The following is a 72,089-nucleotide window of genomic DNA, read 5'->3' on the forward strand; positions in this document are numbered from 1 at the left end:
AAGTCATTCTTGACAGCACTAACTACTTCCAATGGGTAGCCTACATGGAAGATTTACTTAGAAGTAAAGGTCTCTTCAGAATAGCCACAGACCAAGAGAAGAAACCAAAAGATGAAGACAAGGTTGCAAAATGGGAAAATAGACAAGATCAAGCACGTGGTTTGATAGGGATGTCTATTTCTCCTGATCTTAGATTCCACATTGCAGACCTTGAGACTCCTCATGAAGCATTAGAAAAACTCGCTAAATTTTTTGGGATTAAAAATGAAATTAGAGCCCATCAACTTGAAAATGAGCTGCTTACTTTGGATCCTAATAATTTTTCTTGCATTGAAGATTTCTTGTCCAAATTCAAGACCCTTAGATATCTCTTGGAAGGTGTTAAAGTTAAGAAAGAAGATGGTAACCTTATTTATTCCATCCTTACTAAGTTGGGACCAGCATACTCTGTATTTGTTTCCACTTTCCATTCTACAAGGGAAGCTTTCATTTGTCAAGGAAAAGACTACAAGGCCCCTTCCTTTGACTCCTTTTGTGATTCCTTAATAAGAGAACAAGAAAAACTCTTACACCTTGGTCTTCTTAATCTTGGAAACTCTTCCACGAAAGCGTTAGCCGCCCAGCAGCAACCAAATTCAAAGAATCCTAAGAAGTCATATCCTCAAAAGAATGGTCCTAAACCATCTCAGCCTCAAAATGAAAGATCATTTCAGCAAAATGATAAGACCAATAAAAACAAATGGAAGAAGACTGATAGACATTGTAACTTTTGTAATCGAGATGGCCACTTAGAATCTAAATGCTTTAAGAAGATGGAAGCCTTGGAAGCCGCAATGAAGAAACATAACATCCATGTGGAGCCTACTTCAACTTCAACTTCCGGAATGGCACTTTCTGCATGTCATTGTCAATCATCTCAGTCTGGTTATGCATTAAATGTATCTTCTTCTTCTTCTCACTCTCATGAGTGGCTCATTGATTCTGGAGCCTCTTGTCACATGGCCAAAAACCAAGCCATGTTTTCTTCTTTAAATGATTGTAACACCAAAAATATATATGTTGGTGATGATAGATCTCTTAATGTTGTAGGGACTGGAACTGTTCATCTAGACAATGGTCAGTTTAATGATGTATTATGTGTTCCAACCTTATCCTGCAACCTTCTATCTGTCTATCAGATAACTCATTCAGGTGAAGGTAAAATTGTTGAATTTTCACCTTATGATGTTGTAATCAAGGATCTAAAAGATCCTAAACAGATTCTAGCTACTGGTCTTGCTGATGATTCCAAAAGGTTGTATAAGTTTCACAACTTTGGGTCATCAAATCTTCCCTCAGTATTTATTGCTCATAATGATGAAGTGAGCAAACTTTGGCATGAGCGATTTGGTCACTTAAACTATCGCTCCCTTCAACATCTATGTAAAGAAAATATGGTGACAGGTCTTCCTATGGTATCTTGCAGAGATGGTGTTTGTTCCGGATGTGTACTCGGAAAACATCATCGGGACAGTTTTGACAAACGTGCCTCTTGGCACGCCTCAGCCCTTTACAGCTTGTGCACAGTGATTTATGTGGTCCTCTTCCTGTTGCTTCATTCTCTGGCTGCAAGTACTTCTTAACTTTCATTGATGATTTCTCCAGACGCACTTGGGTATACTTCTTAAAACTCAAGAGCGAAGTATTTAACACCTTTTTGGCCTTCAAAGCCTTTGTTGAAAAACAATCTGGACATCAAATTCTTAAGCTAAGAACTGATAATGGTGGAGAATATGTTAAAAACACATTCATCAACTTTTGCACCGAAAATGGAATTCAAATGCAACATACTGTTCCATACACTCCACAACAAAATGGTGTAGCTGAAAGGAAAAATCGCACCTTAAAGGAAATGGCTAATTGTATGCTGCAATCTAAAGGACTCAGTCTTAGTTTTTGGGCCGAAGCAATTAATTGTGCAAATTATATAATCAATCGCACTCCTACTAAGGTTCTAGAGAATATCACTCCAGAAGAAGCTTGGAGTTCCATTAAACCAGATGTAAGTCACTTTCGTGTGTTTGGAAGTGAAGCATGGGCCCATATTCCAGATGCAAAGCATAAAGCTTTAGAACCTAAGAGTGAGAAATGTACTTTTGTTGGATATTTTGAAGATGTAAAAGGTTATAGACTTATTCCATTTAAGTCCAAAAATGTTATCATTAGAAGAGATGTAAAGTTTGATGAAAATAAATCGGCCTGCGAGCCTAGTCCGGCGGATGTGCCACCTCTTCCTATCTCTTCTACTTTTGAAAACATTTCTTCTTCAGATGATGAAAGCGAGGATGATAATCCTCCCCCACCTTCTCACAATCCTCAACTTCCACGATGGGTCCGTGCTACTCGGGATGCAGCAGGTGATCTTGCCGGTGATCCTACAGATCAGCGACGTACATGTTCTCAGTTTGAAAGAGCCTCTTCTTTACTGGCTCAAGCTCCAGTAAATCATGATCCTGACACTTTTGCAGAAGCTTCAGGCCATCCACATTGGGAAGCAGCTATGAATGAAGAATATCATTCATTGATGACAAATGATACATGGGATCTTGTTCCTCTACCAAAGGGACGCAAACTTGTTAGATGTAAATGGGTTTACAGAACCAAGTATGGAGCAGATGGGAAAGTTGATAAACATAAAGCTCGTCTCGTTGCTAAGGGCTTTTCATAGGTTGAAGGCATTGACTACAATGAAACCTTCTCCCCTGTTGCCAAAATGAACTCTATCCACCTTGTTCTTTCCCTTGCTGCCTCTTTAAAATGGGAAGTCCATCAGATGGATGTTAAATATGCCTTCTTGCATGGGGACTTGCAGGAAGAAATCTATATGGAACAACCCATTGGCTTCATACAAACAGACTCCAGCCTTGTTTGTCGACTTAAGAAATCCCTTTATGGCCTCAAGCAAGCTCCTCAGGCTTGGTATGCCAAAATGGATAGCTTTCTTTTACAATCTGGCTTTTCTAGGTGTCATTCTGACAATACTGTCTACACCAAGAAAGTGGGCAACTCTCTTATCATCCTTGTTCTTTATGTGGATGATCTTATTCTTACTGGTAGTGATCCCAACCTATAAACCATGTGAAGTCCAGCCTTAAAAAGAAATTTGAAATGACAGACTTAGGACACTTACACTATTTTCTCGGTCTTCAAGTCTTGCAATCCCAGGAGGGTATTTTCCTTTCCCAGTCCAAGTATGCTTGTGATATTCTTCGTCATTTTCACATGGAAGACTGTAAGCCAGCCCCTTCTCCCTTTCAGTCTGGAGTCAAACTTTCAGTCTCTTGTACTTCTCCTGAAGTTGATGCTACCTTATACCGTCAACTTGTCGGAAAACTCTTGTATTTAACCCATACTCGTCCTGATCTTTCCTTTGCTGTTGGCCTTGTTGCAAGTTTTCTGCAAAACCCCCGTGAAAGTCATTGGAAAGCAACTAAAAGAATACTTCGTTATGTTCGAGGTACAGTACAGTTTGGGATTCATTACAGTGCCAAAGCAGCTCCTCTGTTAGTTGGTTTCACTGATTCTGATTGGGCTGGTGACCCTGATGATCGAAAGTCTACTGCCGGTTATGTCTTCACTCTTGGTTCAGGACCTATTACATGGGCTTGTAAGAAACAGGCTGCCATTTCTCTTTCGTCAGCAAAAGCAGAGTATCGTGGTGCCGTGGAAGCTAGTAAGGAAGCCTTGTGGCTTCGTCAGATCCTATCAGAGTTTGGCTTTGAGCAGCAGCATCCAACCACACTTTGGTGTGATAATCAAAGTGCCATTCAGCTATGCAAAGATCCAGTCCAGCATCAGCGCAGCAAACACATTGAACTACACATGCACTTCATCAGAAAGCTCATTCATGACCATGTTCTTGAAGTGCAATATTGTCCAACAGATGATCAGGTTGCAGACATCTTCACAAAGGCTCTCACAGAGGCGAAGTTCACTAAACTTTGATATATGCTTGGAGTTCAGGAAGTTGTCACTAAGGGGGGATAGGCTCTAGTGCCTCCTTCCTTCTCCTATTGTGTCATATTTGTAAATCCTTCAATCCTATCCCAAGTTTTTCTTAAGGGGGGATGTTAGGATATTCCGACACATAGGATATAGTTAAGTTCAACTTGGTCTAGTATAGAGTTAGGTTAGAGTTAGGTAAAGTGTGTTTCTTTACCGTTGTACATTTTGTAACTTACAATCCGACGGTCACGATATGTAGTGATCCGACGGTTCACTCTCACCTCGGTATTACCGACACTTGATCCGTGGCTTGACACCCGATTGGTCCATGAGTTCTATTTAAAGCGCATGGAGGGTCATTGTTTGGGTAATCCGTGCATGAGAGAAGCTTATGTAAATTTTCATTTCTTTGATTAATAAATTGCCTGTAGTACCCACGTTGGGATAGGCCGTGGACTGTTTCCCTCCTTGCACTTTGAGGGTTTTAACCACGTCAAAAATACTGGTGTATTGATTTGAGATCTGGTTGTGAGCGGTGTCCTTTTGGTGTTCTTTCTGAGGAACTTACCCTGTAAATTCCTACAGTTTCTTCTTGTCATAGTTAACAGAGTTCTCGCCTTCTTGGCTCATGGTATTGTTTTTGAAGTATGTCATTGCCTCCTCTAAATGCTTGCATTTATATTTAAGAGCCATGATCTCTTCTTTCTACATTTCCATGTTCCTTTTCTGATAGCTATACTCCATTCTCATTTTAGATCTGATATCTTTCAGTCATTCTTGTAGCCGATTTATCATGAATTTGTTCGCCTTGCATGTTGGGCATTCATCATTCCTTGCTGCCTTTTCAATGGGGTTGAATTCCATTTGATTTTCTTTCCTCTTATTCCTCTTGAGCTACTTGTTGTTCATTGTGTTGTTGTGCTTCATGTGTCTTGTGTTACCAAAATTATTCCTTCTTCTGTTGTAACTGCCTACAAGCCTTTTGCGCTGATATTTACTGCTTGTTGGGGAGGATGTAGCTTGGCGTTCTTGAGGGTGACAAATAGGGAGGAGTGGTGCTGGGAGGGAGTGAGCGGGGTGAAGATGTTGACTGAATATTTGCACAATGACTGGCCTATAGATTACTGAGAGCTTAAATGGGGAGAAGACGAAATGCAGAGTAGGAGAGCAGTGAGGGGGAGTCAAGACAGGACTTAGAGAAGGCGAAAATGCTTGGAGCAGGGCAGGGGGTGTGAGGGATGATTGAAGCAAACAAATTTGCCTAGGAATGGAGCTGCGGGGGATGTTACAAATCCTGATTTATTTAAAGAGACTAAGCGCTACCCGATGCCTTTCACTGATGAGATGGTTTGTTGTGTGATTCCTATGAACTTGATCACAACCGTCCTTGCTACCAGAACACTTGAGATTTTTTTATCTTCTTTGATTTTTCCTCTGAATTCTCATGACCCTCTAATTGTTTTTGCAGTGATATTCTTTTTGTTGAAATCTTGTTGTCTTATTTTTTATTTCTTTTAGGAATATGCTTTTTATCCTTTGGATGGATTTATGGGATAGAGGTGTGATATTCCTCTCTTTCTTCCTGGGTGCTCCCTTCATGTCTTTTAACTGCTTGATTAGCGAAATTGTTTGCTTGTTGATTATGAGTTCACAAAACATGCCTGAAAATCACATCTCCTGAGCCTTCTAATTTTTTCATGATTCTCCTGTATACTCTGTTCATGAATTCATTGTTGGGATTTTTGTGACGAGCCATTGCCTCTATTATTATGGCTGAGTCTCCTATTATAATGGGGTCTTGTATCATTCTTTTTTTAATTATTATTGTTCCCATTAACAGGCTGTAGGATTCAGCCTTATTATTTGAAGCTTCTCTGAGTCCCCATTCATAAGTAACAATTTCTTTCCCATACAGATCAAGGATAATTCCCCCTGCCCCTACCTTCCTGGGATTATGTTTTGAAGCCCCATCAAAGAAGAGACAATGTCTTTTCTGATTTTTTTTCCATTTTGTGAATTCTTCTTCACTCAGTCTCATTTTCCAGCTATGTTTTGAAGGTTTTTTATTTTGTCCCTTTGCCCGTTGTTATTTATTATGGCTTCGTTGAGCTAGTCCTTCTCTTCTTGTTGAATAATGTTGTAGTCTATTGATGTTGTTCCTTTAACATTTAGGATTTTAGAAGTTAGACCCCATGTTTTTGAAAGTGTTTTCCCTATTCTTGGGGTTTCCCTTTTAAAAATGCTTTTGTTTCTCATCAACCAAATTTGCCAACAAAGAACTACTGGCATGCATTTCTAGATCCTCTATATTGTCACTTTCTTCTTGGTTGTATATGGATAGGCCTTCTCCCAGGCTTGGAGAAAGTCCAATAGAGGCGTTTTAAAATTTAATTGACTTCTAGAGGACTTATGAGCTGTTTCCAACACTCTTTGGTGAAAATGCAGTCCTGGAATAAATGTTGTATAGTTTCTTTTGCCTGCAAGCACATTGGACATCTTGAGGGACCTGGGAAGCCATTTTTTTGAAGTTTTCACTAGTTAGGGTCTTCCCTTTTAAGAGTTTCCAGGTGAAAATTATGATCTTATGCATGCTTTCAGATTTCCAGACTGTCTTCCAGAGACCCCAATCTTGTTGGTTTGGTTGTTCTTGTAAAATTTTGTATCCAGTATTGACTGTGTATTTTCCACAACTTGGGTCCCAAAGGAAATCATCTACTTCATCATGGCTTATGGGGGTTGCCCCTTTAAGAAGCTGCCTTAATTTGCTCCATTGCACCTCCAGATTTGCAGGGATCGTTAAGGTTTGCCATTCTTGCCATTCTCTCTGATTCCAAAGAGAGATTGAATGTAGTGTATTTAGACCTTTCCCTCTCATCCATTTTTGAATGCCCTCAATTTCTAAGTGAGTTTTTAAAGGTTCTTTTCCCATAATTCTATCCTCCCAGATTGATATTGTTTTTCTGTTGGCTAGGATTTTAGAAATATGATTTCTTATTAAAGGGATTGTCTTTTTTACTAACTTCCAGACTTGAGTACATTGTCTTGATGGGATATTTCCATTCAACAGACTTCTTCTAGAGTTGTCCATGTATTTTGAGGTGAGTGTTTTTTTCCACCAGCTCTCTTTCCCTATGATCAATCTCCATATTATTTTCATTCCCAAGGAAGTGTTCATGAGACTAGGTAGCTACATTGAGAGGCCTCTTTGTTCATATGGTAATACTACTTGCTCCCACCTGACCAAACTGAATTTTGTGTTTTCTTGCTTCCCTCCCAGCCATAGAAAGCTTCTTAGAATTAACTCCATCTATTTCTAGGCACTTGCTGGAGCCAAGATTTGTTGAGAATGCAACAAGATGATGGAGCTTAGTGGAAAGAAGTCGCCTTCACTAAGTGGGCCTACAAGCTATTTTTGGTGCAAAGTCTATTTTTAGACATGTGGATCATGGTTTATGATTTGCAGGATGCTATTTATGGATGATTGGTCATGTTGGGAAAATAGATGGACTTCTATTTTTGGATCACAGTGGAGTGATCAGAGTCTATTTTTAGACTGCCAGTGCAAAAATAGAAAAGTCAAATATTATTAGCTCTTAGTAATATTTGGACTATAAACATTATCTTATTCTCTTGGAGCACTTCAATTCGAGCTAAAGATGTGGCACATGCAACTGAAAAAAGGAATCACGTGGTTTCTTATGTGTTAGTTGAGCTATTGCATGGAGGACTTCAGTTAGAACTCATGCATGTGAGTTCTGTGGAGTTGGATGTGGAGTTGATGGAGTTGTGTTCAGTTTGACTCAGTTGAACTAGTTGTATTTAGTCTAACTAAAGAATACACTAGTGATGAGTTGTGTGAATTAAATAATAATTAATTCACTAATTATTAACTCATAAAGAAACTAAATAATACATCAGTTAACTCAGTGCATGGACAATTCAATAGAGATAGGTGTTAGAGGTAAGTGAAAGGGTGAGTTGTGACTATCAGTTGTGCATGAGATTTTGCACATGCATGGATTGAGTAATTCCAATGAGGATTGCATAGTGTGGGCCAATACCAAGGCAATTGTAGCTTGTGCTCACATGATTTTTACTTTGTATTGTGCAGTGGAGGCAGGCAAAGCGGCAGAGGAGATTTGAACCTGCGACTTGTTCGGATCTGAGCTAGTTTTGTGTGTAACAGGTGGAGATAGTACTGAGTACTTGTGAGGAGTATTGTACTAACATGTTCTCAATCATTATAATATACAAATAGTGTGGGGTTTTCAGCTGTATGCTTTCCCCGGGTTACATACTGTGTTAATGTGCACATGCAATTGATGTTTCATTGTTTTTAATGCTGCTAAATTGATGATCAATATAGAGGAGGTTATGTATTATGCATGTATTCCACAATAGTGTATAATCTAGATAATCTCTGTAAATAAGTGTCATATTATTCAAAATTTCTACATGGTATCAAATCTAGATCATTTGTAGAAAAAGTTCTACAGGATATCAAAGCGGGCTTGATCATCAGATCTATTATTCAGAAAGTGTTTACATTTATTTCTTCAGGCAGAGTCTGTAATCGGGCCAAGTAGCTTCTGGATTAATCCTTCTTTTGGAAGGTGAGATATCCGGTAAAAGCCCATACAGTCAATCTCTGTACGAGAAATACTTTGTTCTCACGAATCTTAGATCAGAAGTGGTTGAGTTTTGAGCTGGTGGAATGGCACTCAAGGATAAACTCAGAAACATCAAAGCTGAGAATGGAGATGCCACAAATTATCCACAGAAAAAGAAGAACAGGCAAGCTACTAGATCTTTAGCAGGAGAGGCTCTAGCCTCGCAGTTTGAGCTTGATTTTTCATTGATCGCATGCTTGGTTTCAAGTGTGATGGGATCGGTGTGGTTCTTGGATAGTGGTGCATCTTTTCACATGACAGGAGATCGAGTTTGTTTTCTGATCTGGATGAGAAAGATCTTCGAGTGCACATCGAGATGAGTGATGATGGTAGATACAGTGCAACCGGTATCAGTACCATTTCCTTTGAGAGGGAGTTTGGTAAACCCTTCAGATTGAAGGAAGTGATGCATGTTCCAAGATTGAAGAAGAATCTTATCTGTGTGGCGATGTTAGAAGACAAGGGATATGATGTTGTCTTCAGCGAGGGAAAGGCTTTCCTGTGCAGTAAGACAATTGGAGAAACCCGAAAGATAGGGGTTCGAGTCAGGAACCTTTATCAGTTGCATGTAGATGCATGCAAAGCCTTGAGCAGCGAGGCAACTGATGGAAACTTGGTGGTTGAGAGGGAGCGTATATTACCTCTCAACATGTAGAGCTAGAAGAAGTCTCAGACGATTATGGAGGAGCCACGATTGGTGCAGCAACTTCAGGAGGTTGTGGAGCAGCCACAACAAGGGAAGCTGAGAGGAGATCGAGTAGAGACATATACTCATGCAGAGACCTCTAGTAGTGGGAAACTTCGAGCCAGGTGGGCTGAGGGATCACATGCAGCCATACCTCCAGGTAGGAGGTGGGGTGATGTGGATTGATTGTTCCAAGGAGGAGGGGCAGGATCCTTGAGGTACCCAACCTCTTGGATGAGACCTTGCTACGGGAGCCTCGATGTGGAGTAGTAGGAACTGAGTGATTGGGTAGAGACAGATGCTGATGGAGTGGCAGAGAGAGCGACAGTGTAGGGAATCCCAGGACAGCGCATAGCTAGCAGGCTGCAGCAATGTGAGAGGCACAAGTGTTTTGCATAGTGCTAGGTGGCACAGAGAGGTGTGCAATGGTGCGAGATGCATGGAGATGTTGCAGTAGTGAAGATATCAGAGAGGGAGAAACTGTTAGCAGTAGGTAGAGCTTTAGCATCAGAGTATGTTCCTAGCCTAAGAGAGTGGTCAGTTGGGAGTGTTTTTGTTCCAAGTGTTGTTGGAGCAAGTGGACTGGGCAAATGTGTTGCATGCAGAACATTCCAGAGTTGTGTGTTAGGGGTTGCAGATAATCCATATCTTGTTGAGAGGGAGTGTTGAGAATGCAACAAGATGATGGAGCTTAGTGGAAAGAAGTCACCTTCACTAAGTGGGCCCGCAGGCTATTTTTGGCGCAAAGTCTATTTTTAGACATATGGATCATGGTCTATGAGTTGCAGGATGCTGTTTATGGATGATTGGTCATGTTGGGAAAAATAGATGGACTTCTATTTTTGGATCACAGTGGAGTGATCCGAGTATATTTTTTGACTGCTAGTTCAAAAATAGAAAAGTCAAATATTATTAGCTCTTAGTAATATTTGGACTATAAACATTATCTTATTCTCTTGGAGCACTTCAGTTCGAGCTACGGATGTGGCACATGCAGCTGAAAAAAGGAATCACGTGGTTTATTATGTGTTAGTTGAGCTATTGCATGGAGGACTTTAGTTATAACTCATGCATGTGAGTTCTGTGGAGTTGGATGTGGAGTTGATGGAGTTGTGTTCAGTTTGACTTAGTTGAACTAGTTGTATTTAGTCTAACTAAAGAATACACTAGTGATGAGTTGTGTGAATTAAATAATAATTAATTCACTAATTATTAACTCATAAAGAAACTAAAGAATACATCAGTTAACTCAGTGCATGGACAGTTCAACAGAGACAGGTGTTAGAGGTAAGTGAAAGGGTGAGTGGTGACTATCAGTTGTGCATGAGATTTTGCACATGCATGGATTGAGCAATGCCAATGAGGATTGCGCAGTGTGGGCCAATACCAAGGCAATTGTAGCTTGTGCTCATGTGATTTTCACTTTGGATTGTACAATGGAGGCAGGCAAAGCAGCAGAGGAGATTTGAACCTGTGACTTGTCCGGATTTGAGCTAGTTTTGTGTGTAACAGGTGGAGATAGTACTGAGTACTTGTGAGGAGTATTGTACTATGTATTGTTACATGTTCTCAATCATTATAATATACAGATAGTGTGGGGTTTTCAGCTGTATGCTTTCCCCGGGTTACATACTGTGTTAATGTGCGCATGCGATTGATGTTTCATTGTTTTTAATGTTGCTAAATTGATGATCAACGTAGAGGAGGTTATGTATTATGCATGTATTCCCCAATAGTGTATAATTGGGATAATATTTGTGAATAAGTGTCATATTATTCAAAATTTCTACAAGATTATTACATATTGGTAGATTGGGAGTGCTGCTAGGAGTGATTTGATTAATATCACCCTCCCTGCCATGTTTAGTCACATCATTCCCTAGCTCTGGATTTTGTTTTTCATTTTTTCAATCTGTTTGGTCCATATTTTAGCCTTCATGTTTTCTTTTGAGATGGGGAGTCCCAAATAAAAGAAATGAGTCCATTTTTCCTGTATGGGGATATCTAGGATTTCTGAAATTCTTTGCATGATTCTAGGAGGGGTATTCCAGCCATATATTCTGCATTTTTTATTGTTTAAGAGCCCACCTGAAACCTGTAGGAAATCATCCAATATTCTTTTGAATCTTTTTGCAATTATTGTAGAAGCCCCTCCCAGCAACAGGGTGTCATCCACAAACAAGGAGTGGTTTATGGTCTTTACTCCTCTTGCTATTCAGAGCCCAGTGATATTTACTTCGTTTCTTTGTTTTTCCAAGGCTCTCCTTAAACTTTCCACCCTTATAATATATAGGAAGGGGGAAAGTGGGCATCCTTGTCTAAGGCCTCTTGTGCTTTGAAAGAATTCGTTGGGTCTTCCATTTATAAGAGGAGCAATCCAAGGAGAAGTAATGCAAGCTTGAATTACCTCTACAATTTCTTTTGAGAATCCAAGTTTTTTGAGAACTGCCATTAAATATTGGAGGCTGACCCTATCAAATGCATTTTCCATATCCAGTTTGATAATGGTTCCTTTTTCTTTTCTTTGCATGCTAGAATGAACAACTTCCTGTACAATAATTACATTATCTATGATTTGCCTGTTGGGCACAAATCCTCCTTGGTTTTCAGATATTATTGTTGGAAGAACCTCCTTGATTCTGTTTGAAATTATTTTTGTGATGATCTTATAGGAGGAATTTCAAAGGAAGATGGGGTGAAATCTATTGAAAGTGGAGGGGTTGGATTCTTTTGGGAATAATGCAAGATAGGAGGATTTTGTGTTGCTTCCTATTTTTTTTTTGAAGACATTCTTTACCATTATTAAGAAATCCTTTCTTATTATATTCCAATGGAATCTGTAGAATGCTATTGTAAAACCATCTGGCCCAGGGGCTTTGTCTTGATATGGGCTCCATATGGCCGCCACTACCTCATCTTCTGTTATCTCTTCGCATATTTCTGAGTTTTTCTCTTTTTAAATTTTGTTCTTTGTATACTATAGGAAGCTTTCATACTCAAACGTTTCTTCTCTAGATGAAAGTAAATTTTTAAAATGCTTGTGGGTTGCTCCTTTTAGATCCTTTTCACCCTTGACCTCTTGACCATCAACTTTTTTTTTTTTTCCATCTGATTTCTTGCTCTTCTTATCTTAATGGTATTGTGAAAGAAGGAGGTGTTTTTATCCCTGCCTTGAGACAAAGGCTTCTAGATTTCAGTCTGGCCTCTTCTTCCTCTTTCCTATTTTCCCTGTATATTTCCCAAAATATCTCCTTCTCTCTTAAATAATCCTGCTTGTCTTCTTCTTTGTTTTCTTTTTCAATTTGTATGTTGTCCATTTTCTTTTGTAGCTCTTTTTTCCTTTCTTTTTCTTTGATTTCATTTGCTCTTTCCCATTCCTTCAACTTGGCTCTTAAATTTTTTAATTTTGTTTTCCAAATATATTGGGGTGATCCCAATATTCTTGGTGCCCATGATTCCTTGATTAGTTTGTTGAATTATGTATTGTTGTCCCATATTGAGCTGTATCTAAATGGAAGAGGTCCTTGGTTTTCCATTTTTCCCATCATTATTGCCACTGGCTTATCATCAGATGTCGTGGTCTGGAGGATTCTAGATTTAATAGAGCTGTATACTATTGCTATGTTTTCTTGAATTAGAATTCTATCCATTCTCTCTTTAATATTATTTTTGCCCACTCTTTTGTTGCTCCAAGTATATTTTCCATTGTTTGGGGGAATGTCTATTAAGTATTATTGTTCCATTATTGCTTCCAGAGCATCCCTGGATGGGTTTATGTGATATGTCCCTCTAAGCTTCTCTTTTGTGCTTCTTACCAAATTTAAGTCCCATCCAAGGATTATTTTCCGAGTTTGTATTTCATTTAGTGCTTCCTTTATGGCGTCCCAACATTGCTCTTTTTCCTTGTAGTGATTGGGGGCATATATGGTTATGACTGTACTTCTCTTTTGTGCTTGTTTACTTTAGATCTGTTTGTATCCAGTGCTGATCTTTCTTTTGTTGTATCATTTCCCAATGTCCTGAAGCTCCTGTAGCCTGTATTGCTTCCCCTTCATAATTTTTGAATTTTTTTTATTATTTTTCCAATTTCATGCCTATTTGTTTTGGTCTCCTGAATAATAAGAATGTCTGGATTTTCTTTTGCCAGAATGTCTCTTACAACATTTTATTTAAAGAGTGATCCCATTCCCCGACAATTCCATGAGACCACTATCATTATTTGCTTGTTGGGTGGTGCAAGAGGGCTTTCCCTCTTTCTTGGATTTTATCATTGTTTCCTAAGCTTCTTCCCAGAAAGGATTCCATTGGTTGTTACATTCCTAAAGCCATTTCCTTTGCTACAACTTCATCCCTCAGTTCTTTGTTTGACTTTCTTCCCACCTTTTTTTTATTCTCTACATTTTGAAGAGTTTCCTTTGACTAATTTCTTGTTAGAATTCTGTCGACTAAAGGAAGTGTTATAGCTCCAAATCTCACCCTTATGGTTTGTGATGCTACACCCATGGCCTAGGGCAACCTCTCCTTCCAGACCTGGTCCAAAATTTAAAAAACAATGTTTTATTCCCTATACGCGACATTTCCCTGAGCTAAACGCGTGTATACGTGGGTCTGTGTATACCCAACCCACGTATATGTATTAAAACACTTAAAAAAAAATAAATCTCCTTAAATTCAGGTGGAGATTGTGGGTTTTACCTGCTGATCACCTGTTAGTGCCCATGGCCCAACTGTTCCCAACGAATTCCCAACTAAAAAACTACTTTGGGAGATGTATAAAAAGGCTTCAATGGGAAGGCCTAAGGGGGGAGAGAAGAGAGAGAAAGGTTATTATGCTGAGATTTCCTTGACCAGGTCTGAAGATCCTTGTGCCTCTTGCACTTCCCCCATCTTTACAGGAAACCCTTGTTTCCTTGTGTGATGATGTTCATCTACTACTTGTGATATCACGGAGTAAGTCATGGAAGGAGTTTGTTAAAGGCTTGAGACTGGATGAATCCGGAGGACGGTTCCGCTTGGAGCCTGTGAAAGGATGACTCAGATGAAATTATTCCTTTCTGTACTTTATTTGTCTATAATAAAAGAAACACATGTCTTTGTTCCTGATATAAATATTCTTCATGTTTATGATATTCATGTTAGAATTCATATGTGAATGGTTGTTTAATTGCATAACTAACTACCTTTCTTTATAATATGAAGATGGTTTCTTTATAATGTTTAGTCCATATACTATTGTACTTTCTTGAATTGGTTGTTTTGTAGGTTAAAGGAGCAAAAGGAACTCCAAGAAGGGTTTGGACCCTCGAAGGACCTTCTCAAACATAGGACCTCAGGTATGCCCCTTATCGTAGAGTTTGCTTATATTAGCATTATGGTTGTATGGAATGTGTGTTTCTCTGTATAGACAACTTTCAGTCTGCTATGGTATCAGCCCAAGACCCTAGGGGAACCTTTCCCTTAACAGAATTGGTGACTCCACTGGGGACAACATCATTGTTGTTCCTAGTTTGGGTGTGTTCAAGCCAATCAGGGCTCAGCTATCTGTTTGCTTGCTGTTTCTATGTAGTCTGTTCCTATAAGAACTTGCATTCAAAGTTTGGTCAGTTTCTTCACACTGTTTTTATTTTTTCTTGAAGTCTTTTATATACGTTGTTTTTCTTGTTTACAAAGGCGTATATATGCATGTTTCCTTAAGTTAACCTGCATATACGCAGGTTTCCTTAGGCACAGTCACGTATACACGCAATTTGTACATCAGTACAGTCGCGTATATCTTGCAATTTTCAAGATTCTTTAAATCTTTTTGCTCTGAAGGTCTGTCTGCTGGTTTGATTCAGTCCTGAACAGTTACTTTCCAGTGTCAGTTGTTAGTTTTACAGCAAGTATCTGATTTCAAATTCTCTTTGATTGTGAAGTGTTGGTCTTGTTTTTGTTTTTGCAAGCGTCATCGTTTTGTCAAGCACACAAGATTTCTTGTTAGGAGTCTTGGCTGCTCTGTTTTGTCAGAGTAGAAAGGCTGATCTCAGCCTTTGTGTCAAATCTTGTTTTTGGTGAACTTTTTGTTTGCTTGTTAAAACTACTTTTTGTGACCATCTACTTTTCTTGTTTTCAAAAGTTGTTGGTTGACACTTTCTTGAAAATTGTGTTTTTTATCTTTTGGGTCTTTGTTGCCAAAGCTTTCATTGCTGCTTTTGATTGTTAAGAGCATCTTTAAACGCATTTCGTTTTGTTGAGTTTTCATCCATTGTGTGTTGTCAACTTGCAAAAGTGTTTGTTGCCTATTCTTCAATCATAAAGTTTCAGTCTTGTTGAGAGCATTTTTGAAAAGACATTTTTGTTTTTGCTTTTGAAGAAAACTTTTTGAAAAACTTTGTTTTGCTTTCTTGAACTTTGTTTTGATTTGGTTTCCTTTTAGTGAATGAAAGTGCATTTTTGTTTGTCTTGAAACTTGTTTTTAGTGTTTAGACGAAATGAATGGTAGCATCTCATATTCCATCTAAACATTTTAAGTGGCAAAATAAAAATTGATAACCAAGCAACTTTCATTTCTTGATTTAGAGTAGTCTTCAGTCTTGCATCAGCATGTACTTGTTGCATTAGGATAGATTTGCACATCTTTTTAGGCATCCATAGTTTTGTTAACTTTTGTGAGTGTGAAGTGTGAGTAAAAGAAAAGAAAAGAAAATTTTGTTTTATTTGAAGTTCCCCTGAACCCTGTAGAAATTTCTTTTCATCGAAAAACGCAAACAAGTGCATTTGCATATAGTTTGGTTTTTATTAATTTCTTTTACGTCAAAACACCACTAGTTTCACTTCTGCTTATCCCGTGACTTAAAGAACAACCTATTTTAAAATAAAGCGCATTAAAATTCACTAAAACTTTTTTATTATCAAGTTAGATAGACCAACAAGTTTTATGATTTTAGGGCCTTGGATTAGGTGAGTGGAGAGATAACTCTCCAAGGCCATTTAAACTATCAAACATAGGAGTCTGAATAGTGAGTGAAAATCCAATAGCATTAGGAATACCAGGAAAGCTTCGGATCTGGGAGTTAAGAACGAGGGTCTGTGAAGACAGGGAAGAGAGATACCCCCTCTCCTACTTGTATGAACTTGCCTCACGACTGTTCCGCCTGGTTTCTGCAACGATTTGGTATCCATAGTTACTACTCCTAGGGATCTACACAGGTGGCTACGGAGGGGAATCTCGTGGCACCTGAGGTCGATGTTGCATCACTCTCAATGGTACTACTGGAGGGCACCCTTGTGAAGCTTGGGGGCTTGCACCAGCGTAGGCTATTGTTAGGAGGTCAGTGTAACTTCCTCTGTTACCTTCTCTGATAGGACTGGGTCGTCATTATCCCAGACTATTTTCGGAAGGCCCCTTAATTCACTTTCTTGTATTTTGGTGTTCGGTCCTAATCACCCGGAGCGGAAATACTTTGAAGTTGTTTGACTGGCTGATATCTTTAGGGACTTTATAGTGTGTGCTCTGTGCTCTTAGTTGGTCTAGCTTTCAATTTTTTGAGTCTTTAGTTATATCTTAATAAAAAATTCAAAGTGGCTGACCGATCACCTAGACGGTCTCGAAGACTTCGTGGTCTTTCACCACCAAGTTTAGAGCCTTATCTTAGAAGGCGTAGAGGTAATACTGCTGGTGGGTTTCGTCCCATGGCAGCTGACACATCAGGGATTGATCCTCCTCTCAGGGGCATTAGTGTTCAAGTAAGGCCTAGCACTTCCGCATAACAAGAGAGGAACAGTCCAGTTCTTTCTCGAGTTCTCTTTAAAACAGAGAATAACATAGAGGTAGAATAACTCTCAGAGTCGTTAGCGGCTCCGAATTCTCCCCTACCATCTAGTCATCCGGAATTATTACAATACGTTGGGACTCCGACGCATAGAACGTCAAGTCTAGGTCACATTACACACTTACCATCGATCACCACTACTGGAAGCATGGATTCTACTACAAGTGCTACAACTATACAGACTCCAACATCAGTACAAGGGGGAGGAACGATTTCCATCTCCTCTTCTTCTTTGTTTGGGTCTTTTGCTAGCATATCTTTAGTTGGGTCTACCTCCATTCCTTCCATGAGTGGAAATTCCCAAACCAATGCTTTTAGTTCTAGATTCTTCCCATTTGGAATCCATTCATAGGGTATTCCGTCAGTTCCGTTTAGTGCCGCCACATCCATGATGGGTGGATCGGCTTCATTCCAGGGTTTTCCTTTTGGAAGTGGTCATATACCACATTCCAACCCGATAGTAGGATCTATGCCTTTTTCTTCTACAGGACAAAGCAGCAATCCTTTCCAAGGTTGGACTAACCCTACGATTAGTGGCATGGGAACTGGGAATCCATTCTTCGGCCAACAAGGGAATAGGCCGTACTCCACAGTTAGCTCATTTCAAAGTATTCCTCCCTTAACTTTTACTTGGAATCCGTATCAGAGGTTATCAACTCCTTATAATCCTTTAGGAGGAAGCTTTGCTGGTTATGGAGGCTTTGCGACCAGAGTTGGTCAAACTCCGAATTTTTCTAGATCACAAGGCTTGCCTTTTGGTTTAGCTAGTTCTGTTGGTTACTTTGGGTAGCCTAGTGCCTTCCAAAATCTAGGCCAATCTTTTCAGAACTTTGGGATCTCTGCCCAGTCTGGGTGGAATCCCCAAGGTCCTCCTACGATTCCGTTTCTGGCAACTTTGAACTTGCCAGATCTCACTAAGTTAACAAAAGATCCAATCAAATACAATTTGGCTTGGCCTCTGGTCCCAACCAAACTCCCTTCGGACATTCCAAAATTCGAAAGGAAGAGCGGTGAAGACCCAGGCGACCATGTAACAACATTCCATTTGTGGTGCTCATCGAACACCGTTATTGATGACTCGATTAGGTTGAGACTTTTTCAACGCACCTTGATTGGTAATGCGGCCAAATGGTATATAGAGTTGCCAGGGGCAGATTTACATCTTTCACTCACTTAGCTAATATTTTCTTAAATCATTTCCAGTTGCATGTCCGTTATGATGCCGGAACCGAACTTCTGCGCACTTTTTGTCAGGATAAGGCAACTCGCATTTCTGACCATATTCAGGAATGGAGATGGAGAAATAGGCTCATTAAAGCCAAAATCCCTCCAGAGTACTGTCTCAAATGGTTTTTGAAATCTTTACAACCTGAGATCTCTAAGGATGTCTCCATGTCCGGAGTCTATTCAGAGGAGCAAGCCATTTTTAGGGCCTAGCAATTATAATTGATCTACTCTCAGTCTAGGATCCTACAAAAATACTTGCCAGATGCTCTTGGGTCTAAGGTTGATATAGCCAATTCAAAGCCAGGTCCCCATGCGATGGTATCATTGGGTCGGTAGACACAAATGCGGTGAACTTGTTGCGCCAATTGTAGCAGTTGTCTTTGCAAACTTCTCCTAACAACCAAGTCACATCGTCTAACCGTCCGGCTTCCCAACCCTCTTCGATTAATGCCGTCCAATTTGATAACCCTAAAGTAAATGAAAATTCCAATGGGAAAAAGAAAGGACAAGGTAAGAAAAAGAACCAGGATGGGAAGGCTGACGCAAATAAATCCGACAATAATGTTGGTGGTGGTAGAAATGAGTCTAGAAAGAAAATCAATTTTCCATGCAAGTTGTGTGGTGGAGACCATTTAACTCACCTCTACCCAAGATTGAAGATGCTCAGCACTTGTTAGGGCAGCAAGGGACTTCTAGTTCTCAGGCTGTGTTAACCAACCCTTTTCCCCAAGGGCAGCAACTTCTTGCTAGCGCGAGTTCAAACCCTGGAACCTCCGCAGGGGGCAGCCAGGAAGGGGAAAAATCATCAAATGTTTTCATGATGAGTTCTAACGTCCATGTGGCTACTTGGTCACGGGATTATGGTGAAGCCAAAACTTCCAAGGATAAAACTGCTCCCGGAAATACCGACCTTCATATTGAGCGACCCCCTGTTGAGACTATACCACGGATACTGAAAGGTTCCTCTAAATGTGCGACTATTAATCCTAATGCTAGGGCCACCCAGAACTACTCCATTGTTGAGGATCTGGCTCAGAGTCCATGCGCCATGTCCGCTTTAGAGGTTCTCCAGTCGTGTTTGGCTCAACGAAGCACTTTACTTTTCGTGATTGGGGTAGTTGATCCAACTAACTCTTTAGTGCTCACTTTCGACATGTTAAATGTCAAAAAGTGACTCTCTCATCATATGGATTTCCAAATAAAGTCTACATACCGGAAAATTAACATTTTTCGTACCGTTATATATGAAGGAGCTTCCACATGTGTCATGTCGATGTCATGTTGGAAGGATATTGGATCGCCTTCGGCTGTTCCTTCACCTACCATCCTGACTACATTTGATGGTCATTCTCATAAGCCGCATGGGATTATCCCAGCCTTTCCTATATGTGTTGGGGGGAAGGTCGTCAATATTGAAGTAGAAGTCATTGATGCTAATCTAGACTACAATCTCCTCTTAGGGAGGAACTAGGTATATGAAATGGAAGCCGTTATTTCGACTCTGTTTTGTGTCGTTTCTTTCCTCATGAAGGGAAAATCATTAAGGTTGATCAATTGGATTATTCTCCAGTCGATCCTCGAGCAACTTTGGACTCTACTGTTCCCTTAGTGGATAACCCCCGTCTTCCTACTGAGAATCTAGGAGTCGGGATGTACTCTTCATTGATGGGTATGTTTGATCATCCCCCTCCTACAGCTAGAATAGATACAATTTCATCCTCCAAGGACCCCTTACGGAAAGAGTTTATTCAAGCTCATTATTTTTAAGATCCTAGAACCTTATCTTCATTTGTGACCACATCAGATGATGGCAAGGTGCGTGGAATAGAATCTCTTATGTCTGCAGTAGAGCCTAGATGTGAATCTATCGATAAATCTGCAGATAACCATTCTACTCCTTCCTATGGGAAAGAGATAGATGGAGATGTGGCTCATTCTTGGAACCTGGATTCCACTTCTGCGTTGGATTGCTTGGATACTGTTTTTCCATCCGAAGAAGCGATATTCGAAGCAATGACGACTGTAGATCAACCTTTGGAAGATTTACATCGTCGGTCATGTTTTCATTCCCCTTCACATAAAGTCGACTCTAGGTCCTCTAGTCTGCCTAGCGATGTTTATACGGTCCCTTTGGCTCCAACACAGTCACTTGCCGATGGAAGTATATTGATTGGTTCGATAATTGTACCGATAAACATCCCTAGGAGTGAGTGGGTGGAGCCCCCTGACGGGCTCTACCCTAAGAAGTACTTTGCTTAAGTAGGAGTTAGGAAATGGCTTCTTTGTACATTATGTATATTTGTAGATATCTCATCGAGAGTTTTTGATATCAACACTTTCTGGTCTATTGTGGTAGGTGTTGATGGATGACTTGGTCTATTTTGGGTTCGCCGATGGTGCTAGTCGGCACACTCGGAATCTCGCTTCCGCAACTTGGGTACTATACTATCCAACTGGTCAATTGATGATATCGAGGGGTGTATGCATTGGTCCCACTTCAAACAACATGGCTGAGTATACTGCCATCATTAATTTACTATCCGAGGCAATTTCTCATGGAATCGACTCGTTGGTAGTTTATCTTGATTCACAATTGATAGTGTCACAATTGAGCAACATTTATCGGGTAAGGGATGCATGTTTATTTCGCCAGTATTTAAGGGTGAGGTTGTTGCAAAGATCATTTACTTATATTAATCATTTTCACATTCCAAGATCTCATAATTGGTTAGCTGATTCTATCGCTAATCAAGCATTAGACTGGCATATCAGTCATTCATCACAATAAAATCAAGCATCAAAAAGTCAAACTGTATATATATGTATATCATAAAGCATCTCGAGTGTACATAAGTCTGTCCAAAAATATACAAAATTGGGACTCAAATGCCCATAATCATGTCCGGTATATCTATGCCCCGGCTCAGGATGAGCGGCTAAGTAGGTAACTACTGCAGTGGCTACACGCCGAAAAGTGCGAACCCAGTCATGTGGCATGCCGACCACATGACGCTGCATATCCTCAGCAAGGTCATCTACGGCAGCCATCAGTACTCGGTGAGTTAGTCTCACCAAGTGTCACTGAATGGTATGTAGAAGTCGTTCTGTATCCGCAGCCGCCTCTTCAGCTCCTCGGCCGCACCGTCCATGCCGTGGGAACCCTTCTGGTCGTACCGGCCCAATATCTGGAACATGATCATCATATTAGTCATTTGAATCCCATTAAAAATATTTTTCAAAATTCATTATTATATTTGAAAAATAAAAAAAATCATAAAATCAAAAATACTTACCCATGTCGCCCCATGCTGCGGTCGGTGGTAACGCTAGATCGGGATCTCCTCGGAAATCCAACCTAGCATAGGGGTAGTCCTCTATGGCGATGATCTACTGATCCCACTAGGTAAAGAAGTCATCGTCAAATTCAGTCCATGGGATGTCCCCACCCCCTAGACGTTTCATCAGGTTGGCCCACCTGCCCATCCGTGGATCCCGTGGGGTGCTGATGGAAACTGTTACCCTAGGGCGGAGTGTTGGGACCCTCTCAAAAAAGAAAGAACATAGAATAGTCCCATATCCAATGTTTTTCGTTTGCCCCCTCTTGATAGAAGTGAGCTGGGTCTTCATGCTAGCCAGAAGAGGAGTACACCAGTCAAATACAGTGGTGAGACAGTCAACTACCACGCTCATGGTTCACCGTGATGCCTGGTGCAGAGAAGCTGATCTGTTCACTCAAGCTATGGTGAACAGGATTATCCTCAGTGGTAAAATTTCCACATGTGTGATGGAAATTTGACTTCCAACCTTTTTTGGATGTCTCGGGCAATATATCTATACGTAGTCCTCGATCGAGAGACTGCTCTGTGTCCTGCCCCAGGAATGTACTACCTCTCCCCTTCGGGAAAGGCCCGTGATGAAATAGATATCTTCCACTTCTATCCTGAGTGGCATCTGGTCAATCATAAAGGCATCCTCCTCGATATTCCAGTAATCGATGAGCATCTCAAGCAAACATGTGTTTGCTTTCATATTCGGTAGTTTGAAGAATTTAAGCAAACCACATCCCCGTAGGACATCCAAAGCATCAGGATCGTTCATGACCTCATCGTCCATTGTGGTATGCTCTCTTTCTCAACAAGTGACCGGTATCCTGAAGAAAAAATGATTTTCAATCGTTATTTTTTTTTGTTTAAAATGTTCGCGGCATATACTCAGGTCCCTTTGCACACAGTCACATTTAGGGCCCGCGTGTATGTGGGTTTCATATTACCAACCCGCGTATACGCCGCGGTGAAATTTTTGGCAAAAAATTCAATGGTAAAACATTAATTAAAAATTCTAAAACTAGTCACAATGGATTGCAAGACAAGTATAAGAGTTACCTGGAGGTTTTTGAAGAGTCTGAACGGTTGAATTTGGCGTATGGGAAGTTTTCTCCTTTTGCTCCAATTCTTTTCTCTCAAACTCAAATGGTGAAAATGGTGAGTCCAAAAACTCTTTTATAGGTTTTGAAAATGCAAAATTTTTTCAAAATTTTATTTTTCTTGGCCTCATGTGACTTTTAACTTGGGAGCTTGGAATGTCGAGAATGGTTTGATTTTTAGGAACTTTTGGACATTTTTTCAACGATTTCAAGATGGTTCCATGACCGCTGACCCGTCATGGCAGGTATCATTTTCTCACTGGCATATAGGTTAGGGAACCTAGTTTTCCATTGCATTATGCATACTAGCCTCCATTTGTCGGTACATCTACCATAGGGTCGATCCCATCGTGTTATGGTTCGTAAGCCATCTTCACTCACCGATTTTTTAAATCATGACACAATGGTAGAATCCATCCTTTACATGGGCATCGTAGTTAGCACCTCACTGACATTTGTTGCCCATGCTGCTCCGATTTGAGTAGGCTCGGGAATCCTCTGTAGTCCGCCATGACTTATGCGATGAAGACTCATTCCTCTTTGCTTCTTCGCTTGCTCTGGCCTTATACCCTAAAGGCTCCTTTGTGTTGAGTTGTACAACTGCATTGCACATTGACTACTTGCACCTTTTGGCCTAGAGCCGACTTCACTTGGACTTGTGTTTAAGCCAACTTTTGACCATGACGACTGCAAAATCAACCTCGCATATCTTTGACCTCTACAACTTGACACACCTTGACCCGTGGAAGGAACACACCTTTGAGTGTCATTGACCAGTTTTCACCTCCCTGCATTGAGCATAGGAATGTTCCATTCCCAGGAGCTAGATCATCTATTTCACTGACACTCGTTCTTTCCACTGTACCATAGCATTCTTTTATTCTTTTTCCAGCTTAACAGAAAAAGACAAAAAAATTTATATATTCCAAAAAAGAGCGGGAAAGGGACAATATTTCCATTTATTGTTGGCAGCTAGAGTCAGTCGTGTCGCCCTTGAACAAAGCACTCAAAACAGTCTCCTCTGTTTGGGCGGGATTTAGTTTGACTTAGGTACGCCTTAGCCTTGTTATTGAGTTAGTTCTCCCCCGATTTGTTATCTATTCCAATCATATGGAGGGTTCGTTCGTGCCTCCTGCATGACGAACTTATACAGAGTCATCATATGTTGCCACATAGTCACATTGAGTTGTGCTTTTGTTCAAGGGAAGTTAACCTAAGTCGGCCTCTTTGCGGTGTCTCTTGACTCATTTTTCAGTCGGCCATCCCTAGTTGTCAGTATCATGTCTATCATCACATCAGTTATATTGGTCCTTTACTCGTGCCGGTTTGAGAAGGTCTCCATTGACTTCTTGCTAGCAGGTCCTATCCTTATCGACGACAACATCTTTCTCTAAGGACAGGCCTAGAGCTGCACCCTAGCCCTATTTTCATTATTGATAGGTCACCTTGTGCTCAGCATCGATCAGTATCATGGGTCTTTGACTGAGTGGTTTCCCTTGTGTTCGACATCAGCTTACATTATCACACATTGGGATTCATGCAGTACCTTGGTTTCCAATTGACCCTATTGGTGGATACCTCGCCTCTGTGTCAGCTTCCATTATTGGTTGGTTCAGACAGTTCCTGTCGTGCGCTAGCTACATCTTGTGTACATCAGAAACGTACTTTGGTTGGGTTACTACATCTCTTTCGTCTGATTCCTTCCACATTATTGGCCTACAGGTTACACTCGTGCTAGATTGATGAAGGATGCCTTAGTGCCTTCCTTCTAGTAGATCTTTCCCTATCGACTCCGACTCATTGCTCTGGGGCAAAGATCTAGAGTCCATTTGGAAGTACCTTGGGGTTTGCAGTCATTAGTGGTAGATCCTTCACTATCAACAGTGGGAAACCATCATTATCTCCTGATCAATATATTCTTACAGGTGTTTGACTCTAGCTCATCTATTCACACTTGTTAGATTGTACTGGGTACCTTGACGCTCATTATCATTATCGGTGAGTAGTCTCGCGTTTGTTAATGGTATACATCAATGACTGGTAATCAAACGATTTCTCACATGGTCGACTTCAGATCATTTATTTCCATGGTGTAGAAATTTACCACGGTGGTCGGTGAAGACCTCAGGTTGTATCAGCATTCATTGGTTCACTTGACAGTTGCTCCTGTTGTTGCTAGTTGATACCATTCCACCTTATATGTTGCAGTCAGTCATGGCGACATTCTATGTGCTGGCACCTGAGTTTGCAGTGTAGTACCATCCTATTCCATCATGTTTAGTTGGTACTTTTTGTGATATGTTCTTGATATAAGTGATCCGGTTCATCCTTCAGCATCATTGACATTCTTATATGTGATATTCAGACATGTACTTGTTCGATCGCGATTAGATGATCCACTATGTTTTTCCAGTTCTTTATACTTGTATAATTAGTGGATCTGCTTGTACTTGATATGCGGACATGCTTTATTTTCTCTGAGCATGGGTATGCCCACCTCAAATAGTGTTTCTTTCTGATCTCCTTTTGTGGCTTGGCAGGCTGAACTCTAGTGAAGTCCTTCTCGGTTTTTGACAGATTTCCTTTCCATGTACTTGCTTAATATATTTTGGCCATCATGTACCCCTTCTCACCTCATATATTAGGGGGCATCTGTTATAGCTCCAAATCTCACTCTTATGGTTTGTGATGCTGCACCCATGGCTTAGGGCAACCCCTCCTTCCAGACCTGGTCAAAAATTTAAAAAACAATGTTTTATTCCCTATACGCGACATTGCCCTAAGCTAAACGCGTGTATACGCGGGTATGTGTATACCCAACCTGCGAATATGTCTTAAAACGCTTAAAAAAATTAAATCTCCTTAATTTCGGGCGGAGATCGCGGCTTTTACCTGCTGATCACTTGTTAGTGCCCGTGGCCCAAGTGTTCCCAACGAATTCCCAACTAAAAAACTACTTTGGGAGAAGTATAAAAAGGCTTCAATGGGAAGGCCTAAGGGGGGAGAGAAGAGAGAGAAAGGTTACTATGCTAAGATTTCCCTGACCAGGTCTGAAGATCCTTGTGCCTCCTGCACTTCCCCCATCTTTACAGGAAACCCTTGTTTCCTTCTGTGATGATGTACATATTGGAAAAACTCTTCTCATATTGGACATTCATTTGTAGGTAGAAAGTCCAAGCAGACCCATACTCATCATGCCAGAACAATCCACTTGGATTCTGGAAGCAGTGATTCAGGTGTCACACAACCTAGAAAGGGGAAGAAGTGTTGGGTGTGGAGCCCGATTATCTTCTGTATTCAAAGGTCTCAACCGGATGTATACCCCAGGAAGACTATACACCCCTCCACACAGGAGGGTATGGTGGGGACTTGTCCCCCCTGCGGGGGTCTGGGGGGGGTTAAATCCCCCCCAGCAGGGGGGTCCGGGGGCTAGCAGTCCCCCGGTGGGGTTTTGGGGGCAGTGCCCCCGAAGCTAAAAACAGATGTAAAATTGCCTTGTAAAAGTCTAGTAATTTCTAGTCAATTTGGGCCATTCATTAGGTGGATGATCTAACGGTAGAAGTTATGTTTAATTTAGGGTTTTTTTCCTAGAAGGCAACCCCCTCACTATATATGAGGGAATTGTATTGCGTTTATGTAGATCTATATTCTGAGTGAGGAAGAGAGAGGAGATTGAGAGCGAAGAGGGTGTTACAGAGGATCTACTATAGGTTGTATAATTCAGTTTGTTGGATAATATAATAAAAGAAGGACTGGTTGTTTCTCTGTGGACGTAGCCCAAACTAGGTGAACTAGGTATATCTGTGTCTCTTTGGTTTTATGCGTTTTCTGTGTTTATATTTATGCAATATTCTATGTGTTCCATTTCTTTGTAATATATAATTTTCTAACAACTGGTATCAGAGCCAAAGGTCTATTTGGCTGAAAAACTCGTAGGAGAGAAGGATTCTTGGTTCGAGTGGGAGCAATGGCAGAAGATGGTAGGTTTAGGATCGAAAAATTCAACGGCCAAAACTACCAGCTGTGGAAGATGCAGATGGAAGATTATCTGTATCAGAGAGATCTATACCTACCACTGAGCGGAAAGACAAAGAAGTCGACGAGTATGATAGTCACAGAATGGGATATTCTCGACAGAAAGGCACTTGGAACAATACGGTTGTGCCTAGTGGCATCAATAGCGTTTAATATTTCAAAGGAAATGACAACACATGGTTTAATTTTGGCATTGGCCAAACTATATGAAAAACCCTCAGCCTCAAATAAGGTATTTCTTGTGAAGCATTTATTTAATATGAAGATGTCATAAGGTGGATCTGTTGTAGACCATTTAAATGATTTTAATACAGTTGCAAGTCAGTTCAGTTTTGTTGGGGTAAATTTTGATGATGAGGTTAGGGCTCTATTATTTCTGTGCTCATTGCCAGAAAGTTGGAATGGTTTAGTTATGGCCATTAGTAACTCTGTCTCTGGATCTAGTACTTTAAAGTTTGATGATGTTTTCGGTGCAATCCTTAGCGAGGAAATGTGACGAAAAAGCTCTAGTGAGACATTAGGTAATTCTTTGACTGCAGAGACTAGGTGAAGAAAAATGGAAAGAGGAAAGAGCCCAGGATATCATAGTAAGTCAAGAAAAGGCAGATCCAAGTGCAAATCAGGGATAGTGTGCTGGAAATGCGGGAAGAAAGGACACCTGAAGAAAGATTGCAAGTCTCGAAAGGGAAAAGAAGTAGACGTGCAACAAGAAACTAATCATGGAGCGAATGTAACAGGTGTTGTGTTGTAAGATGCTTTGATTCTTTCATTAGAAAATATTATTGATGCCTGGGTGGTAGATTCAAGGGCCTCATTCCATGCCACACCTGATAAGAAACATTTTCATGATAATGTTCAAGGAGATTTTGGACAGGTTCGATTGGGTGATGATAAACCCTGTAAAATCATTGGAATAGGTACAGTTTTCATAAAACAACAGAATGGAAATCAATGGCTATTGAAGGAGGTAAGGCATGTTCCAGATCTGAAGAAAAATCTGATTTCAACAGGGCAGTTAGGTGGTGAAGGTTGTGTGACAACTTTCACAGATAAAGCTTGGAAGGTCACCAAAGGAGCCTAGTAATAGAAAAAGGCAAAAAGGTTGGTACATTGTATTTATAACTCTATTAATGCTTTAACTTCCAAAGGAACATATGCAACATTATGACATCATAGGCTCAGACACATGAGTGAGAAGGGGATGAAGGTTCTTCACTCAAGGAATTTGTTGTCGGGTTTGAAGAATGTTGATTTGGACTTCTGTGAGAATTATATTTATGGAAAACAGAAGAGAGTCAGATTCCTTAGAGTTGGGAAAGAAAAGAAGATCAAAAAATTATATCTTGTGCATACAGATGTATGGGGACCTACTCAGGTATCATCTCTTGATGGCTCTCATTATTATGTTACTTTTATTGATGATGCAACTAGAAAAACCTAGATTTATTGTATTCGAAATAAATATGATGTATTTGATACTTTCAAGAAATGGAAAGCTTTGGTTGAAAATGAGACAGGGAAAAGGTTGAAATGTCTCATATCAGATAATGGACATGAATATTGCAGCAAAAAAATTGATAGGTACTATTCAGAGAATGGAATTCAGAGAGAGAAGATAGTTCCAAGAACACCACAAGAAAATGGTGTGTCAGAAAGGATGAACATGACAATCATGGAGCATGCAAGGTGCATGAGATTGCATGTAGGATTGCCTTTACAATTTTGGGCAGATGTTGTAGACACTGTTGTTTATCTAATAAATAGAGGGCCTTCAAGTTCCTTGGATGGTGGTATTCCAGAGGAGGCATGGACAGGTAAAATGGTAAACTACTCATTTTTAAAGACTTTTGGTTGTGAAGCCTTTGTCCACATTAATAAAGAAAATAGAACAAAGCTTGAGGCAAAATCAAAGAAATGTACCTTTATTGGATATGGTGTTAATGATTTGGTTATCGCTTATATGATTATGAAAATCACAAAATCATTAGGAGCAGAGATGTAATATTCAATGAAAAGGTCTTGTATAAGAATCAGTTGCAGGAAAAGAAACAGGAAAAAGAAAATAGAGAATACACAGTGCTTGATGGTATCATAGGAAAAGTGATGGTGCCTGAAAATCATATTGATCAACAACTAGAACAACAACCACAACAGCAACAAGCACCTGAAACACCTGAAAGTGGTGTTAGAAGATCTACCGGGATAAGTAGACCCCCTGAACGATACTCTCCTTCATTATATTATGTAGTGTTGACTAATTCTGGTGAACTAGAATGTTATGAGAAGCAATGTAGGTAGAAACAAGGAAGAAGTGGGAGCAAGCCATGAAAGAAGAGATGGACTTCTTAGCACATAACCAGACTTGGGGCTTAGTCAAGTTTCCTGCAGGTAAAATAGCATTACAGAATAAATGGGTTTACAAGTTGAAGGAAGAATATGGAGGTAGAAAAAGGTATAAAGCTAGACTTGTGGTGAAAGGTTTTGCACAAAAAAAGGGTATAGATTTTGCTGAAATATTTTCTCCTGTTTTGAAAATGACTTCAATCAGAACTATTCTAAGTCTAGTAGCAGCTAAAGATTTGCATCTTGAGCAGTTAGATGTAAAGACAACCTTTCTCCATGGGGATTTGGAGGAAGAGATATATATGCAGCAACCACAAGGATATGAGGTAAAAGGGAAGGAGAAACTAGTGTGCAGGTTGAAGAATAGCTTGTATGGCTTAAAACAGGCTCCAAGGCAGTGGTATCTAAAATTTTACAGGTTTATGTCTGAACATGGTTATACTAGGTGTCACTCTGACCATTGTGTTTATCTCAAAAGGAAAAATGATGGTAACTATATTATATTGTTATTATATGTAGATGACATGCTTGTTGCAGGTTCTAACATGTAGGAAATAAATGTTCTCAAAAGGAAATTGGAAAACTCATTTGCAATGAAGGATTTGGGTGCTGCAAAACAAATCCTTGGTATGAGAATAACTAGAGACAGGAAGAATTGAAAATTAACATTGTCTCAAAGTGAGTATATAGAAAAGGTGTTGAAAAGGTTTAATATGTAGAATGCAAAACCAGTTAGTGTACCTTTGGCTAGCCATATCAAATTAAGTAAGGAGGCGTGTCCCAAGACTCAGGAAGAAATGGCTCATATGTCTAGAGTTCCATATGCATCAGTAGTTGGAAGCTTAATGTATGCAATGGTCTGCACAAGGCCTGATATTACACATGCAGTGGGAGTTGTAAGTAGGTACATGAACAATCCAAGAAAAGAACATTGGATGGTGGTGAAGTGGATTCTCAGGTATTTGAGAGGTACCACAAATCAAGCATTATGCTTTGGTGGTTCAAACATTGCTCTACAGGGATATGTTGATGCAAATATGGCAGGGGACAGAGATAATAGGAGGAGCACTACAGGATATGTATTTACTATAGGTGGAACAACTGTCAGTTGGGTTTCAAAAATTCAAAGTGTTGTTGCACTCTCAACAACAGAGGTAGAGTATGTTGCTGCTACAGAGGCTAGTAAAGAAATGATTTGGTTACAAAGGTTTCTGGATGAATTGGGTAAGAAGCAGGAGTTGGGCAAGTTATACAGTGACAGCCAGAGTGCCATACATCTTGCAAAGAACTCTACATTTCATTCCAAGACTAAACATATACAACTCAAGTACCATTTCATACGGTCAGCATTGGAAGATGGACAGTTGAAGCTAGAAAATATATACACTAGCTAGAATCTTGCAGATATGCTAACAAAAGTTGTAACCAGGGAGAAACTGAGAATTTGCTCAGTTTCAATTGGTATTCAAGTATGATGAAGAAGATGAGAAACAACTAGGTCCAAAGTGGAGTCATTGTCTAACAAATGAAGCAGTGGTGGAGTTGCTATAATCAGTCTCCAAGTGGGAGATTGTTGGAGCCTGATTATCTTCTGTATTGAAAGGTCTCAGCCGGATGTATACCTCAAGAAGACTATACACCCCTCCACGCTGGGAGGTGCGGGGGGGACTTTTCCCCCCCGGCTGGGCGGTCAGAGGGCCAACAATCCCCCAGTGGGGGTTTGGGGGCAATGCCCCCGAAGCTAAAATTAGATGTAAAATTGCCTTGTAAAAGTCTAGTAATTTCTAGTCAATATGGGCCGTTCATTAGGCGGATGATCTGACGGTAGAAGTTATGTTTAATTTATGGTTTTTTTGCCTAGAAGGCAACCCCCTCACTATATGTGAGGGAATTATGTTGTGTTTATCTAGATCTGTATTCTGCGTGAGGAAGAGAGAGGAGATTGAGAGCGAAGAGGGTGTTACAGCGGATCTGTTGTAGGTTGTATCTCTTCAGTTTGCTGGATAATATAATAAAAGAAGGGCTGGTTGTTTCTCCATGGACATAGCCCAAACTGGGTGAACCACGTATATCTATGTCTCTCTAGTTTTATGCGTTTTATGTGTTTATATTTATGCAATATTCTATGTGTTCCATTTCTCTGTAATATATAATTTTCTAACAATAAGGAGGGTAACAGTGATTGGAAAGTCCAATTCAGCAATAGTCAACCTTCATATTGGAGAAGTGGTCTGATTGGAGGTGCAACAATGGCTGATCATGGAGACCATGTAGAGGGGACTGGCGAGAATTAAGTAAATGAAGAGTAGTCCACTTTTAGATTTCCAATAGTGAACTCAGAAGTTAATGTGAAAATGAATAATATTTCACCTTCATCTCTTCCACATTTTCATGGTAAGGTGCGTGAAGACCCAGATTCATTTCTTTTTTATTTTGATATATTAGTAGGAGTTATGATAATTCTTCTCATGCCCAGAAATTAAAATTGTTTCTTGCAACTCTTAAGGATTCAACCTTGCCCTGGTTCATGGGACTAGGAGGAAACACCATAAGTTCTTAGGAACAAATGAAGAGAGTATTTTTCAATAAATATCAGGAATATTGTAAAACTAGATAAATGCAAGTCGAGATCTTCACCATTGTACAAGGTGATGATGATACTTTGGAGGACTACTTAGAGAGATTTTTGTATATACTCCAAAGGTCCAAACACAAATTTGATTTAAGTACTATTCGAACCTTGTTCCTATGAGGACTTATAGAGGATTCTAGACATAATTTGAATTTGTTAGGACAAGGAGACATTGCTCAAAAAACTTTTGAACAAATTTGTGACTTGTAATGGAAGCTCTCACGAAATCAATCTAGATCCACTAGAGGAGGTCGAAGCAGAACTAACAAACTGGGATCTACATATGCTATGATCATTGGCTTGGAGAATAAAATTGACAACATGAAAATTGAAATAATAAATACTGTTAACAACAAATAGACTCTTTGAAATTTCAGAAAAAACTAGAAAAAGAACAAGAGTCATTGTCTATTTTTTGTCCAAAATGTAGGAAAAATCATCCTTTAATAGAGTTTCCTGCTGATATAAAAAGTGTTAATAAATGTGTGATCTGTGCAGAGAACCATGCCACTGAGGAATGCCCCTCCATACCTAGATTAAAAGTTGTAGTTGAAGGAGAGCATTCTGACCCTGGGTCATTACATACCATGGGAGCACGAAGGAACTAGCCATAGATAAGTGCAAGTGTGGTTCCCAAACCACATTTTTATGGTTATAATGCACCTCCATATTCCTATCATAATAATAATAATCACTCTCAACATTGGTAGCATGGAAACCATTTTTACCATGGACAGTCCTCTCAACCTTGGAAACAAGGATGTATAGTGCCAAACCATTCATATCATTCCTATCCTGCTCATATGCCATCATATCCTCCTTCATATTCACCACACCATATGTCACAACCATATTTTCCCTCTCTACCTCAGCAATGTCAACCAATGCCACCATTGCCTTTGCCACCACCATTTAGACCACCTCAACTACCTGCTCAACTGATACCAAATCCTAATAATAAGGCGATACACCTTATTCATTCGGTTGAATTGTCCCCTTCTCCTAGCTATTGACCCTGTCGGTTGGGATAAATGAGCTTCAATTAAGATCAGGAAGGGCAGTTAAACCTGAAAAACAAAAACAATCTATGGTGATCATTGAGGAGAAAAATGAGGAGACAACTCCTGATCATTCAAAAAACAATGTCACCATTCAGCCCATTCTCGTACCTTTAGATTCACCATCTTCTTCAAACTAGCCCCCCTATCCAGAGAGGTTAGCTATGGAGAAGAGTGACCCCGAGTCCACTCTGGCTTCAGAGTTAAGGAATCTTTTTATAAATGTCCCTTTACTTCAGGATATTAGAGAAATTCCAATCTATACAAATATCATTAGGGAGTTATGTCATAAAACGCCAAGGAGGAAGAGAGTAGAACCTCAGACCATTCAGTTTATTGGTAGAGCAGCTGATTGATGATAGGATGCGTATCAATGGAGAAATACGCAGATCCTAGAAACCCAATTGTTTCTTTCCAGATATGTGATATCTTTGTCTCTAATGTATTAATAGACCTGGGGCCGGCCATCAATTCTATGACCAAGCAAACCATGGAACAACTTGGGGTGGGCCATATTCGTCCTACACCCACTATGCTTGAACTTGCAGACAGATCTAAAATCAATCCCGATGGAGTATTGGATTATGTATTTGTATCTATAGATTCATGTAAATACCATGTGGATTTCATTGTGCTTTAGCCAAAGAATCCAGTGGGAGGACATCCTTTGATTCTGGGACAACCATGGCTTGCCACGGTCGATGCTTATATTGGATGTCGCTCCAATGATATGTAAATTTCACATGGAGACTCTAGGAAAAAGATCACCTTATATCCACCTACTAGATCTATTCGGGAACTCAAGGACACTTTATGGTTAGATTGTGGCAGCAATGATGACGAGACCGAGTCTATCTCTTTGATTCATCATCATATCGAGTCTACCCAAGATGGTGAATTGTGATATTTCTTAAACAATTTAGACACTATGCCTAACTTTAAAACACTTCATTAAATCTTTAGTCTAGATTTTCAAGAAAATTATGATTCCCAGACTTCCTTATCCCATACTGTGGCATCATCTTCCTATACTCTTAAGCCCAAGACCACTCTTGTTGAAATTAGTCCAAGAAAATATTTACACATTAGCTTAGACCTGGATTCATCTTAGCAAGAGAAGCTTGTTACCTTGTTGTGAGATCACTTAGATGCATTTTCTTGGAGTTATGAAGACTGTGGTGAAGTAAAATTATAAGTGCGGACACGAACAAATTCCTCTAGCTCGATAATGGGTCTAGCCACAACAGATACATTTTATGGAAGATTTCCTTAGGTTAGAATCAATCAAGAGGGCCTATCTCTTGATTGCTTATCCTGCTTGATGATGTCCTCGCTTGTTTGCTCCAACAATCTCTCTCTTCCTTCTTCAAGCTCCTGTAACAAGTAAACAACAACAACATACAAACATAATAATGGACAAATTGCAATTCAACCTGCTTAACAAGTCAAGAAACATTAAGACATGGATATGTAATATTACAAAAACATGTAGGAAATCAATCAATAGTTGCATATATTAATATTAGAGAGAGATTACAACCATTCATCTTGATGTTGCAGTCTTCCTCTGACAAGACCAGGTTCCCACACACTTCTACTAGCATTCCATGATGGCTTCAAACAACAATAGTTTTAAATATCTTCCATTTATGGTTCACTCCAAACCAAAAAACACTTCTCCCTCACACAACTAGATAGCTATAGCTAGTAATATCTTGCTTGTCTACTCCAAAGTAGCATCAACACTTTGCAACCTATAACACTCACACTCAGCCAAAACTATCAACTGTGACTAGCTTGTGCTTGAGAAGAAAGGAGGTTTATATAGGAAATATGGATGGGAGATGGATCCTCTTCTCATGGGAGAAGGACTTATCCCTTGAGGTAGTTCCATCATTATAGGGGAAAGGAGCCCAAACTTTCATCCTCGACCCCATCCGGCCAAACCATTTACCAAACTTCCGTTACGGAGCTTCTAGAGCTGGAAGCTTCAACTCTAATTTAAGAAACTTTCCATAATAGGACCGACGCGACTGAGACACAGCCCAGTCGCTCTGGTCATCACAAGGAGTAGTGCTAATCTCTGCACATCAGCATGGGGAAGACAAAGGCCATTAGCAGCAGTCTTGTAAACTAGGAAAAATAGAAGTTTCAGGGGAAGTGGTGCAAAAGGGAATTGATCTACTCATGAAGAGAGACACAATGGGAATTTCTTAATGAAGGCAAAGCATGCAAGGTTCAATGTAGAGGTCCTCTAGGATCAAGGAATGGGAGTATTGGCATAGTGACAAAATGATGTGTAACAGATACCCCATAAAGTGTGAAGGCCGAACTAGAGTGAGGGATGAAATGCTTTACAAATCAGTGTGGGAAATTGGTCTGCCATTCAAAAACCTACAAGAAAGTACAGATACATATATATAAATTGAGATCTTTGTCAAATGATACATGAATCATGGCATGGACACAGCCATCCAGAGAATGATCATGTAAATGGATCTAGGTATGGGCACATCCATCCATCAAGGGGATAATAATGAAACCAAGGTATGGTCGTAGCCATCCAATAATGAGAAGGATCACATATGATAACTCATGGTCTCATCACAACCAACCATCTGAAAGAGGCATGCATAACAACATAACCATGTCACATCACTTCGTAACCTGGAAGTTTTGTGATCTAAGTCCAGGGTCTTGCGCTCCAACACGACCCAATCAAAGTACATATCCCAGCATGCGAATGGATGTGTTGACATCGAACATGCTAGAAAGTCGCTTGATTACTAGTCAATGATGTGAACTGTTAACAAGCGTGAGATAACCCACCAATAATGACAATGGTCCTCAAGGTACTATCAACACAATTCACAGAATGTGAATACAGGAACTAAAGTCAAACACCCGTGAAATCACTTGATCAAAAGCCAATGATGTGAACTTGTCATTGAGTGAGAAGAACTTGCCATTAGGGCATGCAAGCTCTAAGGTACTAGAAGGGAGTCTCTAGGTCAACTTTTCGGATAATGAGTTGAAGTCGACGAAAAGCGACCTTGTCAAAGGAGGGCCATAATGAATCCCACATCATCGACACGAGACGAGAGGATGCAAAATGATTTTGGATGATATATAGAATCAGAGGTAAGTTTAGTTGCATAAGGACAACTCTTAAACATATCAGTGACACAACTATAAGTTTGGAAGTTTTTGGATCCATCAGATCGGTGGTCATGATGACATGGCTGAGATCAAATGGAAGGAAAAAATGAATGGCCCAAACCTAGGAAGGTCAACAATACAGAGGAGGATGTCCCAACCCAACATGAAGTAAAGAGTATCATGTTCAAGAGTGAGCTGCCGACATGACAGATAGATTTCCAAATTCCCCTCCTCCCCCCACCATTTTTGGTGAGTACCCCAATTATTTTTTGATTGCAAGCTTGAATGGGATAATATATTCTTGCATTGTAAGTTCATCCTTAGGACGAATCTGACCTAGTATGTTTAACGAGACCTAGGAAGGAGAAGCTCATATTCGTCATGGTGAAGAATTCAATGTCGTTTAATAGCTTAACGAGTCTGACAAAGGTGTAACTCATTATTTTTCTCATGTTTAGAGAGTTTGAAAAAGACACGTAAAAGAAAACTCCACATGGTCCCTTTTTGTACATTTGTGTCTCTCGAGCTAAAAAAGGTAGAAAACAATACTTGAGAGAACTGCTTGACCATTTCAGTCGAGGAGTACCTTTTTCATAAATAGTGCCTCCCAGCTCGAAAAAAGGGATAAACTTATATTGGGCACATGACATTTCGAATTCGTTAACAAGTTCAAAATGACAAGGGCTCAGCCATCTTTTCTCTTTTAAAGGGTCGGAAAAGAGCTGAAAGCGGACCCCCCATTTTTATTCTCTTTAACGAGTTAAAAAGGGAAAGAATACTCAAAAATATTTTATTATGAGTTTAATGAGTCGAGAAAAGAGCTGAAACATGACTCATCGTCATCGTCGAATATCCATCATCTATTGTTGCACAAGTAAGGCAAAGTGTATTATTGAGTCCTTAAGGCAAAACAGGTCAAAAATATTTACAAAACCTGATATTTTCATTGAAAAAATGGATAAAAGGGGAAAAGTGAATATATTTTTACCATTTACCATTTTACCTTTGTTGTGAAGGCTTTTTACCCACTTTTGCCCTAATTGTTCCGAAGCACATTACGGGAGATCCGGGAGGTCAATCGATGAGCCATTAATCCCAGGTAATAACTGAAGCTCTGAGCTCCATTTTCATGTTTTTTTTTTTTGAGCCATTCTTTTGGATTTTTAGGGAGGCTTTTGAAAATATTTTTTTGCCCTCAGTCGACACAATTTATGGGCACAGAATCATGTTGGCTGAGGGTGATTTGCAAAGCCATCCGCGCCGATTGTCGCAACTGTTTTTCAAACAGGCACACTGATGCCATGTATATGGAAAAACCCTATGTTCTCAAAAACTAACCATTTAACCTTGAATTTTATGTGCCAAGCATGATTATTGAGTCAAAGTAATGGCTTTTGTAGGAGAGATTTGTCGAAAATGGTGGATTGGAAGGAAAGGGAAAATGAAGATGATGACACCTAGGCAATGAATGATCCAAATTGCTTGGAGGCTTTGAGGGCTTGTGGGCTCCTCAAATTATTCCTTACACCGGGGATGCAGGCCCAGCCCGAGTTGCTTTGATACTTGATAAGCCTTTGGGACATTAATCGCGATATTTTTTTCATTGGGGACCAGGAGCTGGAGTTGACAACTTCCGATATCTACTTCATCATTAGATTGTCTCGCAGAGCTAAGCTAGTGAACTTGTATGGGTCACGTCTGATCAGGGCAAGCATATCTTCCCTGTGGCCCTAAAATCCATGAGTGGGAAGATAGAGATTTCCAGTGTGAGAGATTTGACACTGAGGATTCTTCTGTTGACTATCAATAGAGTGGTAAGGTCCCAGGCGGAACATGAGACTAACAAGTTGAAGTTCTTTTACGTTATTGACTACACAACTCCTACGAGATTCAACTAGGCAGAGGCCATGAAGATGAACATCGATCACCAATTTTCCAAGGCCAAGGCAGGGAATCTAAAGAAATTTGGCTTCGAATCTATACTTGTGACCTTCTTCCCGGAACGTGTGCCACTGTTCCAGTATCAGTTGACTGAGGTAGATCCTCCTATGCCACGCGATCGACGGATGGCCTGCTGGAGTTGTTTGATGCCCAAGATCACTGGGGGTCAGCACATGTCATACCGACCTGCATTCTTCTCATTGCTACAAAGACAAAAGATCGTCGTGGAGAATTGGCCATACAACAGCAATGATTTTCGTGGAGATCCAAATATGACCTTACCAAATGGAGAGGACTTCAATGACGAAGGTAAAAAATCAAATTTTTGAGATTTTTAAATTGTTTTTGGTATATGCGTGCTTATAACATTTCTCTTGTTGATGCAGATGTTGGACCAGAGTGGCTAGCCGAAATGTCCTTGATAGCCAGGCACATCCCCCACCCTATTGATGTTGTCACCCCTTATCAGGAAGGGAGTGACAATGAGGAGGAGATTGTGAGGAACCTTGAGGGGTTAACTCATGGTATCCTGGAGTATGCTCAGATAGGAGACATGCCCTGTCAGTACCAGAGGCACATGGTGGGAGTCTCAGATTGGATCCACCGACTGCTAAGTCACATTGCATGAGTTGTCTCGTGCTATCATGAACACCATGCTGAATAGTTCCTAGGTCCAGCACTTACATATTTTTTGAGGCCTGCGTGCCACGGATGTAAGAGGCCTGCAAGCCATTATTGTAGACACACATATTATTTTTTGGAGTTCTGATGTATCAAACTTTCTTAGCATATATATATATATATATATATATATATATATATATATATATATATATATATATATATATATATATATATATATATATAGATATATATATGTTGTATTTTCCTGTCTATTATGGTAAAAATGGTTTGTCTTATCTTTTACATGTTTCATAAATGTCTATCCAACACGTAATTAACTAATGCATCTGTCAAAGTATTCATGCATCTAGGAATATGATGATATGTAATATAATCAAAATGTATTTCCATTAAAAGGATATAGAGATACATTCATAATATTTGAGGGTTCCTGATGGAATATTTCCCATTGAGTTGAAGGACGACAAGCTGTGAATCCAAGTTGACAACCAATTCTCTGATGCCCAGAGCGATGGCCTCTAACAATAGTTCGATGACCGCACTGTATTCAACAATGTTGTTGGTTGTATGCCCTAGGCATATACCTTGAAGGTCAATCAACTCACCGTTAGGGTCATAGATAGCCCATGCCGCAGATGATAGGTTTCGGGTACTACGGCAACCACGATTGGAGAAACCAACATGAGGAGTCGCAGACATCTACAAAGCAAGACAAGCATAGTAAACAGGAAAACTGTTTGAAAACTATCACACAAAACCATGTTGTACAAAAATGAATCACACACTAATGTACGTAAGTAACCATGCAAGATGACCTAAGCATAGTGTTTTTTGAGGTAAAGCCTGTTTCGGGGCTTATTGAGAGGATTTCCTTCATAATCAATAAGCTCATAGGCTCCTTTCTACAAAATGCGATTTACAATATAGGGCCCATGCCACTTAGGTTTGAACTTGCCTACCCCTAGCTTATCATTAGCTTGGTCGTATAATAGGACCACATCACCCTCATAGAATGTGCGAGGGGATACCAACCGATCAAAATGGGATTTGACCCATTTCTTTTGTGCTTCGATGACCAAGGCAGCAAGACGGCGAGTCTTATCTAGTTGTTCTAAATATAAGAGGTGTTCCTCATGAGGTGATGTTTCGAGGAGGAGTTCAAAAAATAACTTGAGTGAAGGAATCTCGCATTCGATCGACAATGTTGCTTCTAGACCATACACCAGCTGGAATAGTGTGAAACTAGTTGCGTCTTTGGTTGAAGTTTGGTAGGCTCATAGAGCTGAAAAGAGCATGAGATGCCAATTTGACTTGTGCATCCCAATAGTACGTTGAAGAATTGTGACCAAAACCTTGGTCACGGCTTCGACTTGGCCATTTTCCTAAGGGTAATATGGGGTCAAGCCATCATGGTGCAAACCCAATGTAGAAGTCATCTTTGCCATCATGTAGTCTTGGAAATGGGAGCCATGGTTTATGACAATGGCTTGGGGTACGCCGAACCTGGAAATAACATGGTTAAAAAGGAATTAAGCCACCGTCTTACCATCTGCAGAATATGTAGGCATCGTTTTGACCCATTTGGTGAAATAATCCACAACAACGATAATATAGCCATACCCCCCGGCCAACAAGGGTTACATGTCATATAATCGATGCCCCATCTAGCCAAACAGTTTACCAGACTTTTGTTACGGATCTTCTAGAGCTCGAAGCTTCAGTTCTAATTTAAAAAACTTTCCATAAGAGGACTGGGGCGAGTGAGACACATCCCAGTCGCTCTGGTCGGTGCAAGGAGTATTGCTAATCTCTACACATTGGCACGGGGGAGAAAAAGGCCATTAGCACCGGTCTTGTAAACTGGGCAAAACAGAAGTTTTAGGGGAAATGGTACAAAAGGGAATTTATCTGCTCATGAAGAGGGACACAATGGGAATTTCTTCATGAAGGCAAAGCATGTGGGGTTCATTGTAGAGGTCCTCCAGGGTCAAGGAATGGGGAGTACATGGACAATGACAAAATGCTGTGTAACAAAGACATGAAAGGAATTCCTCATGAGACTTGTACTCATCGTATCTATATCCAGGAGGGAGCCCGACCTATCTGACAACCCCAGAGATGAATGAATCCCATGCTAAGAGATATTGTTAAAGAGGAATTACAAAAACTCTTAGACACTAATTTCATCTATCCCATTTCTGATAGTTAGTGGGTCCTCCATTAGTTATAGTCCCTAAGAAAGATGGGAGATGACATATTTTCATTGACTACCGAGAATTAAACAAAGCCACTCTCAAGGATTACTTTCCCCTTCTTTTCATCAATCAGGTGTTAGATACCCTTGCCGGTAAACAATACTTTTCATTTTTAGATGGATTTAGTGCGTATAACCAAATCTAGATCACACCCTCAGATCAAGACAAAACTACCTTTACATGACCTTGGGGTACATTTTCTTATCAAGTGCTTCCTTTCAGGTTATATAATGCACCCTCCACCTTTTAGAGGGATGTGTTGGCTATTTTTGTTGAACTTGAACATGTTAAGATTTATATGGATGATTTTTTTGTGTTTGCTAACTCATTTGATGAAGCTCTTAAAATATAGAAAAAGTGTTTTTACGTTGCCAAGAGGCTCATCTTGCTTTGAGTGATCAAAAATGTAGATTGATGTGTAAAGCACGAGTGGTTCTTGGTCATTTTGTTTCTGAAAAAGGTATCCAGGCAGACCCCGCTAAAGTTGAAGTCATTATTCATCTGCCTACACCCAAAACACAAAAGGAAGTGAGAGGTTTCTTGGGACATTCTAGTTATTACCGGAGATTCATTGAAATTTTTTCCAATATTTCTACCCCCCTTTTTCGATTATTAGCTAAAGATAGTGAATTCACCTGCTCCACAACTTTCCAATAGTCGTTTGAGAAATTGAAGGAAAAATTAGTACAAGCACCAGTTTTGAGAGGACCAAACGGGTCCCTACCATTTCGCATTTCCTCTGATGCTTTAGATACTACCATTGGCACAGATTTAGGACAAGAGGAGAATAAACAATCCTATGCTATTTGTTACATCAGTAAAACTTTGTCATCTATCGAATTTAACTATACAATGACTGAGAAACAATTTTTAGCCGTTATTCTTGCTATTAATAAACTCAGACATTACATTACAGGATATGAAGTTTATATGCATACTGATCATTCCGGTATAAAATATTTAATGAATAAACCTTTAACTAGTGGTAGAGTGACTAGGTGGTTTCTTTTATTACAATAATTCAATGTTACAATTACTGATAGACCAAGAAAATCTAATGTTGTAGCTGATTATCATTCTAGATTAAATAATCTTGGTGAAGTAATTCATGTTGATGATGATTTCCCTGACGAACATCTTTTTGCTATGTCAGCAAAATCCCTATGGTTTGTTGACATAGATAACTATTTAGTCACCGGAAAAGCACCACCTCACTTATCTGCTTGTGAAAAGTGGAATATCATTCAGAAAAGTGTTTTGTATTCTTGGATACAGGGAGACCTCTTTTACACTGGACCATATTTTGTTATTCGTAGATGTGTGAGAGAGGAAGAAATGTTTGATATCTTAAAATACACCCATGATGAATGATCCGAAATCTTTTGAAAACTTGTAATTTCTATGCAAGCTCCCTCACCAGTTAGAACATATTTTGATTTTTCTGATTTACCCAGTTATGAAAGAGGTTTATGTGTCAATTTATATGTCTTTTATGTGTCATGTGTGAGAAAATTATAAGTTAATTAGCTTCTTAAATAACATGAATAGAAAATAAAATTACAGACATTATACACAAAAAACTCACAACACATAATTGATCAAGAAGTTCACCCTCCACTACTGGGTTACATCTCCCAAGACCTCCTTCAATGGCTAGGCCCTCTTTGGAACTATTGGTGAATGTTTGATTACAAGAAATTTCTACACTCCAATGGCTTTGAAAACTATATCGTTGGGTTCAGAAGACCCAAAAACCCCAAAAATGACTATTAGATCTCTGAAAACTGACTCTGGTCGATCTATGCTCGACCTCCTCCACTGGGGGCCCCAGGCTTCTTTAAATTGAGCATGGGAATATCATGAAAAAAAGTTATTATTTTCCTCTACAACCTACACCAATGAGTTCAGAATGTCGAAATCATCTAGGAATGACTATTCATTCTCCAAAATTGGTCGAAAACTTCTCAAGAAATGCTTCATTCAATTTTTCCCTAGGAAGCCCCGCTAAAACTGGAGAAGACTCTAGTTACCAAAACTGGCCATCCCACCGAATTTGGCACTCCTCTAAATCTATCACCAGCCTTAACAATGGTTTAATTAATTTTAAGCATAATTAGGGGTGCTAATTGCGCTTAGTCGTTTGTGTTGGCCCTTGGTTTTTGGAGCACAGTCATATGGAGAGGGGGCTAGCTCCCTCCTCTCCCACCATCGGCATTCACGTCACATTAAATACATGTGATGGGTCCTCCCTTTCAACGTATCCATCAGTGGTTCATCGGTAAAGAATTGGAGTTGGGAGGGGGAGGTCACAGGTTCAACCAACCCTCTGCCCATCCAACAATACATTTTTCTATACAATAAAAACACTGCACCATTCGAAATATTTGACTTGGTATATAGTTCAAAACTTTACCATATCACATTTAAATGCAATTATTTATTGGTATGTGGATTTGTAATAGCTCGATATATAATATATAATATATGATAATTAAAATCATATAAATACTATAATAAATATATATATATATATATATATATATATATATATATATATATATATATATATATATTTAAAAAAATACAATTTCCACATAATATTCACCATGAATCATAATTCCACCTTGGAGGACATTGGGAAATTTCACCTTCACACAACCAAACTGTTGAATCCTGAAGTGACACTTGTCACAGCCTCATTAGGCAAAAACTGAAGAAGATTCCCATCATGCTGATTGTACTTCCATGTCATCATTTTGTCATGTTCTGTAATTTTTTTTTGCTATTTAGGAAAACGAACAATAGGCCTTTTCTCCTTCATCTGGGCTCAGTTTTTAGTGAAAAAAATTGAGTTACGATCATCCTGATGAGATGGACACATTCGTATAGGTTTTGAGCCAATCTCAGAACTTTGAATTTTGAGAAAATTTTGGCCCCTAATCCAGATTTCGATCACTCCTTCCCACTAACAGGCTCCTGGACCCACAAAAGTTGGTTCTCTGATGAGAGATAAACTCTCTTCTCCTTCCAAAGTTCTATCAACTGATTCTTCTTGAAGAAATCTCCATGATAACCACTTGGGTACGCTGACATGCCTTGCATTTCAAATGGCTATGTCCCTCAACCATTGTTCTCCTGCTAATGCTGACCCAATCCAACACTTCTTGGACATTTGATGGCTGCCAAATACCTTTTTTATACCACATCGATCCCTTGGGTTTGGAAAACTGATATAATCTGATAGCCTTCCCACTAAGAATCTTGGCGTCAACACACAAAAATGGTCTACAATAGCTTAAAAGTTTTGGCATCTCGTCCACTTTCGCTTCTTGCCTATATCATCCTCTAGTTCAACATGTTGCTCATTTCATGATTTGAGAATGAAATCTAAGCACGAGCATCTTTCTCAAGAATGGACCTTTCAAAATCCTGTGACATCTTGTCACAAGAAACATCATTAGATGGAAAAGCACATTATGCAAGAAATTGTAAATCGACAACCTCTTCTTTTGCTCCTTCAAAGCAACAATTGTCACATCATGTAACATTGTCATGTACTCTTGCGTCTTGGTGTACAAAATAAAAATTAAACACAAATCGACAAAACATCATCGACCAAACAGAAGTCAATAAACATGCTCCAACAATTGACTTGACTTAAGATCCAAACATAAGCATGTATAGCAACTTGACAATTCTTTGCATAAACAAAAAGAATTCCACATTCTCATGCAATAATCCATCTGTTAGTGTCAGTCAGTTCAATCTGTCACCAGTGATCAAATATGCTCTTACAAGATGTTGTTATTGTGTGAAGTCAATTTTTTGTCATTTCAATGATTCTTCAAATAAAAATTTGGTCACTGGCTATTGTGTCTAGGTCACTTCTACTCCCTTCACTTACTCATGATCTCCATCACTCATCATGGTCATTTTCTTCTTCGAGGTATCATATCTTAATTTTAGTGTGTCGGGTCATGAAATGGTTAAATTCCTCATTTTAGGTCATGGTCTAGGGTTTCACTCCATGTGTCATAATGATACCATATTTCAAAACAAAAACATGTCCATCATGTGATTCAGTGGTTAAAGGGAGTTAGCAACTTAGGAAAATAAAAATAAAGGTAAAGGTAATGTTTTATTTCAAATAAGACAATGCTAAAATACAATACCTTGTCTCATCATTTCTCATAGGGACATTTTTGCTTCAAAATATGTTTCTAACCAAATGGAGAAGAATTTTACAAAAGTGAAAGAGGTTTTGTCAATGATAGGCCAAGGAAACAAACCTCCTTCAGTTTATGCACAGGTGTTATGATTTGAGAGAAATGCCCAAACTACACTTACTAGAGGAGAGTTGCTACACTTTTAAACAACTTGACTTCAAGACAGTTTTTCAGGGATTTGGAGCAGGTGTTGGTAGTGCTTAAGGACTCTATTGTGTAGCATACATCATAGTCTTTCTAACTATACCATTTTCAGACCAAAACTCATCTAGGAAGGCATTCTAAAGTTCTCTGCAAGTTGGCATTGTGCTTTTGTCAGAAGCACGTTGTGGTTTTGCAATGACCTTGGGAAAACTCATTTTTCTCATCCTTGGAGATGCCATTTTACATTCTTAAATACTCTATGGATAACTAGACATCCTAATATTTCCAATGGTACCTTCAGATCATGATTTAGATTAGTGGAAGGCATATAAAGTGCTATGCAAGTTGGCATTATGTGTTTGTCAGAGACACCTTGTGTTTTTGGAGTGACCTTGGGAAAATCAATTTTTCTCCCTGTTTGAGTGTCCAAATTACATTCTTGAGGAGTCCATATTGTAGCAAACTTTGAGAGATTTCCAATGATCTATCAAGTTATCAATGTGGATCAATTTAAGGCCTCCAAAAGTGGGTTTCAAGTTGGCACTACATTTCTGGAGGTGGCGTTGCGCTTCTATGAACTGCGTTGTGTTTTGGCGCTGCACTTCTATGAACCACGTTGTGCTTTGGTGCTGCGCATCTGTCAACTATGCTGCGCATAGGATAGAATATCCATAAACTCATAGAAAATGGCCCAATTTCAAAATTTAAGCTTGCATTCAGGTTTTTTATTTCTCTAGGCCATCTAGCAAGTAAGTACACTCATTTCACTCCCTCTTTTCCTTTGGCAAAACAAATAAATGATGGTTAGTTTAGTCATCTAGGGTTTGAATTAATTTCATGTTTTAAAGCTTGCAAATGATTAGATGGAACATTCAAACCCTAGAAATTTCTATCCCTACCTCTGTTTGCATACAAATCACCATCCCATTCACCAAACAAATCATTTCCCTTCAATTTACTTCATCTTCCTTCAAACCCTAGCTCTTACCTATGAAATTGAGCAGTTTCCCTAGCTAGGACTATTTTTAAATTTCCTAGCTCATCTCCCTCATTAATTTCCCTTCATTTAACTTCCTAAGGATTCCAAAACCCTTGTCCATATCCCAAAATTTCCCTATTCCCATCTCCCTTTCCTAACTTCCTCATTTCACTACTTCAATCACTTTTCACTATTTTTTCCATTTTCCTATCATCTAGGGTTCCAAAAATGGAAGGAGGCTCTTCACCACCAGAGAAAATAAAAAATCATAAAGGGGGGGATATCCTTAGGTATGAGCCCACAAATTTCAATTATATCAACTCTTCACCATTCATAAGACAATGTTTTGAAGATGTCAACTGCCTAGGGTTTTGTCAAAGAGTGGGAAAAGTAGGTTTTCATGAGCAGCTCACTAATTTGATTGCCACCAATCTGAAAGGAAAAAAGGCCACCATTGCAGGGATTAATTTCACATTCTGATTTGATGCCATCTCTCTTGCCACAGGGATACCAAATCATGGGGATTATTGGTTCAAATGCATGAACCTACACCTAAAAGAGAACAAGAGCCACCAATTGAAGAATTGACCTTTGAGGAGACGATTTCCATGGAAATAAAATGAAGACAGGGATTTTTTCTTGACAAGATCAATTTCCACCTTTAGAATCTCCTTGAGAAGTTTAACAAGGATAACAAGTTTCAAAGGAAGATAGCCATCCATTATTACACCAGGAATCAGGGTGCTAAGGTCAGAATCAAGTAGTTGAAGGCCAAACTCAAAGAAAACCCTAAAAGATAAAAAATAGAAGTACAACTTGGAGATGCTTTCTGAGGCATCCATGATATCATAGTACACCTCATTTAGCACTTCCGGACCAATTTTGGGAGTTTTTTTAGCATTTTTGGTTTTTGGTGAAATTTGGTGCAAATTCAAAAAAATACACAAGTTACAAGGTGCTGCGCTTTTCCATAGAGACCCAAATGACAAGTGGATTGCATTTTTGGAAATATTATGGCCTCCTCTCAAAAACCCATTTCCTCAAATTTCTCAGACAGGGCTCATATTTTGAGAAAAATGAGAAAAAAGGGGTCAAAAATAACATTCTACCCCTCTTTTTGACAGGTGATGTGCTTTTGGAGACACCTTGGGAGAATCAGTGTTTGAAGGCATTCCGATGGGTCATTTTAAAAAATTCAAGATGTTTTGGAAGCTAGATAGGCAAGGCTAGTTTACCATTCTTTCATATTTGAAATTTGACTTCAGGAAAACACCTAAATGTTGCCTCAAAGTAGGTGTTGTCCTTCTCGAATTTTTTGAGTTTTTAATTAAAAATTCCACTGTGTAATTTCTCAGATTTCTAGTTTGACTTGGTCAAAGGTAAGTTGATGATGTAAATTCAGTAGTTATAAGTCTATATAATGTAATCATGAATAAATTAGCATGATAGGTTGTTTTTATGGTTAACTAGGCCTCATGAATGAAGAAAAACTCAAATCAAAGTCTAAGAGAAGAGTTGTTTTTTACCTTCTCACTCTCACTTGTTGGTTGAGAGATTCTTGGAAATTGTTCCACCACTTAAGGATTTGACCCCTGAAGATGGGTAAGCTATTTTTTGAGCCTATATGTATCATTTCTTATTCATAGAGAAGGGTTGGAATTTAGAGGAGAGGACTTGTAACTTATGCTTTCACGCAGTTAATCGAGGAGTAGTTGCAGATATTTTTGAAGAATACATGTGCAGTGAGTTTGTGATGTTGTTTTCTTTCTATACCAGTTTCTTATGAATGAATTGATATTCCTTAACATGATTTTCTTTCCTCAGTGATTTTCCTTACAATTATATAGGCAAAATTCTTTGTATTCAAAGCTCTATTTATGTGGAAAATCATGTCTGTGTGTTTCTTCTTCTAGATTAATGAATTCATGGTAATACATGCTCATTATGACTTTCTAAATTTTTCAGACCCTACACTACATTGACCAAACTCTTAAATCCATCATAAGACATTGCTATCCTGCTCATCTTTATTCCTGCTACTGCAAACCTTTGAGACCTTAACCTAATTGTTCTTTCTCATTCCTGGTCCAGCAACCTAAAAACCCTAAATTTTCAAAAACTCAAAAAAACTATTATATCTAGCCTAAAATCCATTTCTCTTCCAATCATTGACTGTGAAATCCTTAGAGATATCCCTCTCTAGTTTAGCAAGGCTAGCTGCTGAACTGCAAGTAGTTTGAAGTTACCTCTTTCAATCTCCTCATCAGCCTGAGACATTGTAGTAGATAACACCGTCAACATCTCCCTTTCACCTTTGGAGACAAAATCAACTCTTTCAAGTTGGTATGACATATAGGTGAAAAAATTGACACAAGTTGACACTCATGCATGTATCTAGTTTCATTTTTCACACACACACAAACTCTCATGTATGCATACAGTTCTTCAACTCTCTCAAAAGTACAAACACAAGTACAATAAGCCCAAAAACATATATGGGTACATAAGAGCTGAATTGACAAATTTGTTGCAAATGAAGTGAATAACATCATATTTCACACACCTTCATGGTGAAATTATGAAACAACAAAAATGCTTTCAAAAGAAATGAATTCACCTACAAACTTGCAACCACAAATTGCCTTCTTTTGCTGCATTAAAGTGAGTCAAATAGAACTCTTCTTTCAACAGAGAAGTAATGCATCCATAAGGAAAATAAATGCATTTATCAACAAGCAAAAATAGCATTGTAATGATTCAAGAAAAATATTGTTGCATATAAGTTATTTATTTATGAACATCACTTTTACAAGTTACACAACTATGGGGCTATGCAACTAGTGCAAACAGAAATTTGTAAACTTCAACTGGACAAATAGTCCACCCATTTCTTACCCAACCAGGTGAATGAACCCTCTATTTGAACTTTCTCTTCTTTTGCAATTGTTTCAAGGATGGTCGCATCTTGTGCCACTTTTTTTGTTGTCGCTTCCTCTTTTGGTGTTTGCATGATATACTTTCCCTTACCAGGATGAATATGTGGAAACAATTTCAAACACTTCTCGACCCAATGTCCACTAATATTGCAGTGAGTACAAAATTTCTTTTGATCTCCTCTTGGCTCACTTGTCTTTATCTTTGGATGATATTTTCTCCTTTCAATCTCATTTCTAATAGATATAAACATATTCTCAATGATTTATTTCTTCTTTTCGCACTTATCTACACAATGGTTAGATGAAAGGGAAAAAGTACATGGAAACATTTTCCTTAACATGCTATTTAAAGCTGCGTTTTTCTTTCCACCATGAAAATTCTTCAATTTCTAAGCACATGAATTAACATCAATCAAATTAACAAATTGATTATACCTCTTTCTGGAGTATTTTGGCTTATGCCTCATGTGTGAAGAGCTTGCATGGAAAGAAGAAGTTTACTTTGTTTCTTCCTCAACTTTTTCATCTCTCTTTGGAGATGGTTTGTACTTCAAGTCCTCCTTTCGCTTATGGAATCAAGCAGGCACCATTTCTGGATGAAAATCCAAACATCTTGCCTCCTCATGTCCTCTCTTATGGTAGAAGGCGCATGATACGCACGAGTTGTCACTAGAAGATCATTCTTCTTTTGCAACATAGCCTAAGCCTTCATACTTAGGCCTCTCCTTGACCTTAATTGGATTTTTAATGCTTTGATGGTTTATTCCAAGGCCTCCTCCCTTGTACCCCATCTTGGTCAAGAGTTTAGATCCAATTCCTTTACTATATTTTTCAAAGGCTGCAAATGAATTTACATCAATACTTTCACATAAGGAAGAAGCATGTAAATTCTTACCATTTGCTTCATCTTTCGATTGACATACGAAGATGTTTTTGAATTCCTTTTTGATTCGAGATGTGTCCTCTTGGACCCTTCGACTCTCTTCTTTCAGCTCCTCAGATTTGGGTGCTGATAGAACCTCATCTTCCACATCATGTGGATAGAAGGTGCAAACTTTTCCATTTGTCTTCTCTGAAGGACTTTCTACACTAGCATCTTGCATAATAGTTGTAGAAAAGCATGAATATTGTGGAGAAAATGGTGGTTTATCACCACTCTTATTACCTTCTTCCCTTGAAGAACATTCTCCTCTTGGAGGTCTAAATCCTACATCTTGAAAATTGGTATCCCTCTCTTCATAAAGGACTTTCACCATTTCTGCCATGTCTAAGAAAGCCTTTCTAAAAGCCTTCACATCCTCTGACATCCTTGCAGGTTTTCCTCCTTGGGACATGCTTTGTTTGAAGCTGCCTTCACAAGTATAATGAATTAAAGAGCTTCACAACAATTCAAAAAGCTTCACAAACTTCTTTACTGTGATTTGAAAACCAAGTTCTCAATTTGGATCTTCTCCTTGCTTCATCTTGTACACACAAACTTGCACACAGTTAAATGACCCTTGCACAATTTGAAAACCAATAGTTAATTCTCTAGCTAACCTTCGAAAACCATCTCAAGGTTAAAATGAGCTAACTGGCTCTGATACCAACTTGATTTGAATTCTTGGGAAAACTTGTAATTGTTATGCAAGCTCCCTCATAAGTTAAAACATATTTTGATTTGTCTCATTTACCCAGTTATGCAAGAGGTTTATGTGTCAAGTTATATGTCTTTTATGTGTCATGCGTGAGAAAATTATAAGTTAATTAAATGCTTAAATAACATGAACAACAAATAAAATTTCATACATTATACACAGCAAAATCACAACACATAATTGATCAAGGAGTTCACCCTTCTGTACTGGGCTACATCTCCTAGGACCTCCTTCAATGACTAGGCCTTCTTTGGAATTATTGGTAAATGTCTAATTACAAGCATCTGCTACACTCCAATGGCTTTGAAAACTATACGATTGGGTTCAAAAGATCCGGAAACCACAAAAATTACTATTGGATCTCTGAAAATTGACTCTGGATGATCTGTGCTAGACCTCCTCCACTAGTGGCCCTTAGCTTCTTTAACTTTAACATGGGAATATAATGCAAATAATTTCTCTTTTTTCTCTACAACCTACACCAATGAGTTCCGAATGTTGAAATCATCTAGGAATGACTATTCATTTTCCAAAATTGGTTGAAAATTGCTCAAGATATGCTTCATTCAAATTTTCCCTGGGAAACCCACTAAAACTAGAGAAGACTCCAGTTAGCACTAACAAAAATGTCAATCCTGTTGAATTTGGTGCTCCTCCAAATCTGCCACCAACCTTAGCAATGGTTTAATTAATGCTAGCATGATTAGGCGTGCTAATCACTCTTAGTCATTTATGTTGGCCCTTGGTTTTTGGAGCACGATCATAGGGAGAGGGGGTTGGCCCGTAGGGATGGCTCCTTCCTCTCCCGCTGTCGACATTCATGACAGATTAAATACGTGTGATGGGGACTCCCTTTCAACATATCAGCCCGTGGTTCATTGGTAAAGCATTGGAGTTAGGAGGGGGAGTGCATGGGTTTGACTAGCCCTCTGCCCATCCCATAATACGTTTTTCTATACAATATAAACATTGCGCCATTCGAAATATTTGCTTTGGTATATAGCTCAAAGCTATACCATATCATGTTTAAATGAAATAATTTATAGGTATGTGGATTTGTGATAGTTCGATATCTATACACATCTATATCTATATCTATATATATATATATATATATATATATATATATATATATATATATATATATATATATATATATATATATATATAGGTGTATATATATATATTTGTTGGGCAGCGGATCCCCCGCGTAATGGGTTTGGGGCTTAAATCCCACAATTTTGGGGTATTGGTATTGTAAAGGCTCCGCAAAGTGCGCGGAGCGTGAGTTGTAATGAGTCAAGTTAAAGGGTATTCCGCCAAAAAATAAGGTAAAATAATAGAAAATGAGTCGGCCTGTCCATGGTCCGTGGACCATGGGAATGTATAAATAGAGCAAAGCTCTAGGTGTAGAAGGTATTTTTTGGAAGTTTTAGATAAGATCTGAAGTGTTAAGGGTTGTTAATAGTGATATTTGCTCTAAGTTTGGAAGTCTGAGTTGAGGGTTGTAGTAGGAGATAGTGGCTTCGCAGCTGTGTGCGCGGAGGCCTGGTAGAGTCTGCAGCTGTGTGTGCAGACCCCCACAACTGTGTGCACAGGTTAGGAAGTAGATTTTAACTGGAGAAAGCATTAATAAAGATAAATGGGTTTTGGAATATTGTGTATCTATTTCTATATTCTGGTGTATGCATCTGTTTACAATTTATGATTTCGCGCATGTCTATTTATGTTAAATGGTAACTGATAGTATTGGATCTACTTAATTTAATTTAAGATCTATAATAATACTAAGCACATAATGGGTAAAGAACTTTCACGCTCGTCATCCTAGCCACGCGAAGGTAGTTGCACTGAACAGATGGCTACGCAGAAGTAGCACATCGCATAGGATCGATTCGCGAACTTTCCAAACCTCATCAAGACATCCCTAGGGTGTGGAAACCTAGTTCTAGCACCCTCCCATACTACCTTAGGTGAGACCTCAGTCTGCGCTCGGCGGAATGTTGCCAAAAGGGCTGGTAGTTTCGGGATTTGTTTGGCTAAACATTTCTGAACCTAGGTCAAGCCCCAATAAGTCAACAAATGGTTCTGTTGCCGGGACCAGGATTTGCCTAAGGGATGTTTGATGGGAGAACACTAGAACCCTACGAAGAAGGAAATTGAAGATTGGTTAGATCAGAAGCTTCACGAGTTCGTAATACATGAAAACCAAACCCCCCAAATATCCAAAAAGAGGTGGTTGGATCACTTCATATATACAGAAGATCACGCAGGCTCTAGACCATTGGATGGATCGGATAATAGGAGGGTTTATTGCTGAATTTGCGATAGACACGACTGTCAGCTATAGTGAAGTAGAAAGACGTTTTCTCAAGGGACCGCAAGGTAAGTACATCAAATATTTGAATACCTGGATTAAGATGTTGTTATGTGAAAAACGGGTGATGCGAATACATTAATGAGTGGAACGACGCACAGCGGAAAGGTTTACAAAGGTATCGAACGGTTAGGAAACAGTGCTTTAATTTCACCTCCGTGAGAGGACAAGGAAGAGTGTGCTTAGGCTTCTCCGAGGAGTGCAGTCAGTTTGATAAGGCAATGCATTCCACAGTTATCATCCCCACTAACGCCACCACTTGCATCACCTCCTTCACCTCCATCTTCGCCCACAACACCTCCACCAAACCAGCAGTTTAGCATGGTGAGTGCGATCAAGTGACCTGTATTCAGAAGAGTAGGGAATGAAGATCCAGATTAGTTTTGGTTCGTAGTAAGAGTAGTGTGGGAAGCACATAGGGTTACGGATGATAACATTAAGAAGGCCACATTGGTAAGTGCGCTGCAGGATCGCGCGCTGACATGGTATATCAAGCACTCGAATGATCACCCAAATGCTAGAATAGCGGAGATCTAGCTTGCATTGAATAAAGAATTTAGCCAGTCGAAATCAGAGATGCAGTCGGTCATTAGATTTAAGGAAATCGCAATGCTTCCAGGTGAAACCCCCTAGTATTTAGATCAGAGGCTGAAAAGTATGATCTGTTAGGCTAATATGACACTGATGGATGTGCAGCACTGCGTGTGGTTTGTGGCGTCTTTGCCACCACACCTGAGGATGGCACTGTCACAACAGAAGCTCTCAACCCAGGTAGAAGCATTGGAAATGGAGATGAGGTTGCATGAAACGCCGATACAAGATCCAGGGTTGGGAGTCCAACAAATCCATGTGTAGCTACAAAACCTATGCTTGGAGATGTAGAGTTTGAAGCAGGATATGGCGCCCCATCCAGAGGCAGGTGAATAAGTGTGGTGTATAAAATGTAAAGGCCAGGGCCACAATAAGTATCATTGTCCCATATTCGTGAACTATTTGGCAGGAGGGGGACCGATGCCGTTGATACTAGAGGCACAAGTAGGGCCAAGTGTGATACCTGCGCTCTGGTGCGCGATTTTTCAAGTGGGAGGAAAGTACGCGACGGAAAACTGTCACCTATTGCAGAAGTATACCCAAACTCCGCAGCAACTATATTGTAATTTCTGTAGACCAGTGGGCCACGATGAGTGGACATGTCGGAGCTATGAGCTAATGATGGATAGAACCCCAGCTTATCAAATTTAGAAAGAAACGCGAGGCTAAGATCGAGCCGCAACAATCGCGAGGGGGGGATTTCAAGGTCAAGGTCAAGGACGAGGAGGAATGGGACTTGGATGAGGGCGCAGACAATTAATCTGCTATAATTGCGGAGGACCCAGGCACTACATGCGCGACTGTACGAATCCGACTAGAATATGTTGTCCGTATTATTATCAGTTTGATCATGAAGCAGTAGATTGTACGACGTTGATTGCACAGATGCGTGAGAAAGGGGTACTACAGCCCTCTCCAACTCAAAATATCCAAATGCTGAGCTCTAAACCATGTGGAGAAGACCCCAATGAGAATATGGTGCTTAGAAGTAGTGCAACCAAAGGGGAAGATAAGGAAAAGCAACCTGAGGACGATGCATGGGTTCAGAAGGCTCCTATTGTTGGAGGGAATTGCTCCCCTAGGGATTTTTGGGTTGAAACCCTAGTAGACTGAAAGTTGTCTATTCAAAGAAACATGCATTCACACAGCCATTATGCTATTATAAGCAAATTCTATGATAAGGGTATGTACCTTTGGTCCTACGTTTGAGAAGGCCCTTAGGATCCAAACCCTTCTTGGAGTTCCCTTCTTCTCTTTTGTCCTGCAAAACAACCAATTCAAAGAACACTGCAGTATATGGACAAAAACTTATAAAGAAACCATCTTCATGTTATAAAGAAAGGTAGTTAGTTATGAAATCCAAACAACCATTTACATATGAATTCTAAACATGAGAATCATTAACATAAAGAAGATTCATTTCGAGAACCAAGACATGTGTTTCTTTTATTATAGACAAATAAAGTACATAAAAAAGGAATATTTTCACCTGAGTCACCTTCAGCAGGCTCCAAGCAAAGCTTCCTTCCAGACCCATTCGAGCCTAAAGCCTCTAACAAACTCCTTCCATGACTCTCTCCATGATGTCATAAATGGTGGATGAACATCAACACACAAGGAAACCAAAGGTTTCCAGTACCAAATGGGGGAAGTGCAAAAGGCACAAGGGACTTCAGACCTAGTCAAGTGAAAAATCTCAACATAATAACCTTTCTCTCTCCTCTCCTCTCCCTTTGGCCTTCCCTTTGAGGTCTTTTTATACCTCTCCCAAAGTAGTTTTTTAGTTGGGAGTTGGTTGGGAACAGTTGGGCCACGGGCACTAACAGGTGATCAGCAGGTAAAATCCGCGATCTCTGCCCAAAAATAAGGAATTTTATATTTTTTTTAAGTGTTTTAATACATACACGTGTGTTGGGTATACACAGACCCACGTATACATGGGTTTAACTCAGGGCAATGTCACGTATAAGGGATAAAACACAGTTTTTTAAATTTTAGGACCAGGTATGGAAGGAGGGGTTTCCCTAGGCCATGAGTATAGCATCACAAACCATAGGAGTGAGATTTGGAGCTATAACAGATGCCCCCTAATATATGAGGTCAGAAGGGTACATGATGGCCGAAATATATTATGCAAGTACATGGAAAGGAAGTCTGTCAAAAACCAAGGAGGACTTCATGAGAATTCAGCCTGCCAAGCCACCAAAGGAGATCAGAAAGAAACATTGTCTGAGGCGGGCATACCCATGCTCAGAAAAAGTAAAGCATGTCTGCATATCAAGTACAAGCGGATCCACTAAGTATACAAGTATAAATGATTGAAAAATACATAATGGATCATCTGATCATGATGAGCAAGTACATGTCTGAATATCACATATAAGACTATTCGATGATGCTGAAAGATGCAACGGATCACTGATATCAAAGACTGATCCCAAAAGGTACCAACTGAACATGATGGAATAGGATGGTACTACGCTGGAAAACTCAGGTGCCAGCATATAGAATGTCACCATGACTGAATGCAACATATAAAGTGGAGTGGTATCAACTAGCAGCAACAGGAGCAATTGTCAAGTGAACCAATGAATGTTGATACAACCTGAGGTCCTCATCAACCGCCGTGGTACATTTCTACACCATGGGAATAAATGATCTGAAGTCGACCATGTTAGAAATCGTTTGATTACCGGTCATTGATGTATACCATTAACAAATGCGAGAGTACTCACCGATAATGATAATGAGCATCAAGGTACCCAGTACAATCTAACAAGTGTGAATAGATGAGCTGGAGTCGAACACCTATAAGAATATATCGATTAGGAGACAATGATGGTTTCCCATTGTCGATAGTGAAGGATCTGCCACTAATGACTGCAAACCCCAAGGTACTGCCAAATGGACTCTATATCTTTGCCCCAGAGCAATGAGTCGGAGTCGATAGGGAAATATCCGCTAGAAGGAAGGCATTAAGGCATCCTTCATCAATCTAGCGCGAGTGTAACCCGTAGGCCAATAATGTGGAAGGAATCGGACGAAAAAGATGTAGTAACCCAACTAAAGTACATTTCCGGTGTACACAAGATGTGGCTAGCGCACGACAGAAACCCTCTGAACCATCCAATAATGAAAGCTGACACAGAGGCGAGGTATCGACCAATAGAGTCAAATGGAAACTAAGGTACTGCACGAATCCCAATGTGTGATAATGTAAGTTGATGTCGAACACAAGGGAAACCACTCAGTCAAAGACCCATGATACTGATCGATGTTGATCACAAGGTGACCTATCAATAATGAAAATAGGGCCAGGGTGTAGCTCTAGGCCTATCCTCAGAGCAAGATGTCGTCATCGATAAGGACAGGACCCGCCAGCAAGAAGTCAATGGGGACCTTCTCAAACCGGCACGAGTAAAGGACCAATATAGCTGATGTGATGATAGACATGACACTGACAACCAGGGATGGCCGACTGAAAAATGAGTCAAGAGACACCGCAAAAAGGTCGACTCAGGCTAACTTCCCTTGAACAAAAGCACGACTCCATGTGACTATGTGGCAGCATATGATGACTCTATATAAGTTCGCCATGCAGGAAGCACGAACAAACCCTCCATATGATTGGAAGAGATAACCAATCGGGGGAGAAATAACTCAATAACAAGGTTATGGCGTACCTAAGTCAAACTAAATCCCACCCATGCGGAGGAGACTTTGTTTTGAGTGCTTTTTTCAAGGGCGACACGACTGACTCTAGTTGCCAACAATAAATGGAAATACTGTCCCGTTCCCGCTCTTTTTTGGAATATTTAATTTTTTTTTGTCTTTTTCTGTTAAGCCGGAAAAAGAATAAAATAATGCTATGGTACAGTGGAAGGAACGAGTTTCGGTGAAACAGATGATCTAGTTCCTGGGAATGGAACATTCCTATGCTCAATGCAGGGAGGTGAAAACTGGTCAATGACACTCAAAGGTGTGTTCCTTCCACGGGTCAAGGTGTGTCAAGCTGTAGAAGTCAAAGGTATGCAAGGTTTATTTTGCAGTTGTCATGGTCAAAAGTTGGCTTAAACACAAGTCCAAGTGAAGCTGGCTCTAGGCCAAAAGGTGTAAGTGGTCAACATGCAATGCAGTAGCACAAATCAACACAAAGGAGCCTCTAGGGTATAAGGCCAGAACAAAGCGGAGAAGCTAAGAGGAATGAGTCTTCAACGCATAAGTCATGGCGGGACTAAAAAGGACTCCTGAGCCTAGGGATGAAAAATCAGCATGAGTGCCAAGCGATAAAAAAAAGGTACTAACTAGGGCACCCATGATAAGGTAGGCTCTACCACACAAGTTATGATACTTCTAAGCAATGAGAAGGTTCCGCACCATAACTTGGTAGGGTCGATCCTAAGGAAAAATGGGAAAGGAAACTGATAAGTGCACAATTCAGGCGGAAAAACCTAACCTATATGCCAGTTTCGAGAACCAATTCCTGTCAGAATGGACCAACCATAAACTTCCAAAGGAGACATCTTCCAAGTTCTGTAAACATAAATAGGAACAGTAGACGAGAAGTTAATACATCCCACATATAAAATTCATATAAAATCTTTGTGTTATAGAATACAAAATTTGAAAATGCGTACCTCATATATACAATATGGTACAGGGGACCACGTAGCCCTGCGGCTTACGCATAATAGTTCTTCTGGACAAACCCTTTGCAGGGATTGGACCAAGGACTCCTTTAGTAGTCATAACTCATGGCTTCAAATAGTTCCTCCTATGAAGGCAAAGCAAGATCTGAGAAATCATGAGAACTACAAGGATTAAAAGAGGGAATTAAAGGGTCCCATGTCCCTATAGGATGAATCTCTTGGTCAACTTCCAGGACCAAGTCCTAAGAAGGAGAATAATAAGTCAAAGAATCCTTCTTAGAAGTGATTGAACATTGAGGATTCAATGCCACATAGTTCACCCGTGGTGGGGTAGAGTCTACTTGAACACTTGGAAAAAACCAAGGGGCATTCTGCAGTAAAGTCGAATTAGGGTGGTGATTATCAGATGCAAGCTGATCAATAGTGACAATATTCCCGTTATGAGGAAAGCACATTACTTCAAAGAGTGAAGACACCACAACATTCATAGCATAGACATAATCACTCCCAAGTAGCATATTAAAGTCTAAAGGGCTATCAACCACCATCATATCAATTAAGACAGTCTTCCCACCTAAAGTGATAGGCAATTGAGGAAGAACACCCATAGATTCACCAGGCCTTCTATCATAGGCTAACAACTGACTCTAAGCTGTCAACAACTTTGGGGAACCCAAATATTTCCAAGCAAAAGAGGATATAATACTTCTAGAGGATCCTTCATCCACTATACATCGATAGACATTTGTGGAATTAACCCTGACCTTTATTTGGAAAGGTGCAGCGGAAGGAAGACGAGGCTCAACAAGACTATCCCAATTAAAGGAAACACTCTTAGAACTTGGAGGGGGAACATTCTAAGAAACCAGAATGCCCCCTATACTAGAAGACTCTGTACTAGAGATCAAACAGACTCTTTTGTTAGGCACTTCACCCCCCAAAATAGGAGTGTAATCGACCAACGATTGCACTAGCTCTACCACATTATGAACTAATGGTTGATGGGATTGATGAGAAACCATATCAGGCTTAGGAGTAGAAGTACTTTCAAACTCAGACCATATCCTTTGAACCTCTGGAATACTAGGGCATAAATGAGTAAGATGGTCTTCCTTGCATATCTTACAAGGGAACTTAGGTTTAAAACTTCTACGTCCAGGTTTCTTATCAACCTCCAATCCGCAAACATGACTAGAAGTGGTTTGCAGAGAGTCCTGAACATGACTTGCAGAGGATCTTGACTCTTTGCTAGTATGACTCGCAATGACTAGGCTCATGCCCCCAGCATGACTCGCAGCGGATGAAGGCTCGTCTTCAACATGACTAGTGGAGGTTGATGATGAAGTGCTAGTATGATCTACAGTGACTAGACTTGTGCCCACAGCATGACTTGCAGCAGCTGAAGACTCATCTCCAACATGACGGGCAAAGGTTGAGGATGAAGGGATAGAATTATTCTTCTTCTTTGACTTCCTTTTTCTCCTTTTTTTAGATTTCTTGTTACAAGGAGGAGAAGAAGGAATCCCAGATTTCTCTTTGAAAGAAGATGAACAATTAACACCCATGTGATGCCCTTGAAATAAAGTATTCAACCGAGAAGCTTCAAGAGCATTTGGAATATTCGGAGTGGACCACAGCCAAATGGGTAGTCCAACATTCAACCCAGGAATATTCAAAGTGGCCATCAAGGGAGTACCAACGTTTCCAAAGAAAGGAAAAGCACAAGGATCCCCTTTTGGGAGGGCACCTTGGTTGGTTTCCACAGGAATATTGGCCATATCTAACTGATCCAAAGACCCTTCCCCTACGGGAATATAGAAATAAATTTTCAAGGAATATGGATAAGCAATCAAAACCTTTGCCCTTGAGGAGGCAACTCCACAACTTCTGAAAGAACAACCAAAAGCCTTTCAAGATCGGTAGAGTGGTAAGCCGGTCACTCAGAACACAAAGTCCAAACGTGACTAGACAAAAATACCTAAAGCCAACTATATACAAGGAACAAAGAGCACACACTATAAAGTCCCTAAAGATATCAGCTAGTCAAACAACTTCCAAGTATTTCCACTCCGTGTGATGAGGACCGGACACCAAAATACAAGAAAGTGGAGTAAGGGGCCTTCTGAAGATAGTCTGGGATAATGACGGCCCAGTCCTATCAGCGAAGGTAACAGAGGAAGTTACGCTGACCTCCTAACAACAGCCTGCGCCGGTGCAAGCCCCCAAGATTCACAAGGGTACCCTCCAGTAGTACTGTCGAGAGTGATGCAATGTCAACCTCAGGTGCCACGGGATTCCCCTCCGCAGCCACCTGTGTAGATCCCTAGGAGTAGCAACTATGGATACCAACTCGTCGCAGAAGCCAGGCGGAACAGTCGTGAGGTAAGTTCGGACAAGTAGGAGAGGAGGTATCTCTCTTCCCTGTCTTTGCAAACCCTCGTGCTTAACTCCCAGATCCGGAGCTTTCCTGGTCTTCCTAACGCTATTGGATTTTCTCTCGTTATTCATACTCCTATGTTTGACGTTTATATGGCCTTGGAGAGTTAACTCTCCACTCACCTAATCCAAGGCCCTAAAATCCTAAACTAGTTGGTGTAACTGACTAAAACAAAAAAGTTCTAGTGAATTTTAGTTAGCGCTTGATTATAAATTAGGCTGTTCTTTAAGTCACAAGGTAACGGAAGTGAAACTAGTGGTTTTTTTTTACGCAAAAGAAATTAATAAAAACTTAACTACATGCACATGCACTTTTTCATTTTTCGATGAAGAGCAATTTCTATAGGGTTCGGAGGAACTTCTAATAAAACTAAATTTTCAAAACTAAATTTTCTTTTCTTTTCATTAATTCACGCTTCAAACTCACAAAAGCTAACAACTCTATGTATGCCTAAAAAGGTATGCAAATCTATCCTAATGCAACAAATATATGCGGATGCAAGATTTTAAAACTACTCTAAAAACGAAAAATGAAAGTTGCTTGCTTATCAATCTTTATCTTGCCACTTAAAATGTCTAGATGGAATATGAGATGCTACAATTCATTTCGTCTAAACACTAAAAACAAGTTCTAAGACAAACATAAAGCACTTTCACTCACTAAAAGGAAACCAAATGAAAACCAAGTTCAAGAAAGAAAAAACTAAGTTTTTCAAAAGATTTTCTTCAAAAGCAACAACAAAAGAGTCTTTTCAAAAAATGCTCTCAACAACATTGAAACTTGTAATTGAAGAATAGGCAATCAAACACTTTTTCGAATCGACACCACTCAATGGATGAAAACTCAACAAAAATAAATGTGTTTAAAATCGCTCTTAACAATCAAAAGCAGCAATGAAAGCTTTGGCAATGAAAACCAAAAATATCAAAAAGACAAATTCCAAGAAAGTGTCAAACAACAACTTTCACGAAACAAAGAACTGGATGGTCACAAAAAGCAATTTTTGTCAAGCAAACAAAAGGTCACCAAAAGCAAGGTTAACACGAAGATTGAGATCAATCTTCCTACCCTGATGAATCAGAGCAGCCAAGATTCCTAGCAAGAATCTTGCGTGCTTTAGCAAAAAACGATGATGCTTGCAATCAACAAAAAACAAGACCAATACTCTTTATAATCAGAGAGAATTCGGAACAAGATGCTCGCTGTAAAACAAATAACTGATACTGGAAAATGATTGTTTCAGACTGACTCAAACTACCAGACAGACCTTCAGAGACAAAAAGATTTACAAATCTTGAAAACTGAAAGATATATGCGACTTTACTTATGTACAGAATGCGTGTATACGCTACTGTAACTAAGGAAAACAACGTATATGAAAATCTTCAAGAAAAATAAAAAACAAACTGAAGAAACTGGCAAAGCTTAAAGTTCAAGAACAGACCAGACAGTAACAGCAAGCAGACAAGGCAGCTGAGCCCTGATTGGCTTGAAAAATACCCAAACTAGGAACAACAAGAGTGTTGTCCCCAGTGGAGTCGCCAATTCTGTTGGAGGGAATTGCTCCCCTAGGGCTTTTTGGGTTGAAACCCTAGCAGACTGAAAGTTGTCTATTCAAAGAAACATGCATTCACACAGCCATTATGCTATTATAAGCAAATTCTATGATAAGGGTACGTACCTTTGGTCCTACGTTTGAGAAGGCCCTTAGGGTCCAAACCCTTCTTGGAGTTCCCTTCTTCTCTTTTGTCCTGCAAAACAACCAATTCAAAGAACACAGCAGTATATGGACAAAAACTTATAAAGAAACCATCTTCATGTTATAAAGAAAGGTAGTTAGTTATGAAATCCAAACAACCATTTACATATGAATTCTAAACATGAGTATCATTAACATAAAGAAGATTCATTTCGGGAACCAAGACATGTGTTTCTTTTATTATAGACAAATAAAGTACATAAAAAAGGAATATTTTCACTTGAGTCACCTTTAGCAGGCTCCAAGCAAAGCTTCCTTTCGGATCCATTCCAGCCTCAAGCCTCTAACAAACTCCTTCCATGACTCTCTCCATGATGTCATAAATGGTGGATGAACATCAACACACAAGGAAACCAAAAGTTTCCAGTACCAAATGGGGGAAGTGCAGAAGGCACAAGGGACTTCAGACCTGGTCAAGGGAAAAATCTCAGCATAATAACCTTTCTCTCTCCTCTCCTCTCCCTTTGGCCTTCCCTTTGAGGTCTTTTTATAACTCTCCCAAAGTAGTTTTTTAGTTGGGAGTTGGTTGGGAATAGTTGGGCCACGGGCACTAACAGGTGATCAGTAGGTAAAACCCGCGATCTCCGCCCGAAAATAAGGAATCTTATATTTTTTTAAGTGTTTTAATACATACACGTGGGTTGGGTATACACAGACCCGCGTATACACGCGTTTAACTCAGGGCAATGTCGCGTATAAGGGATAAAACACTGTTTTTTAAATTTTAGGACCAGGTCTGGAAGGAGGGGTTGCCCTAGGCCATGAGTACAACATCACAAACCATAGGAGTGAGACTTGGGGCTATAATGCCTATGAAGGAACCTGACTTTGACTTGGAACGCGCAAGGGAAATGTTTATGGAAGCTAAGAAGAGCTTCAAGGAGGCCTCTACTTCAGGTAGTAAGGATCAACCAGAACCGGGAATGGATCCTTCTATGCTTACTACCTTTCTAGAGACATGCATGAAGCTGCTACGAGACAATAAGCAATTAAAGGACTACAAGAGCTGGTCACTAGGTGTGCAGGGTTAGGGGAATCGCGCGTAGTTCAAAAGATGGGGAAGCATGCTTTTCACACTGGGAGGGAAATGCGGTTGAGGGCATAAATTGGCGAATATGAGATGGATTAGGTAATCCTCGACCTGGGTTTGGACATAAACGTGTTAGCAAATCAGACTTGGGAATGCATGGGCAGGCCTACATTATAGTGGTTTCCTATTCAATTACGGATGGTGAACCAACAAAAGGTCATGCCCATGGGAAGATTGTAAGGGGTAACAGTGGATATTGAAGGTGTGAGTACGCAGACAGACTTTTAGGTAATATAGATTATGGATGATAGTAACCCTTACCCTACATTGTTAGGGATAGACTCGGCCACGGATATGAATGGAGTCATCAACCTAAAGAAGCAGAAAATGAATTTCGAGAAAAAGTCTCTACAGATAGTAGTTCCGCTGGATCCAGCCGAAGGAGCGCGCTACACTGAACCTGTGCGCGAGGATGACAACAACAATGAGCTGGATTGCATTTACCAGATAATGGCACAAGACCAGGATAGGGTGAACCTGACTGAAGATGGGAGAATCTCATGGGAGCGTGACAGTTCTTGTACTTCAGATTCAGATGAAGAAATAGAACGCTGGCAGAACTGGTTGCATGAAGTAACAACGCTAAATTGCAACATGATGATTAGATCACTGTGATATGTGATGACCGAAGCAAGGGAACTGCCAACATATGATGGGGACACAGGTCTGGATGAATTCTTAGACCTAGTCGAAAGGTCAGTACCAAAACAGCAGCGGTACGATGTGATGGACTGGGCATTGCGCACGACACCCCCATAATGGTGGCAGACGCACCAGAAGAATATTGGGAGCTGGCACGAATGCAGAAGAAGAATGCACTTACAGTTTGGAAGTCCCTAGCATCAAATGTGAGCAGGGCAGCCAGGGAAAAGTAGTTTTTGCGCCCACCTATGTCGATGGGTGTAGTCGCGTGCTGGGCAGGCATAACCCAGGCTAAGGATAAAATATCAGGACCCGACACGGCAGTAGAAAGAACAACACACACTACAAATACCCCATAGCAGAGCATTAACAAGGCTATGGGAGATAATGAAGAGAGTTTACTAGGTGGGACGAACAGATTGGGACCCGTGCGTACCAGTGGTTCGATGGGCCTATAGGACTATAAGCAAAAACCAAAGCACGTAAATGATCTCAATGGTGATAAGAAGAGAGGAAACTAGGAGGACAAAGAAGAATCCCCAGACCATGGCTCCCGCAGTAGGGACAGGACGTGAGGACTTGGGTAAATGAATTAGGCAGTTGCAAGAAGACCTTCGGCGAGGAAGCATGAAACTTCGTGAAATCAATGATGAGTGGGCATGGCTGAGGAAGAGAAGTATGACATTGGATGAAGAAATCTGCAAACTGGAAACTGAAGTTGTGCAAGCGGGCCATGAGAAACCAAGTATGATAAGACCGAGTCCATCCAGCCCTACTACTACATTAGAAAGAGTTGCGACCGTGCTATCATGGTTGCAACCGCACCTTACTAAATAAGGGAAGGTACCATATACAGAGGAATGTGACGCAAAGGCATGTGAAAGGTGCCCGCAGCCCGGGCTAGTAGGAAAAGCAGAGCCTCGCACCAAGGGTGCCACCACCTGACTACTTGTAGAAGGCACAGTCTCAGTGCTCCATGCAGTTGAAAGAAGGCACAGGACTATAAAAAAGGTCGCAGGAAATCTGTGTGGAAAGGAGGTTCCGCGTAGGGCTCGTCTATCACAAGGCTCATGGTCACGCTTAAGGGAATGCGCTGCTGCACGGATAGGTTGGGGGGTGACCGTTGATGTCACTATTCATGACAAGAAGGCTAATTTAATGCAGAAAGGAGTAGGCAGCGGGCCATTAAGACATGAATTATGAGCTAGATTCATAGAGATCTTCGCCAAGTAGGTACTAATGACTCAGAAACAGAGGGAATGACAGAATTCAAATCCGAATGTTACTATAAAATTCTGCGGGGTAGTTTCAAAGCAACGTTAGGTTGTTTGATATTTGAGTTAGTACAGAGCAGCAAGCCCCAAGCTATCGTGCCACCTGTGATTATGCAACGAGCGAATCCAGTATAAACACAATGTCGAGAACTAGAGTGCGCGTTACAGGAGTTAGCCCAGAACCCCGGGTGACCCAGGAGGATCCTAGAGAGGCAGCGGGCACACTAGAGGTACCGAAGTCCCCACGCACGCCGCAACCACAGAAAAACAAATAGCCAATGGGGCCGGTCCGAGTATGACCATGGAACCGAAGAGTTAGTAAAGTATGTGTTGGAAATACTGAGAGGGGGAGTGAATCAGTATTAGCAATTAAAAATATTTCATTTCCATAAACATATTTATATACGCGACTTATGTTAATGAAACCTGCGTGTATGTGCAACTATGATTAGAGCAACCAGCATATACCTTGCAAACTTATAAGTTAGTTAGTTGATCTTTAATCTGTGTATCAGAACCATATAGCCAGTAAACAAAATAGGCAATAATACACATGAACACAAGATATAAAGTGGAAACCCAATGTGGGTGAAAACCACCTACTACAATTGTCTCTATCTTTCTTTAATAAGAAACTTCTTTTTACAAAATTTGTATTAGTGTAGCCTTATACCAGTACGTAGGCTTCTACCTACAGAAGGCTACAACCTTCTCTCATTCTCTAGCTTCTCCTATAAGGGAGCTACAACCCTCTAGCTCTTGTACTAGCTAATGTACGAGTACGTAGGTGCTGACCTACAGAAGGATACAACCTTCTCTTTTCTTCCAGGGACCATGTTTCATTAATTTTCAGACTGGATCCATCAATAACATCAATCAAACATCAAATATATTTGCATCAACCAATCTCCTTTGCACCAACCAAAGATGAATCAAACAATCACTTTTCTGAATGCTATAACTAGAACACAGTAACAGTAACCAGAACCCAATCCAAAGCCCAGAACACTGCAACACTAACTAGAAGTAGCTAAAAAATATCTTATGAAGTGTACACTACTTCAATGTGTCGAACCAGCATGCATATGCACATTTCACAAGGCGGACCTACATATACGTAGTTTTGAAATATTGAACCAGCATGTATATGCATGTTATGAAACCAGCTCAAGAAAAGATAGAAAAGAGAGATCAACGCCTTAGAATTCAGCCTCTTCGAGGGGGCAACCTCCTTTACATTACCTAAATGAACAATTCTTGGATGATACAAATGACAAAACCTCCTTTCTATATATAGGAGTCTAAGGAGTCACAATATAATCCAACCGACCTAACAATAATAATATAAAGCCACAAAAATAACAATAGAGGGATTCTATGGGGCACAGAAATAACAATATGGGGGTAATAGGGGCACAACAATTAAATAAGGGGTATAACTACAATAGTAATGGGGTAATTACTAGTATTATAGGGACCCAACATGCCCCTCTCCTTCAAAAAAGTGTTGTCCTCAACGCTTGAGCAGTTCTGGGTACTTCTGCATAAAATTCTCATCCTCCCATGTGGAATCTTCAGCGGATAAGTTCTTCCACTTGATAAGATACTCTGAAATTGATCAATTTTGTAGCTATCGAGTTCTTGTTTCTGTGACTGCTTCCGGTTCCAATATAATTTTTCCTTCCTCGTCAAGTTCTGGCAATATTGTTTGAACTGGGAGCTTGTCGCCTATGACCTTCTTTAAACATGAAACATGGAAAATTGGGTGCAATCGAGAAGCTGCAGGAAGCTCCAATTTGTATGCCATAGTACCAATCTTTTCCAACACCTTGTACGGACCATAATACTTTGGTGATAATTTATTATCCTTCTTAGCTTGCTTTAGGGACATTTGCTTATATGGTTGTAGCCGTAGGAATACCCAATCACCTACATCAAAACTTCTTTCACTGCGATGTTGATCTGCCTGTTGTTTCATTCTATTTTGTGCCAACACGAGGTTATCCTTTAAGAGTTGGAGGACTTGTTGTTGATGTTCGATGTGATGTTCCACTGCCTGAACCTTAGAATTTTCTCTTAAATATGATGTGATTGATGGTGGTTGGTACCCATAAAGTGCCATAAATGGGTCATTTTTGTTGTTGTATGGAAGGAAGTGTTATACCACCATTCAGCCAGAGGAAACCATTTGACCCATTGTGTCTGTTTATCAGATACAAAGCAACGAAGATATCCTTCCAAACATTTGTTTACTATCTCAGTTTTCCCATCAGATTGAGGATGATAAGATGAGCTATGAGCTAACTGAGTACCAAGACAAGAAAATAATTCTGTCCAAAAATTTCCAGTGAAAATGGGATCTCTGTCACTTACAATAATCTTTGGGTTTCCATGTAGCTTTTGAACTGTTTCCATAAATGCAGTAGAAACTGTACTGGCTTTAAATGGATGTGATAATGCACAAAAGTGTGCATACTTGGTAAGTCTGTCAACTACCACCATGATGACACTCTTTCCCTCAGACTTGGGTAAACCTGTGATAAAATCCATTGAAACCTCCTCCCAACGTTGGCTTGGAATGGATAAAGGTTGTAATAGACCCGGTGTCTTAATTGTTTCAACTTTATTTTGTTGGCAAACCAAACATTCCACCACAAACTTTTGAATATCTGATTTAAGGCCATCCCAAAAAAATTCCTTCTTAACCCTGTGGTAAGTTTTTAAAAATCCTGAGTGCCCTCCTAAGGGAGAAGTGTGCAATTCCATAAGAATCTTTTGTTTTAGCTGGGAATTCTTACAGAGGTATAAGCGATCTTTGTACCATAACGAATCATTTTTCCAGCTAAATGTATCAGAAGTACTGGAATCTTGTTGTAGCTTTCGAATAAGTGCCCACACTTCTTCGTCATTCTTCCATTCCTCCTTTGCTTCGTTTATCCAATCTGGTTGGATAATAGAAATGGCACACAACAATGCTTCCATATCCTCATCCTTTCTTGAGAGTGCATCTGCCACCACATTTTGCTTCCCTTTTTTGTAGATGATTTCAAAGTCATAACCCAACATCTTTTGACCCACTTTTGTTGCTCTTTAGAGGATAATCTTTGTTCTAAAAAGTATTTAAGGCTATCATGATCCGTTTTTACCTTGAAGTGTCTTCCCATTAGGTAGGGTCGCCATTTCTTAAGTGCATGGAGTATTGCCAACATTTCCTTCTCATAAATAGCTTTGCTTAAAAACTTTCCCTTGATTGGACGACTTTCAAAAGCAATGGGTCTTTCATCTTGCATTAGAACAGCACCAATTCCATTTCCTGAAGCATCACATTCCACAATAAAGGTTTTTGTGAAGTCCGGTGTAGCTAAGACCGGTGCTTGGCACATTGCCTCTTTAAGATGTTTAAAGGCCTTTGTTGCTTCCGGAGTCCATGAAAATGAATCTTTCTTCAATAATGTTGTTAGAGGTGCTGCTATTCTCCCATAATTCTTAACGAACTTGCGATAATACCCTGTCAACCCAAGAAATCCTCGCAGATGCTTTATGGATGTGGGGATTTTCCATTCCTTAATGGCTTTAATTTTGCTAGGGTCTACCTTAACTCCTTCATGAGATATAATATGACCCAAATATTCCACCTCCTGGACTCCAAAGAAACATTTGGATCTTTTTGCATATAATTGTTTCTCCTCCAATAGTTGTAGCACCTTGTCAACATGTTCAACATGATCCTTCCAAGACTTGCTGTAGATTAATATATCATCAAAAAATACCAACACAAATTTTCTAAGGAATGGTTTGAAAATTGAATTCATCAAACCTTGAAATGTTGAAGGTGCATTGGTAAGGCCAAAAGGCATGACCAAAAATTCATAATGACCCTCATGAGTTCTAAATGTTGTTTTCGGAATGTCTTCAATCTTCATTCTAGTTTGATGATATCCCGAACGAAGATCCAACTTGGTGAAGTAAATTGATCCATGCAATTCATCCAGTAATTCATCAATGACAGGAATGGGGAACTTATCTTTAATAGTGAGCTTGTTGAGCTCCCTATAATCTGGACACATGCGCCATGATCCATCCTTCTTGTGCACCAATACTACTGGAGCTGAGAAAGAACTTTGACTCAGTTGAATTATACCAGCCTCTAGCATTTCTGCAACCATACGTTCAATTTCACTTTTTTGGACATATGGATATCTGTACGGCCTGATGTTTGGAGGAACACTTCCTGGAATCAGATGAATAGCATGATCATGATCACGCATAGGTGGGAGACCTTTGGGAGTCTCAAATACCTTGGAATGATTGTCCAGGACTTTTTGGAGATCTGGAGAAATAGATGATTCCAATGTGGAAACATCTAGCGAACATAATTGTGCAATTACACCTCTTTGCTCCTTTTTTAGAAGCTTTGTCATGCCATTAGAGCTGATTATCTTTCCTGGTTTCCCTGCAATACCCCTTAATTCAACTTCCTTTCCTTCCACAGAAAATTTCATGAAAAGTTCTTGAAAATTAAAAGCTATTGTACCCAAGGATTGTAGCCATTGGACTCCTAGTACAACATCAACACCTCCCATTGGAATGGAAAGCATTGGGCTAGTCAATACATATTCTCCCATGGATAGCTTGATATTATGGCACTTTCCAGAACAATTTATTGTTCCTCCATTTGCAATCATCACTTGACACTCTGGTGCTGGATATAGGAAGCAATTCAATTCTTTTGCTACCCTACAATGAATAAAATTGTGGGTGCTTCCTGAATCAATCAACACTATTACCTTTTTCTTCTTGATTTGTCCTTCTATCTTGATGGTTTGAGGAGTGGTAATTCCCGCCAATGCATTACAAGATATGGTCGGATTTATTTGTTCTTCATCTAGGCTTTGTTCCTGGAATATATCCTCTTCTTTTGACCTTTCTTGCTCCTTTTCTTCTTCCTCTTCACAATCTATGTAGAATAATTTCTTCTCACCACACTTATGACCCTTTGTGTATTTGCTATCACAATTGTAACAAAGCCCTTTTGCTCTTTTTTCTTCCAATTGTTGTGGTGTCAACCTTGTGTGGAAGACTATGGGCAACAACATTTCCGTCTTTATAGTTGTGAATGGTATGCTTCCTAGTTGCCATAATTTTGCTTTCCATTTTTCTTGCTAACCTGAATGCCTTCTCTAATGAATCAGGTTCCCAAAGGCGCACATCATGTTGGATATTATCCTTTAAAGACCCTATGAACACATCAATCCTATGCTCCTCTGGAATATCTTTTACCCTTATGTTCAATTTTTGGAACTCCTCAATGTGCTCCATTATTGAACCCTTTTGTTTGAGACTTATCAATTGGCTAAAAAAAGTGTTGCTTTTTGTATCCTCATAATGTGCTATCAATTCTTCCGTAAAAATTGCCCAAGTGATAAATTGTTTACGAGAACAAAGCCATTGATACCATACAAACTGATTTGGTTCCAAATATAAAGTTGCCATACGTACCTTTTGTGTGTTTTGCACATTATTGAGATCGAAGAATTGCTCCATCTGTACTATCCATGTGGCGGGATCCTTGCCATCAAACTTCCTCATATCGATTTTTGGAACATGGTGAGTCTTCGATCCAACATTAGAGTCTATGGAATCATGATTAACATTTCTTTTGTTCTCATCATGAGTTTCCTTTAGTACTCTTTCACCCTTAGTGACCATTTCTTGTAGCAACTTATTCATATTTATCTTCAATTCTTCCATCTTATCATCCATGCCATCAATTTTAGCATCCATGCCATTCACCTGAGCTTCCATGCCCTTTATCTTAGATTCCACGCCATTTATCTTAGCATCTGTTAGCTTTTGTGAGCGTGACATTTGTTGCACTTGTTCTTGTAATTTTGATATATCATGTAGCATTTCTTCTTCTTCTTCATGAGTCATGCTAGAGCTTTCAAGTTCCTTACTAGGTGTTTGCATTTTCTTTCCTCGGGGCATCAGTTACCGATAATAATGCTTTACTATGCCCTTTGAATTCCTTCAAACCAAGCTTATGCAAAAATTAAAAAAAAACTACACACCTTTTTTTTTTACTTTGTAGAATCCTGATATTGAATCTGATGTATCTCTGCAATTTCGAATCATCCAGTTCTGAAATTGTGACTTGTAGTAGCCTTCTATGTCCTCTTTCCAATGCCACTAGTCTGATCCAAATTGGATTCTCCAAGAAAGAGTTATGCACAATCTCCTGCAGTGACCTGATTATAGACTAGTTCAGTAGAGCGAACTTGTATGAAGTGACACGTGTCACTGTTTCAACCTTTGACTCTGAAAAATATATAAAAGAAAACTACAGTCTGTCCTCTTTCTTTACCTTCTTACGCAATTTCAATCCGATGCTCAGAAAGAAAGTTATGACGATTTTCCCCAGGTCACCAGTTTTGAGTGTAATTCAGGAGTCTACAAAAAGACCAACTTCCTCAGATCATA

This window comes from Pinus tabuliformis, chromosome 9, assembly GCF_031772625.1.
Source record: "Pinus tabuliformis cultivar Carrire ecotype Pingquan chromosome 9, CPIR1, whole genome shotgun sequence".
Classification (NCBI taxonomy): Eukaryota; Viridiplantae; Streptophyta; class Pinopsida; order Pinales; family Pinaceae; genus Pinus; species Pinus tabuliformis.